Raw genomic sequence first — 71,639 nt, forward strand, 5'->3', positions numbered from 1 at the left:
TGCAAATCCTGCATCAAACCCAAACTTATTTTAGCTGCCACGGTTTCATCCAAACACCACGATTAGGTTCAGACAAATTAGTGTAAAAACGGTGTGAACTGCTGTCATATTTTCCTCATTTTGGTGACTGTTGCTCCTAAAACCTTAAAGGACAGAATCAGAGACGAGCTCCAGCTACCACTTTATTTCTCAGTTGCCTCTAACTGGAAGGATTTTCTGAACTTCGTCCACATTCCCAGAGATTAAAGGACAGTGGGATGTTGTACTGAAAGTTCCAGCTCACCATGTAGCCTCAACAGTATTTAAACTGTTGGCTGTAATGTTTTTAAAATCTGCATTAAATGGTTTTATTTTTGATGTTTTTTGGTGCTAGACGATGACAGTCTGTTGTAGTTCCCTACTTAAGAGTCAAGGATCCACTTGTTCAAAGCGTCAAACTGAAGGAAACTCTAATATTGGTGAATTCATTCTAAATGCTTCATTGAACCTGTTTCTGCTCGCCACCCGGCTATACATTCTTTTATCTGAAGAGTTTGGAAGCAGAGTGGTCTGACCCTCTCTCTGCAGTTTTTGGGTTCAAAGTTTCTTGTTTTCCAGAATGGTCTCACGTTCCTCTGTAACGCTGTATTTGGGTTGTGGTTTCGAGCACTCTGCCACTAAAATCTAGACCATAAAATATTAGAGAAATGATATAAAATTCAGTTCAGATTTCAGACACGTAAAATGCATAAAAAAACCCAATTTTTCATCCACATTTTTTTTGGCTAAAGTCATTCACTTCCACATTTGTTTACTATAAATCCACTGAAATTTGAACTCGTCACACACATTTCAGTTTGACATATAAAAGTACAGGTATTTTATTATTATTTAACTGTAATAAAAACAGAGAAGATAGTTTTCCTCATTACAAAACAGCAGTGGCTCTTCTAAACTTTCACTTATTTGTAGTTTAGAAGCTGATAATAATTCTGAGCTTTACTTTGAGTAAATACACAATTTGTTTCTCATAAATAGACTGCAGATGCTGGCGTCCACACAGCAGGGGGCGCTGCAGAGGGAGGTTTCTGTGGATTAACAGCGGGTGTTTGTGGCTTTGAATAACTCTGCGATCCATTGCTGATCCGTCGGTGGCGTTAGCTGTTAGATTTTGCGCTCCGAGGAGCTGATGGCAGTCGTGTTTCCGGTTGACGCTGTGTTTTTGCTGACGGTAGCTGTGAGTAGTTTAACGGTGAAACACTCAGTGGTCGTTACGTGCATGAAGTCTGTAGTTCTGTTTCCACCTAGAGCTGAGTGTTGTGTTTCCATCATTCTGTCAGGTTTCACGTCTATACGTTCGTCTCTGTTCTTAAGGATCGATCATTTTTCTCCTCAGTCGTTGGTTTCAGTTCATCTCTTGAAGCTTGAAAATCGAATGCTATCGACCTTTAAAATCCTGCAAATAGACAGACGGTTATAATGGAGGAAATGCTTCCAAAAATCTTTATATTCTCAAAATATCTGGTCATAAGACCAAACACGAGAGACAGACGTCAAATCTCAGAGTCCTTCAACACAACCAAAGTGTTTCAGTATGAGTTTGTAGACTGTAGTTTTCTGCACACAGTAGGGTAATTCCATCTTAAATCAACAGTTTCTGCTCGACTGTCACTGATTTGTCTGAATTTTTAAAGCAGGAAATGTGTTTTTTATTACGATATATTTGAAATTTTAGCTTCAATACTTGCTTGAGATAAAACAACTCGTCAAACCTCCGCAACTGGTTATCAAAATGTAGCAAAATTAACTTTTTATTTATCATTTTTCTAAACAAATATGTCATATTAAAAATATTCTACATGTTTAGTTCTGTATTATTGTGACCTGCAGCTACATGTGGTTCAGAAAACATCACTAGTTAACTCCTGCATTATCAGGTTTTTTGTTAATATGAGCTCAAAGATGGAACTTTTCTTGACACCCTCAAATTTTTTCATTTTTCACATCACCAGTTATCAAAGACTATTTGATCTACTTGTCCAGTCTTACAGAATTAATGACTTTAAGAAAAAAAATTTCAGGTTTTTATCTTTAATAGTTGCTCAGATATTGTTGTTCAAAGTGCCTCAAATTTCAATGTGAGAAAAGAAACTTGCTGAAAGTGGCTCAACGGGCAAAACAAGTGTTAAAGCTGTGATATATCAAGCTAAAATTTGACAGATACATTTGAAATATGTAGAGTTTATGATTAAAAAACATTTCAAGCACATCAGGGCTGGTCTAGTAGAAGGAAACTGATGATCTGGTGGAATAACCTGGCTAAGAAAATGACATCTTTAGGACTTTATGTGTTGGTTTTGCATGAAGTCTCACTTTTAACAGAAATGAACTGAAATCAGTCTGAAAAGTGATGCAGGAATATAAAGTTTGCAGTTTTTCAGCCAAAAGATGCTCAAACAGCAAACTTTTTCTTCAAAATTTGTATCACTGAAAGCACAAAAGATCCTGCACACGATCCCCTCCGTCATCTGGATCAGTGACTGAACTCCAGATGAAAACAGAATCAAAACAACCCTAAAAATGACAAATTTCTTTGCTGCTAACCGCATAATCAACACGTTTTATTCTGTTCACAAAAGGCCAAAGAAGGATCAGGACAGGAAGATGTGGAAATCTGCTATTGTGCTCAAATAGTGCACAAATGAAGAATCTGAAGCTACATATTATTATTATTATTATTATTATTATTATTCTTATTATTATTATTATTATTATTATTATTATTATTATTATTATTATTATTATTATTATTATTATTATTATTATTATTATTATTATTATTGAACAAAAACCTCCGATTCAGGCAGATTTTCATATCTAAATATTTTTAATTTTCCTGTTTTTGTGCACATTTGAGCGAACTGTCAGCTGAGCATGGATGGATTCATGAACCGGCACAGGTCCAGACGCACAGAGAATCAGCTGTACGTGAAAAAGCCACAAAGTGACGACAAAGAGAGAAAAACCTGCAACACATAGATGAAAAGTGACAAGAACTAAACATAAAATGATCACAATAAGCAGCAAAGCAACCGCAAAGACACAAAACAACCACAAAGAAATGTAGAATGACCACAGGCACAAAACAACTACAAAGAGAAACAAAACGACAGCAAAAAGACACAAAACAGCCACAAAGACACACAAAACAACCACAAAAGTGAGACAAAACAACCACAAAGAGATACAAAACAACCACAAAGAGACATAAAACAACCACAAAGACAAACAACCACTGAGAGACTTAAAATTAGAGACAAAACTAGCACAAAAAACCACAGAGACACAAAGCAACAACAAAAACACACAAAACAACCACAAAGAGACATAAAACGACCACAAAAAGACACAAACCAACCACAAAGAGACACAAAGCAACCACTAAAAGACACAAAACAACCACACAGAGACACACAAAACATTGACAGAAATGTTTAAAATGGTCAGAAATTCTCTCAGATTAACAACAAACAGACATGAACGGTTTCTGGTTCTTCTAAGCGTCCAGGACCTTCTGGTTGATGATCTGGTTCTTCTAAGGACCTTCTGGTTGATGGTCTGGTTCTTCTAAAGACCTTCTGGTTGATGGTCTGGATCTTCTAAGGACCTTCTGGTTGATGGTCTGGTTCTTCTAAAGACCTTCTGGTTGATGAGCTGGTTCTTCTAAAGTTGTTCTGGTTGATGGTCTGGTTCTTCTAAGGTTCTTCTGGTTGATGGTCTGGTTCTTTTAAAGACCTTCTGGTTGATGGTCTGGATCTTCTCAGGACCTTCTGGTTGATGGTCCATCCCTGCAGTGAAGAACGTGTTGCTGCTTCACTCTGTTGTGTTTTCGTTGGATGTCGCTACTTAGACGTGAACTTTTTCTGCTTCTCTGCGTCCGTCGTGCCTCCGTGGCGGCGGCGTCACCTGTCGGCCTGCAGCCAATCAGAGGCCACGGTGGGCATCGCTGCAACCCCCTCTGGTGTGTGTTACTGTGTGTGTGTGTGCTGGTGCAGTGGTGTGTGTTCACCTCAAACGCTCGTGCCTCTGGACGTCCTCCAGACCTTCTGTTGCTCTTCGGCTCCATAGATGATATCTGTATATTTTTGCAGACAGAAGCTGTATTTTTTTTTTTTTAGTTTAAACGGTAAATTGCACTAATTGTCTTACAGATGCTCTTAGATGTAACGTTCAGGTTATTATGAATGTTGTCATAACTAAAGCTGAGTATATAGTACATATATATATATATATATATATATATATATATATATATATATATAAAATAAAAAATGTTTAAATAACTGATTCTTACATGTGTTTAATCTTAATAAACTAAAGAACTAAACATGTTGTTTGTGGTTTTGTGTGTTAAAAAGTTATAGATGTGTGTTATGTTTTTGTACATCTAAGTGTGGATGCTTTTAGTTAGTGTTGACCTGACATGTTAATACCTTTATTATTAACACACCTGACAAGTATTTTATGAATTAATCTACTGATAGTTCTCTCATACCGGAGAATGACATAGAGACACAGAACGACTACACAGGCAGAGGATGGCAACAGAAGGAAAAAATTATGAAGAAGAGACATGAAATGATCACAGTGAGGCACAAGTTAACCACAAAGAGACACAAAATGACTACAAAGAAACACAAAGCGGCTACAAAAAGACACAAAATGACCACAAAGAGACTGAAAACAACCACAAATATATGCAAAATGACCACTAAAATATAAAAAATGACCACAGAGATACACAAATTGACCACAAAGAGACACAAAATGACCACAAAGATGCAAACTGATGACAAAGAGACACAAATTGACCACAAAGAGATGCAAAATGACCACAAAGAAACACAAAATGACCACAGAGATACACAAATTGACCACAAAGAGACACAAAATGACCACAAAGATGCAAACTGATGACAAAGAGACACAAATTGACCACAAAGAGATGCAAAATGACCACAAAGAAACACAAAATGACCACAAAGATATGCAAAATGACCACAAAAATACAATAAATGACCACAAAGATACACAAAATGAACACAAAGATACACAAAATGATAAAGAGACACAAAATGACCACAAAGACGCAAAATGATGACAAGGAGACACAAATTGACCACAAAGAGATGCAAAATGACCACAAAGAAACACAAAATGACCACAAAGAAACACAAAGCAACCACAAGGAGAAATGACTACAAAGAAATACACTTTTCCTCGAAGAAGATTCAGGTTAAATGCTAAATCATGAATCAAAATTATTGCTAATTAACTTTTTCTCCACCAACGAATTGATAAAACATTTCAGCTGGTTTCTATAGATTATCTATCATTTATTTACAGTCTCCTCTGCTGTCTGTGTATCTGTGAAAACCCTGACATTTACATGTGCAGCCTGCTGGGGGCCACCAGGGGCCCCTCAGGAGGTTAATCTGGGCTGCATCAGGGTCGAGGACGGGCCTTATGTTTCCATCAGCGCTCAGCTGGTGTCAGACTGGGAGCTGTGGTGCAGCTCTGGACCAGCAGGGGGCAGCAGGTGGCGCAACAAAGATGGTCTGTGATTAAAAGAAGACTCACTCTGTACTGCAATCAGTCTAACTGATGAACATGATCCTAAAATGAGCTGAGAACAGCAGAACTTTCTCAGTTCTGGACCTATGAACTGTGTCTATCTATGTCTGCATCATGGATCCACATGGAAAAGAACTGAACAGAAGAAGAGAAAAATAAATCTGTGACATTCACAAAGCTATAAGAGGATCCAGGAAGATCAGTGAGCAACTAAAAACCAGTGAACCACAGTGTCAACAGTAATCAGGTAGTATAGAAGGACATAGTACCAATAATCAGGGCTGCAGGTATAAAAGGAGTCAGCCCTGGTTAGTGCTACTATAACTCCTTCTATACTTCCTGATTAGTGGTACTATGACTCCTTCTATACCTCCTTATTAGTGGTACTATGACTCCTTCTATACTACCTGATCACTGCTGACACTGTGGTTTACTGATTTTTAGTTGATCTTCTTGGATCATTTTATATCTTTGTGAAGTCTCACAGTCAGATTTTTCACTTCCTCTGTTAGTGCTTCATCTAGGACAAATTTTGACTGAATTAAGAAAATTTTTAGTTATTTTGGACAAATTTTCAGTGGTTGTTGACAAGTCTTGAGTAATTTTGGATAATTTTCATGTTGATCCTTGCTGTAGCTCCTGCCCTTCCTCCTTTTCCCTCTTTCCTTCTTTCTCACATCATTGCTCATATATATATATATATATATATATATATATATATATATATATATATATATATATATATATATATATATATATATATATACATATATTTTTTTTTCTTTTTTTTCATTTTGTGTCCTTGTGTTTATATTTCGACTCTGTGGTTTTGCTTCATTGTGCTGCAGGTGTTTTATTTTCTGTTCTGCAGTATAAAAACACAGGATTTGATTTTAATTTGATTTTAGGTCCGTGTTTTCGCCCTCGGAGTGAGACCTCTTCGCTCTATAAGCCGCTCTTGCCGCGCTGAACGTCACAGGGAATTTCCAGTGGGGAAGGAAACCAGCGAACTTTATTAAACTGACACAAAGTTGGTGTCACCTGCTGGATCTGCCGCTAATAAAGTGCACTTTATCCGCTCGAAACGCGTTTATTTTCTCCTGAAAAGCTGCGGTGACGCGCTGCCGTCGCGTCATGACGCACTCCAATTAAAGTGCGGCTGTAAATGGACCCGCTGGTTCCGCCAAGTGATGAGCAGCCGTCAGCCGAAGTGAAGCGGACCGACCCTCACTCCACGTTCATGCCGAGAGTCCCACTGCACACCTGAGCGACTTAACCAGGTAACCACGTGTTTGCTGCCCAGAACCGGTAACCGAACCGACCGGCAGCTGCGCGTGTGCGTTCATCACCGAACCGCATCGTGACCCGTTACAACTCCGAGCTGCTTTGTTATGCAGCTCACTTCCTCATTAGCCAGGTAACGCTGAGGACGTCACGCCGAACTCCATTTGAAACTCGGGAACTTAAAGTTTACTCTCTTGTCGGGAACCACGAGGATATTTTACACCACATTTAAAAGGGTTTGTTGTATTTATGACTCCCACTGGTTAATTTGGCGTATATTTATTAAACATAAAGTCCTTATTTTAGTCCGTGTTTAAACTTTCACTGCAGCTTTACTCTCGTGTGTTCTAATAGCGGAGGGCTGCGTATGTAAACAAACTGAACTAAAAATATTGAAAGTTTTATTAAAATGAATCTGTTTTGTGTGTTTTTAAAGTAGCCGAAATCACGACTGGATTCATCTGATTATTGTATTTACAGTTGGTGTCCTCTAAATGGACGTCCTGAGGTGATTGGTGAAGGACAGCTTAACGGGCGGGTTTCTCTACGGAGTTTCGTGTGACATTCTCCGGAACCCACAGGGCTAGCTCCTGGACGGCTAGGGCAGGTAGCGGTTAGCGCCGACCGGATACAGCGCAGCCTGAAGCCGCCCGCCACACCGAAGCTGCGTCGCTGTCACCGCTCCGGAGGTGTTCACCGGTAACGACGGCTCGTTTGTTTACGGTCGCTTTGACGACGTAAACAACAACAACAACGGCCAGGTAGCGCTAATAGCTGTTAGCCGCGGAGCTAACGCAGTTCACACAGGCGCGTCCACGAGGAACCGGTGCGGGGACGCGCGATGCGGAGCAGCAACAAGTGTCAAGAGATTAATAATCAATAAATATGATCAGTTAATCAATACAAAATGCAGATGTTTTATGATAAATGACACCAATTAGTATTGGCATTATCGATTAATGTCTTTCGATTTAGTAATTTGTTTACAAAATGTCAAATATTGAAAAAAGGCTGTTTATAATTTACTACAAAACATTTTATGTTTAATTGGTCCCAACAAATCAAACACGTTGACAGTTACCGTTTTTTGTTAGACAAATGCAAAAAATCTTTATAGCAATAGATATTAGCCAGCAAATATTTGACATTTTCACTTAAAAAACTACTGAATTGATTGACTGTTAAAATTAGATATCTTTAGGTCTTTAAAAAGCTTAGAGAACAATTATTTCTAGTTTCAAAGCCCTGATAATCCTAAATTTTATGTACAAAGGTGACAATAGTTATGTCTCCTCTGACCTTCAATATTATATTAGTATTTAACACCCTAAATTTCCATTTTAAAGGTTTAAAATGATAATTTGTGTCCTGCTAATGATATTTTGCATCATCAGTCATGTAAATAATGAAAAAATGCAGATTACAGCTTCACAGAATCAACCTAGATGCTTCAAAATTAATTATTTACTCCTATGTGAAGACGATATGCAACATTTTTTTTGCAATTTTTAGCACTAGAACTATTGTTTTTAGGTCTCCTCTGATCAAGTGATCGATCAATAAAACATTTAGAAACACTAAAAAATGTTCATCAGAGCCAAATTAATCCTTGTTTTGTCCAAATATAATCACAGAATTTTCACATTATACAACGGATGTTGTAATAAACTGACAAAATACAGTATAAATGTCGGTAAATTACATTTTTTATAGATCCATAAATGAAGTATTGTGTTTTATTCTGTGTGGTTTTGAAAAACGTCTTACATTTTAATTTTTGTTATTTGCAGACATCATGGCTGGAGACGACCCCTACCTTCACACCTCCAACCAGGTAAACGCACCTGAGCAAGTCTGTTTATGACAAATCACATTTATCCACTGATTTAAAAGGAATATTTTCTGTTGTCGTGGAGTTGGTGCACAAATGTTTTGTGTCTCTTTTTGGCTGTTTTGTGTTTATTTGTGGTTGTTTTGTGTTTATTTGTGGTTTTTTGTGTCTATTTTTGGTTGTTTTGTGTCTCTTTGTGGTTGTTTTGTATCTATTTGTGGTTGTTTTGTCTCCTTGAGGTTGTTTTGTGGTTGTTTTGTGTCTCTTTGTGGTTGTTTTGTGTGTCTTTGTGGTTGTTTTGTGTGTCTTTGTGGTTGTTTTGTGTCTCTTTACACTGGTTTTGTGTCTCTTGTTGTGTGTATTCCTGCTGTAGTTAAACACATCTTGAACTTGTGATGAACTTCCCCTGCAGACGACAGCTTTGTGTTCTTCGTGTCTCTCTTACAGATGTTCGACATCATCGATTCGTCGTGGGATTTTCCACATTTTCCTGTGATGTCCACGTCGTCTCTGCGTACAGGTGAGAGTCGTACAGGTGTGTCGACGGCTTCACACCTGCTCCTCAACACTGTCACGTCTTTATTTATTTGTTTTATGTGGCTTTATAACAACATGAGCTCAGCTTTTTATTTATCTATTTATTTTATTTCATGTACTGAGAATCTGAAAGTTAGATGTGAGTCAGATGTGTTCTGGATGACAACGCAACATTTGTGTCTCTTTCTGGAGACTTTCTGTCTGTTTGTGGTCAGGATTTCATCTTTTGCAGTGTTTTTGTGTCCCTGTGGCTGTTCTGCACTATTTGTGTGGTTTTCTGGTTCTTTTTTTGTCTGCTTGTGGTTGTTTTGCTTTTTTTTTGCAGTAATTTTCAATCTTTTACCATCATTTTGTGTCTCTTTGTGATGGTTCAGTGTGTTTTTTGGCAGTCATTTTACATGTTTTGGAATTGTTTTGTGTCTCTGTGTTCATTTTGTGTGTTTTTGTCTCTGTGATTATTTTATGCATTATGTGGCTACTTTTTGTCTTTTTGCAGTTATTTTTTCTGTCTTTCTGGTCCTTTTGTGTCTCTTTGTGTTCATTTCTTTAGTTGTTTTGTGTCTTATGCGGTCATTTTGTGTGTTTTTGTGTCCGTGCGGCTGTTTTGCGCTATCTGTGTGGTTTTTCTGGTCCTGTTTTTGTCTCTTTGAGGTCGTTTTGGACTTTTTTGTGGTCATTTTATAGCTGTGGCCATCATTTTGTGTGTCTTTGTGGACGTTTTGTGTGTTTTTGCAGTCACGTTATGTTTTTTTTTTGATTGTTTTGATTCTCTTTACAGTCATTTTGTGAGTTTCTTGTCTCATTTTGCAGTTATTTTGTTTGTTTGTGATAATTATGTGTCATTTTGAGTCTCCTTGTGTTCATTTTGTGTGTTTTTGCAGTAATTTTATGTCTTTTGCGATTGTTTTGTGTCTCCTTGTGGTGTTTTGTGGTCATTTTGTCTTTTTTAGCAGGCATTTTTTGTCTCTTTTTTGTCATTTCATGTGTTTATAGGGTTTTTTGTTGTCTTTTTCATTATTCTAATTGTTACATGGTTGTTTTTTGCATTTTTGCAGTTGTTTTTTCTATCTTTCTGGTCATTTTATGTATTTCTGTGTCTGTGGTTGTTTAGTGTCTTTTTGTGGTTGTTTAGTGTCTTTTTGTGGTTGTTTAGTGTCTTTTTGTGGTTTTATGTCTTTTTGTGGTTGTTTAGTGTCTTTTTGTGGTTGTTTTGTGTCTCATTGTGGTTGTTGTGTCTCTTTGTGGTTGTTTTGTGTCTTTTCGTGCTTGTTTTGTGTCTCTTTGTGGTCATTTTGTGTCTCTTTGTGGTCATTTTTTTCCTCTTTGTGGCTGTTTTGTGTCTCTTTGGGGTTGTTTTGTGTGTCGCTGCAGTTGTGCATGTTTTTGAGATCATTTTCTGTCGTTTTGTGATAGTTTTGTGTCTTTGTGTTCATTCATTGTGTGCATTTTTTGTCTCATTGTCATCATTTTGTGCCACTTTGTGATTGTTTTGTGTGTTTTTGTAGACAATTTGTGTCTCTTTGTGGTTGTTTTGTGTGTTTTTGTGGAGAATTGGTGTCTCTTTGTGGTTGTTTTCTTTTTCTGGTAATTCGGTGTCACTTTAAGTCCCACTGTATTCATTTTGTACCTTTTTGTGATCTTTTGCGGGCATTTTGTGTTGCTTTATGATTGTTTTGTGTGTTTTTGTGGACAGTTTGTGTCTCTGTGACTATTTTGCATCTCTGTGGTCATTTTTCTGTCTCTCTGTTTTTGTTTTCTGGCTTGTTGTTGTCATTTTACATCTCTTTGTGTTAATTTTCTGTCTCTTTGTGGTTGTTTTGTGTCTTTTCGCAGTTGTTTTTCATCTTTCAGTAACCTAGTTTTATTGAATTTTCTCCTCCTCTTATTTTGGAGGCCAAAATCAGTTGTTTTTTTTCTTGATAAACATGTTTTAACCATCATTTACTGTGTGCAGCTCTCAGATTTAGGGAGGAAAATTCAGCCGAAACTCCGCTTTCGTTTTGTAAAAATGAGTTTATATCTGGGGGGAGAGTGAAGGCAAAGTGAAAGAGAAGTTTCGTGACGTGTCCTCTGCGGCGGCTCTCATTTCCCTTTGGGTCTCCACTCTGAGGTAAAGATAGAAGGAGGTTGAGTAGGATGGAGGGGAAAGTGTCTCATTTAACAAAAGTGATTCATCAGCAGCTTCACTTCCTCCATCAGAGGTCACATCCCCATGAAATACTGAAATATATTTAAAACCAGCCTCTTTCAGTTCAGAGGCTTTGTGTCAAGTTCAGCTTTCCTTTATATTCTGATTTATTATAACATTAAAGCACCCAAAACCTTTAATTTAAACTTCAATTTAAACTTTTAATATAAACCTTTGAGTCCACTGAAGGTTCATGGTGGAATAAATCATGTTTTGATTCTCTATTTAGCTGTTCTGAGTCATTTTCTGTCATTTTTTGTGACTATTTGTGTGTTTTGTTCACATTTGTTTATCTGTTTTTGTCTCTTTTAAGATGTTTTGTGTCTCAGGATGCTTAAGTTTCTCTTTGTGTCTGTTTTAATGTAGTTTTGTGCCTATTTTTCGAACTTCGTGTCTGTTTTATACCAGTTTTGTGTATTTTTGTACCAGTTTTGGGTATTTTTATACCATTTTGGGGTATTTTCATGCAATTTTGTGTATTTTTAGACCAGTTTTGTGCATTTTTAGGCCAGTTCTGTGTATTTTTAGACCAGTTTTGTGTGTCTTTTTGATAATTTTGCGTCAGTTTGTGTCTTTTTCTGGAGATTATAGTCTTTGAAGTTGTTTTGCATTTGTCTTTGTTGACATTTTTGTCAGTCTTTGCGGTTGTTTTGTGCATCTCTTTGCAGAATTTCTGTCTCTGTGTTTTGTGTTTTTATTTTAGCTGTTTTGTGTCTCTTGAATAATTGTTTTGTATTTCTTTGCAGTTGTTTTGTGTCTGAAACGTTGTAGTTTGATGCAGGACGGTTGTAGTTTGATGCAGGACGGTTGTAGTTTGATGCAGAACGGTTGTAGTTTGATGCAGAACGGTTGTAGTTTGATGCAGAACGCTTGTAGTTTGATGCAGAACGCTTGTAGTTTGATGCAGAACGCTTGTAGTTTGATGCAGAACGCTTGTAGTTTGATGCAGAACGCTTGTAGTTTGATGCAGAACACTTGTAGTTTGATGCAGAACGCTTGTAGTTTGATGCAGAACGCTTGTAGTTTGCTGATTGCAGCTGAACAGAGTAGGCGTGATAATAAATGAGGAAGTGGCGGCAGTAGTCAGGATGCTGCAGAAAACAAACCAGGACGTGTTGAATGATTTTTTTTTTTTCTTTTTTCAACATCAGATCTGTGGGCTAATAGCTTATCCTCCTCTGCACACGTTTAGAGCTATGTGCACGCCAACAACAATCCAGGCCAGCGTCTGTCACAGTTTCAGTCCCTGTGGACTCGTTTTCCACTATAATCTAAAGTCTTGCAGCTCCGTGGAAACAGAGCAACCATGAAGAAGGAGAAAGAACTGAGAAATGTTTCACCATGCTGGATGTATCTTCAACAACGTGCTCATTTTAACTCTGTAACTGTGTTTAATTGCACTGAAACTGCTGCTTCCACTGTGAAAATGTTCATGCCGAGTGTTTTTCTTTGTATTTTCAGTAGATGGACCGTTCCTGCAGATCCTGGAGCAGCCCAAACAGGTAAATCTCACCTGTCCTGGCTGATTGTAGAAACTCACAGAGGTGTGAATGAGTAATTACCGCCTGGAGGTCAATATGTATTTCAGTGATAAATGACTTAGAGCTAGCTAGCTAAACTTGAGGCTGCGTCTTTACAACCTTATGCTGCAGAGTGACTTAAAATTTATCCAAAATGACGTGAAGCTTCATCGAAATAAGTTTTAAATTGTTCGGAATGTCTTAAAACTTGTTCCAGTTTGCTTTACTTACTCATAAATGGCTCCAAATAACTTCAGACTCATCTAAATTAGCACAAAAATTCTCTAAATGTGTCTTAAATGCCTAAAAATGAAAATGACTGAACCATTTTAACAGGTCTTTGAGTGAATTAAAACTTGTCCCAAATTACTCATAAATGGCTCACAAATATCCCAAATGACTGAAAACTTGTCCAAAACAACAAAAACTTGTCCTAAATGAATTAAAATATTCAGAATAACTCAAAATGTGTCTCAAATTACTCAGATGTAAATATATTTACGCAAAATAACTCAAAACTTGTCCAAAATGACAAAAAAGTTCCTTAGAATGAATTCAAATTGTTCAGTGTCTTAAAACTTGTCCTAAATTTCTCAGAAATATTTAAAAATTACTCTTAATTTGTCCAAATAAAAAAAAACATTCTAAATGAGTTAAAATTGCTCAGAATGACTTAAAAGTTGTCCAAAATTAGCCATAAATGGCTCAAAATAACTCAGAATTTGTCCAAAATGACTCAAAGCTTGTCCAGAAACACAAAAACTTCCTCAGAATGAATTAAAATTGTCTCAAAACTTGTCCTAAATTACTGAAATATCCCAAGTGACTCAAAGCTTGTCCCTAAATAACTCAGAATTTGCCTAAAATTACTCAAAACGTGTCGAGAATGCTGTAAAAAAAATCTAAACGGTGTTAAAAAAAGTTCCTGTTGTTCAAAATGACTAATCTGTGACAAAATTGCTCAAAAATGACGTAAAATACTCGTGATTAGCTAGCTACACCGGACTAGCGCCAGCCTTATAGTCAGACGGCAGAGGTTCGCTCGTTTTATGAATCCATTCTGTCAGCAAACACACCTGTAACTCCTCCTCGTTAAACAGGAAGTAGCTCCACCTGGTGGAACAGCCAGGTACTGCAGCAACAGTCCCAGAGGTATATAAACCCTTCCAATGGACTGAACCCACAAATGCTTGAAATTCTTACATTTGACTCTTTGGTTGAACTTTTCTGTGACTGTCGCTGAGCAGCCAGACACCAGAATTATTGATTATCAGCTTGATCGATCGGCCTGGTCATCGTGTTTTAACGCTCCACCGTCTGTTTTCCAGCGTGGCTTCAGGTTCAGGTACGGCTGTGAAGGTCCGTCTCATGGAGGCCTGCCGGGAGCCTCCAGCGAGAAGAACAGGAAGACCTACCCCACCGTCAAGGTAACCAACGACTCACCTGACAGCAGCTGGAAAGTTCATTCCAATCAGTTCATTCTTCATCTCCAGTAAATTTATTAATAATCAGAGTTCTACCTTCATACTGGGAATAATTTTCTTCAAATCAATAGAGGTGGGTCCAAAGTTGGTTACAGAGAAAATGAACAAAAACTGGATGTAGTGTTCAGACTGAGACACCTGGATGGATGTAAAACTGATCTAATGTCAGTTTTTAATCAGACCTCAGATGTGTTTCTCCTCCTGAATGTCATGGTTCTATCTGCTGGACTGATGAAGTTCTTAGGCTCAGAAATGATGGAAAAAGTCCATTAAAAACTGATAAATCTGGACCCACCTCTATGGACTTGAAGGACCTGGAATGTTCTAAATGAGACTAAACTTAAATACTGGAAGCAATGAAGGAGAACGTCCCCTGTAGAAAGTTTTAGAGTAGACCTACAGACAGGTCTACTCTGGATCTTTCGTCAGTAGGTAGGTATACTCTAGAACTTTCGTCAATAGATGGGTATACTCTAGAACTTTCGTCAATAGGTAGGTATACTCTAGAACTTTCTCCAGGGGATGTTCTCATCTATGGACTTCAAGGACCTGGAACTCTAGAAATATTCCCAGTCTGAAGGTAGAACTCTGACCATTAATAAAGTTACTGGAGATGAAGAAGCAGATGATTCTGAGGAGGTTCTGGTGGAACTTTTTTTTTTTTTAAACAGGTTTGGTTGATTTTATATGAAATGAAAGCTCTTCAGAGAGTTTAATCCTCTTTGCTGATGTTCTTCATGTCTGATAGACGTCAGTCAGAGTTCAGTTAAACATCGGATCACACTAATTAAACCAGCTTTAACAACCTACTTGGGTTTAAATTGAACCAGAGTGATTTAGTTTGATCTCCAGGACTGTCGTTGGCTTTCAAAGGTTAGTCTTTGTTGTTCTCACAGGAGCTTGAACTTCCTGTCGTGTTGCTTCTGTTGATGTTTGGTTTGGAGTCTGAAGCTCCCACATGTTCCGACCAAACCAGAAAAGATGGGAAATCCCCAGATTCCTGCTGCCGTCTCGTAGTTTCACAGACGTTACCCTGCTTCAACAAAAAAATACACGTATTAAGCTTCATTAACCCTCTGGACACCGAGCATTTTTCCTCACTGGTGGCTGATTTTACAGGGTTTAGAGCTTTTAATGCTGATTATTAGTTCACAGATAAACTTTCAGAGCCTTAAAACGTGCAGAGTCGATTTTTTTGAGGTTTATTTTCCATTTATTGAGCCACCAAAATGTCGAAAACATGGATGTTGGTGCACCACAGTGCCAAAAAATGGATATTGTTGCCTGCAAAACAACAAAAACGTGGATATTAATGCAACAAAACATCAAAAAACTGAATAATCTTGCAGCAAAACATCAAAATTCTGAATATTGATGCACTAACATGCCAAAAACCTCATTACTGATCCAAGAAAATATCAAAAACCTGGATTTTGACTCATCAGCTTGTCAGAAATCTGGATGTTGATGCACTAAAACAGCCCAAAACCCAGAAAACTGCAATCTAAAGTCCTGGACCTCCATGGAAACAGAACAATTATGAATAGATAGAGGACTCAGAAATGTCTTCTGTCCAGCATGACACGGTTAGAAAGACAGAAAACGTCTTTAAAACGTGTTGAAGTTGTTCAAAACATCGTTTAACTTCTTCAGAATGACTCAAGAATGTCTCAGAATTTGTCCAAAATGACTGAGTGGGTCTAAAATGACTCAAAACTGGATTAAAATGACTCAAAGTGGGTCCAAAAGGACAAAATTCTGTTTTAATTGAGTTTGAAATGTTTATATGGACTCAAGATTTGTCCTAAATGACAGAAACATTAAAAAAAATGAAGTTGAAGTCGTTGAAGATGACTCTAAAGCTGTCCAGAATTACTCCACATTGGTCTAAAATGACATTTTCAACCATTTGAAACAGGTTCATGTCATTTTGGGCATTCTTGAAATCATTTTAAACCATTCTTTTGTCACGTTGCAAAATGTTTTGTGAGTTAGTCATTTTCAATAAGAATATCTCCATGTTTCCTCTCCAGACTTTTCCTCTCTCCTCTGCTCATCATCTGTAGAAAGATGTTTCACCATGCTCAGTGGATCTCCAACAGTTTTCTCCTCCGTTTCCTGTTTCTGAGCCATGCTGTATTTATTTTAGTGATTCAGCAGGATCTTGTCATTTTTTTGTCTTGCTTGAGTTGTTTTGTGATGTTCTGTGTCTCATTTGGTCCTTTTTGGGTCGGTTTTTGGTCGTTTTGTTGTCTTGTTTGTTGTTTTTTTGTCATTTCTGGACCAATTTTGCCATTTTGTATCTCATTTTGATGTATTTCTTTTTTGTGTCTACGGCACATTTTGTCTCGTTTTTGTCGTTTTATGTGTAGTTTTTGTCATTTTGTATCTTGTTTGTTGTCATTTCTTGACTGATTTTGCCATTTTGTGTCATTTTGATGAATTTTTTTGCGTCTTTGGCACATTTTGTCTCACTGAGGTCACTTCGCATCTTGCTTTTGTTGTTTTATGTCTAGTTTTTGTCATTTTGTATCTCGTTTGTTGTCATTTCTTGACCGATTTTGTCATTTTGTGTCTCATTTTGATGATTTTTTTTGCGTCTTTGGCACATTTTGTCTCATTGAGGTCACTTCGCATCTTGTTTTTGTTGTTTTATGTCTAATTTTTGTCATTTGTGTCTTGTTTGTTGTAGTTTTTTGTCATTTCTTGGCCAACTTTGTCATTCTGTGTCTCATTTTGATCATTTCTTTTGCATCTTTGGCACATTTTGCCTCGTTCTTGTTGTTGTCTAGTTTTGGTCATTTTGTGTCTTGTTTGTGCCGTTTTATGTTCATTTTAGTTCATATTCCTGATGTAGTGTCGCACATGATGCATTCAAGGACCATTGGAAATTTGAAATCCATTTCAATTTGAACAGATTCTGGTTGCTAAATGGTGATTTATTTGTTTTTCATCCTTTGAAATTCTGCCGGCATGTTTTTTTTTTTTTTTTAAAGGTTCTGATTTTAAGACAAACATTCCGATAAATGTTCGTCCCAACGATCTACAAAGCATCTAACGCTCACATGGTAGACTGTGTTTGGTGGAGCTTCTGGAGAGTCAAAAGTTTTATGTGACTAGAGGAATGTGAAGCATTTAATGTTGCGTTGAAGCGGATGTTTTCTGTCATGTATGTGATCAGAACAAACCAGGAAGCCGTGCTGCTGTTGATGTTTGCATGTTGAGGCTGTACGGTGGGAAAACCCCTCCAGTTGTGTTGGGACCAGTGGGATGATGACAACCAATCTGACTCACCACACGTCTCTCTTTTGTCTTTTAATTGATGTCATCCCTCAGATGCATAATTCACGCCCTTAAATACCAGTACTGTCATGTTCTCTGCACATGTTCTGCTGCAAACGGAACTCTAGTTTCTCAGAAGCTCTGTTTTTTTTCACTCCTGTAATTTCCTAATAATTTCTAAGGAAGCTTCCTAGAAATAATTCTAATTTGGCGCTTTATGTGTAACAAAGCAGGAATTTCCCTGTTTATTGTCTTCACTGTGGACACATTTAATGTTTTTGTGGTCAGCTTTTCATTGGTAAAGACACCACAGATAAAATCAACCAATTATGTAAAAAGTTCCACCTGAATCTCCTTCGAACCATCTGGTTTTTCATCCCCAGTAACTTCATTAATGATCAGAGTTCTACCTTCATACTGGGAATGTTTTCCTTCAAGTCCATAGAGGTGGGCCCAGATTATCACTTTTTAATGGACTTTTTCTGTCAAAACTACAAAAATAAAACAGAAAATGACAAAAATGAGATGCAAAACTACAAATAACCCAATGAGAATCGAAACACCAAGTCTGTTTATTGTTCAAAATGAGACGTAACAACAACGACAACACTGAAAACAACAGAAAGGAGACAAAATCTTCCGAAAGAGACCTGAAACGACACGGATAAGACACAAAACGAAAGAAGAACGCAAAATGATGAAAAAAGCAAGAAACAAAATGACAAAAATATGACAAAAATGAGTCACGAAACAACAATAAAATCCTTGAGAGTCTAAACGCTGCGTTTGATTTTTGTTCAAAATGAGACAAAAATTACAAAAACAAGACTGATAACAGAAAGGAGACAAAACTTTTGGAAAGATGTGAAACGACGTGAACACAACCACAAAATGATGAAAAAAACCTAAAACAAAATGACAAAAAAAACCCAAAAAACCAAAAATGAAATGCAAAGCAACACTCGTCTCTTTTTTGTGACTCCTTCAGAGGAGTCATAGGTGTCTTGGTGGCCTCCCTCACTAGTCTCTTTCTAGTATCTCCTTCAGAGGAGTCATAGGTGTCTTGGTGGCTTCCTTCTGTAAAATAGTCCCAGTAGAAAATACCGTCTTGTTGCGGTTTAGTCAACTCCAGTTCCAACCACATAAAAAGCAAAGAAAAGAGGAAATAAATGCAAAAAAAAGGAAATCAAATTGAAGAAATAACCTGCTTAAGGATCAAACCTTCCTGAATCAATTAAACCACGACAACAGTCTGAGGTTAATCAATTATCAGCACAGATAATCAATAAGAAGCTATATAAAACTACTGTACTCTCTTCATGTTTATTCAATAAGTTTTCATTCTTTATCACTAGTTATTGAAGTTAACCTCCATCTGTTTTTAGGGACGTTTGTGTAACTTTTCTGAAGATTTCACGGGAACCTTTGCAGGTTTTCTTAAAACACATGTTGGACGACAACCTGCTTTTTCTTGTTGGTTTTTCCTCCTCTTGAATCCAGATGTGCGTTTAAACTTCCTGCACGTGCTCAGATGCGACTGTTCACTAGGTGACATCGGAGGAAGTTTCTTCAGAAGCAAGCGGAGTGTTGGGCTCTAAGAATCTCGTGCTGGTCTGGACCTGTCTGAGGAGTTTATACCAACACACACACCTACACACACACACACACACACACACACACACACACACACACACACACACACACACACACACACACACACACACACGTCTGCAGCGTTTCATGTCTGTTGGGAATTTCCTCCTTCACCCACAGCTAATTACAAGGAAGTGGCACTGCGTCACACTCAGAGAAGGTGTTTGGTTTCGGCTGGCGGATGAAAGCTGACGTCCAGAGGTGTAATATCTGTGTTAGTGCCCACTCTGGCCCAGAAACACTGACACGCTTAACCCTTTAAGACTCGCGTCCTGGAAAAAGAAAAGCTTGTTTTGTCGCCTGATTACAGACGCTCTGACTTACATCTGCGTCAGAGAAACCAACGTGAGGACGGAAAATTAATAAAATGTTGGATTAATGTTAATTCTGCTCTAGTTTTTCTTTTGACTTCTGGGCTTTTACAAAATCAGATGACGTTGATGTAAGCGTTGCCATCCCTGACTATTTTTTGAGTTATTAATCTACCAATTATTGATGATTATTTCCCTTTAAATAAAGAAAAATGACGATTTATTTAAATGTATTTTATTTTGACAGACTGTAAATCACTGGAGAAAGCTTTAGAAACTGTTTGTCACATTTAAAACACTGAAAAAATAGCAAACATCTTCAACAATGACCTTTTTCACAGGAGTCATAGGTGTCTTGGTGGCCTTCCTCACTAGTTTCATTCTTGTATCTCCTTCAGAGGAGTCATAGGTGTCTTGGTGGCCTCCTTCACTAGTCTCTTTCTTGTATCTCCTTCAGAGGAGTCATAGGTGTCTTGGTGGCCTCCCTCTCTAGTCTCTCAGGTCTTGAGGACGTCCTGCTCTAGTCAGATTTATTCATGTTCCATCTTCCTTCCATTTCTTAATGATGGATTTAACTGGACTCCAGGAGATCTTCAGGAACTTGGAAATGTTCTTGTATCGTCCTGACTGATGTTTTCCAACGACCTTTTCTCAAAGTTTCTTGGAGTGTTCTTTAGTCTTTATGGTGTAGTTCTATCCAGGAGAACTGATCCACCAGAGACTGGACCTTCCAGATCCGGAAGTCTTGATGCTACAATCACTGAGACACATTCACTAACCTCAGATCTAGTCACTAACTTTACATTTTTAATTAACTGACATTACTAAATCTCTCTATTAAATCTGTTTACACTTGGACATGAAAGAGGTTTTGTTTTTTTTGTGTAAGTTCTTCCCATAAAGCCAAATTAAAATTACCCAGGATTGAGAGGGGTTAATAGTTTTTATAGGTGCTGTAAGTCGCCCACCTTTACTGAACACACCTGACAGAGTTTGTGTTACAGTCAGTCAGATTGTTTCGCTTCTGGGCGTGACAAACTCAACATGTTTGAACCAGGAAACCATCAAACTGCAGAGCTCGCTGTGTTTCTAGGAACTGAGCTCTTCTGCCGGAGCGCCATGAGTGGCCGACAGAACCGGGAAGAGGAAGTGGTGCTGGTGTTTATTTACTGCAGCGGTTGCAGCGTTCCTGCAGCGACGCGACTCGTGCACACGCAGAAGAAACAGGAACAATGTTTTATGAGCTGGTTTCCTTTATGTGCAGCGAGTTAAACGGTGGGACAACGAGAAAATCAGCAGGAGGAACCACAGATCAATGAAAGAAAGTTATAACAACATTACAGGAGACAGATTAGCAAGCACTGGATTATTTAAATCTGATTTTAAAAACTCCCAATCAACATTTATTTACAGTTTGGAAACTTACATAAACTGGATTATCTATTTGTAGAACCTGTTTGCCGTTTGCCATGAAAAGTATTAGCCCCCTTCTCAAATTCTTATTTTTTTTGCATATTTTCCCCACTTTAATGTTTAAGATCATCGAACAAATATAAATAAAGATAATGATAAAAAAATAATTGCCCCCTAAACCTAATAACTGGTTGGGCCACCCTCAGCAGCAACAACTGAAATCAAGCCTTTTCTATAACTGGCAATGAGTCTTTCACGTCACTCTGGAGATACTTTGTTCCACTCTTCTTTGCAGAATTGTTTGAATTCATCAACACTGGAGGGTTCTCCAGCTTGAACGGCCTTTTTAAGGTTATTCCACAGCATTTCAACCAGATTCAAGTCTAGACTTTGACTAGGTCACTCCAAAACCTTCATCTAGTTTTTATTAAGCTGTTCAGAAGTCGATTTTCTGGTGTGTTTTGGATTGTTTTCCTGCTGTAGAACCCAAGTGAGCTTCAGCTTGAGGTCACAAACTGATGGCCGAACATTCTCCTTCAGGATTTTCTGGTAGAGAGCAGAATTCATGGTTCCATCAATCACAGCAAGTCGTCCAGGTCCTGAAGCAGCAAAGCAGCCCCGGACCATCACACTATCACCACCATGTTTGACTGTTGGGATGATATTCTTTTTCTGAAATGCTGCTAAGGTTAGTAACTGGTCTAATGGGGCTTCTGGCGTAGCACCTTGGACTAGCTGCCTGGCTTCTTGAATGGATAGTGTACCATCTGAGGTCGCTGGAGCCAGTGTTTGGGCACTTGGCGTTGCTGGAGGACCTTGTGCTGGTGGGGGACCTTGGGCACCTTGAGTTGCTGGGGAATCTTGAGTTGCTGCGGTACGTTGGGCACCTTAGGTTTCTGGGGAGTCTTGGGTTGCTACGGTACCTTTGGGATCTTGGGTGGCTGTGGTACCTCGGACACCTTTGGTTGCTGTGGAATCTTGGGTTGTTGGGGGCTAAATGTAACAAGACACACCTTCCAAAAAGTTCAACTTTCGTCTCATCAGTCCATAGAATGTTTTCCCAAAAGTCTTGGGGATCATTCAGATGTTTGTTTGCCAAATTAAGACAAGTCTTTATGTTATTTTTAGTCAGCAGTGGTTTTCTCTTGGAACTCTGCGATGGATCCATTTCTGCCCAGTCTCTTCCTTATTGTTGAGCCATGAATACTGACCTTAACTGAGCCAAGGTAGGCCTGCAGGTCTTTAGATGTTGTCCTGGGTTCCCTTGTGACCTCCTGGATGAGTCGTTGCTGTGTTCTTGGGGTAATTTTGGTCGTTGATCCATTCCTGGGAAGGTTCACCACTGTTCCATGTTTTCTCCATTTGTGGATAATGGCTCTCATAGTGGTTCGCTGGAATCGTCAGGCTTTAGAAATGGCTTTGTAACCCTTTCTAGACTTATAGATGCCAATTGTTCTTGAATTTCTTTGGATCGCTGCATTTTGTTGCAGCTTTTTCAGATCTTTTGGCCGACTTCATTTAGTCAGACAGGTTCTATTTAAGTGATTTCTTGATTGAACAGGTCTGGAGGTTGTCAGGCTTGGGTGTGATCAGTGAAATTGAACTCACGTTCCAGAAAATGTGATTAACCACAGTTAATTCATGATTTAACAAGGGGGCCAGTTACTTTTTCACACAGGGCCAGGTGGGTTTGGATAGCTTTTTTCTCCTCAAAACATAAAGTCAAAATCACTTAAAAACTGTATTTTATATTTACTTTAGTTATCTTTGTCTAGTATTTACATTTGTTTGATGGTCTTAAACATTTAAATTGGGCAAATATTCAAAAAAAATAAAAATTCGAGAAGGGGGCAAATACTTTTTCACAGCACTGTATATGGACATTTATAGTGAATTACTTTGATACTTTAATAGAAATAGTGATTCTCTGGGAAGAGCTGCTCTTTAAATGATTTCTGAGCAGGTTTGTGGATGTTTATTTGTCATCTTCTGCGACTGTAATTCGCTCTAAATCTAAAAATCTGACCTTGATTTTTTTTTTGGCACTAAAATGAATGACGTCTTCCGTTTTTACGCGATGTATCTTCATTTCACATCTCTCATGGCACTTCCTTTGCCAGTTAGATCGAGTTTTTGTCGATGTGAGTTACAGCATAACACCCTCATCAATTCTTTCATCATTTCAAAGGAAAACCTGCTCATTTAGTCTCTGTTTAATAGCAGCAACTGTAGTAATGTGAGGAAAACTTGACATTTACGTTCTGTGAGTTTAAAATCACCAGTTTTTGGGGCCAGAACACTGGTGCGTCTCATCTACAGAATCTCTGAACTCCATAAAATATAAAATATTGTTTTGTTTTTTGCAAACAAGATTAATTCTTGATAATCAGTTATTGACGACTCACTGCAACACCAGACTTACTGATAAGATGATACAGGGGGAATTTAAAGGCTTCTCCAGTGTAGACAAACGCAGTTATGCTGAAGTTATTTGTTTTATTTACTCTGCAATTAAGATAATTTAGATTTAAGATCAATGTGTCTCTTTCTGTTCTTCAAAGCTGCACTTTAACCCTTTTTTCCAGCAAATCTCTTGGACAGGAGATGAAAATATTTACTGTTTCTAATCATTTCTTCCGTCTGTGAATGGTAAACATGGCAGCGTCTAGAGCTGATGTCTGATATGTCGTACCAGGTGAAAGTTTCTCTGAACCACAGCAGAGAAACACAAACAGTGCATCAGATCAGCTCTCGTCTTCTGTTTGACTCATCTGAGGTTCAGAAACCACAATAAGATCTGACGAGGCTGATACCCAGTAATTCAGCTGAATGCCTCCTCGCTCAGAAGTTTAACCACCTGATCTTCTCTGTAAACTGTCAGATCTGGATTTGAAGTAATAAAGTTCATTCCCGTGTTTCAGATCTGTAACTACCAGGGTCAGGCCCGGGTGGTGGTCCAGCTGGTCACGGCGCTGACCCCCCTCCCTCAGCTTCACGCTCACAGCCTGGTGGGAAAACAGTGCGACAAAGGAATCTGCATCGCCGACCTGCAGTCCAAAGACTCCAGCATCAGGTCTGCACACACAGCAACACCAGTACAACTCCAGTAAGACCAGTAGAAGTCCAGTAAGACCAGTAGCACATTAGTAAAATCAGTAGAAGTCCTGTAAAACCAATAGAACTCCAGTAAAACCAGTAGAACTCCAGTTAAACCAGTACTACGTTCCACAGCTTCCCCAACCTGGGGATCCTCCACGTGACCAAGAAGAACGTGGCGAAGACCCTGGAGGAGCGGATGGTGGAGGCCTTCAGGATGGGACACAACTGTGGAGTCTCCATCCACCCCGAGATCGACGCCCTGCGGGGGGAAGTCCGAGTTCCCAGAGAGCTGAGCGGTGAGTTAGGGAACATTTACTGGTGGCATGAGTGGACGTTAGGGAACATTTACTGGTAGTAAGAGTGGACGTTAGGGAACATTTACTGGTGGCATGAGTGGACGTTAGGGAACATTTACTGGTAGTAAGAGTGGACGTTAGGGAACCATTTACTGGTGGTAAGAGTGGACGTTAGGGAACCATTTACTGGCAGTAAGAGTGGACGTTAGGGAACATTTACTGGTGGCATGAGTGGACGTTAGGGAACATTTACTGGTAGTAAGAGTGGACGTTAGGGAACCATTTACTGGTGGTAAGAGTGGACGTTAGGGAACCATTTACTGGCAGTAAGAGTGGACGTTAGGGAACATTTACTGGTGGCATGAGTGGACGTTAGGGAACATTTACTGGTAGTAAGAGTGGACGTTAGGGAACCATTTACTGGTGGTAAGAGTGGACGTTAGGGAACCATTTACTGGTGGTAAGAGTGGATGTTAGGGAACCATTTACTGGTAGCAACAGTGGATGTTAGGGAAGCATTTACTGGTAGGAAGAGCTGAGCGGTGAGTTAGGGAACTATTTACTGGTAGTAAAATAACTTACTTAGAGTTACTTTCCGGGCTGTACAGTGGCGTAGTGGTTAGCACTTTCGCCTTGCAGCAAGAAGGTCCCTGGTTCGCGTCCCGGCTTTCCCGGGATCTTTCTGCATGGAGTTTGCATGTTCTCCCTGTGCATGCGTGGGTTTTCTCCGGGTACTCCGGCTTCCTCCCACAGTCCAAAAATATGCTGAGGTTAATTGATTACTCTAAATTGTCCGTAGGTGTGAATGTGAGAGTGATTGTTTGTCTATATATGTAGCCCTGCGACAGACTGGCGACCTGTCCAGGGTGTCCCCTGCCTTCGCCCGAGTCAGCTGGGATAGACTCCAGCCCCCCGCGACCCTAGTGAGGATTAAGCGGTGTATAGATAATGGATGGATGGATGGAGTTACTTTCCAACTATAAACTGACTTTACTGGGACATTAGTCAGATTACGGACATTTTAATAAAGTGAGGTTGCTTTTGGAAAGAGAACACTGAGAACATTGAAGGAAAGTGAAGACTTTTTTGGAATATTAAGACTTTTGGGAATATTAGGACTTTTTAGAAAAATATTAGAACTTTTTTGGAACATTATGACTTTTTAGTTTTTTGGATTTTTTTGAATATTAGGACTTTTTTGGACTGTTAGGACTTTTTTCTAATATTAGGACTTTTTTTGAATATTAGGACTTTTCTTCTAACAGATGGGTATTTTTTAAAATAATTTTCTGACTGTGGATTTTTTGTCTCGTGTTCCTCCCTTCTTGTTTCTGCATCTGAACAGTGTTTCTCACCAGATTCTGTCTTCTCTTGTGTGTTTTCATTGTCCTCAGACCAGCAGCGAGGCGTGATCGGCAGCGCGGCGTCTCTTCAGGCCAAAGAAATGGACCTCAGCGTGGTCCGGCTCATGTTCACGGCGTTCCTGCCCGACAGCGACGGAGGTTTCTCCAGGAGGCTCGAGCCAGTCGTCTCGGAGCCGATCTACGACAGCAGTGAGTCCAGATGTTCTGAATAATCCACCCGTTAGCAGGTCTGCCTGGTTCCACATCCTGGGTGGACCAGAGGGAAGTTAAACATCGAAGCTGCTGGAAACCTCAATGAAAAGAGGCTCCAAGTGAAGTTTCGGTTTGGTTTCACTTTGTCATTTTTTCCGCCTGGTTGCAGGTTTGAAACTAAGAGATGAGAACTAAAACGTCACTGATGCATGCATGAATTACTGCCAGCTGTTGAAATAGGCTTTTAAACCGTTAACTGAACGTTACCGTTGACCTGATCTGTTCCACTCCCTATTCACAGGACAGAGCTCTTCAGATATCTGCTAGTTAAACGTCAGCTTTCATGTAGACAAACAAACGGACGACATATTTTACCTCATTTGTCTTCACTGAGGCTCATTTTTCAAAGTCCTACACCTCTGGAAACAGAGCAACTCGGAAATATTCTCTTTTATTTATCACTAACTCACAACATGTGTCGTCTCAAGGCGCCTCTCATAGTAAGGTCAAGACTTTATAATATGAAGAGAAAACCAACGAAACCAAACGATTCCCTTTGAGCAGCTTTTTGGCTTCAGTGGGAAGAAAACAAACTCTATGAGGAAGAACCGTGCTCAGGGAGTGCAGACATCTGCCTCGACTGGTCAGGGGAGGGAAAAGTAAGAAATACAGGCTCTTGAATTATATAGAGGTGGCTCTAAATTTTACAATTTTTTAAAATTTGTCATTTTGTTTCTCTTTCCTTTTGTGTTTCATTTATGTCGTTTCACGTTTCTTTCAGAAAGTTTTGTCTCCTTTCTGTTGTTTTCCGTCTCGTTTTTGTCATTTTTTTCTCCCATTCTAAACAAAAAACAGATCTAGTGTTTAGATTCTTAGGGTATTTATTTTTTGTTTTATGGCTCATTTTTGTGATTTTTTTTGTCATTTTGTCTATTTTGTCTCACCTTTGTCGTTGTTTTTGTCGTTTTGTTTCTTACTTTTTTAACTGTTTTTCTTTTGTGTCTCGTTTGTGTCGTTTCACATCTCTTTCAGAAAGTTTTGTCTCCTTTCTGATGTCTTGAGTCTTGTTTGGGTCATTTTGTGTCATTCTGGAGCAAAAACCAGATTCCATGTTCCGACTGTGACACCTGGATGGACGTAAAACTGATTTGGTGTCAGTTTTTACCAGAACTCAAATGCGTTTTTAATAAAATTGGTGAAATTACATTAAAATTGTCTAAAATGGTGCAAAAATCATCCCAATTTTTTCAATATTTGTCCAAAATGCCTCAAAAACTGTTCAGAATGACAAAAGATGTCCAAAATTACACAAAATTGTCTCAAAATTTTTTTTGTCCAAAAAATGACAAAAACCTTCCAAAATGACTCACTGTCTCCCCAAAATATTCCAAAAATGTTCAAAAGGACCTGAAATCTTGTCCAAAACAACACAAATATCATCCAGGATTACTTTAACTTTGATTATCTTCAGACTGTGACACTTGGATGGATATAAACTGATCTGGTGTCAGTTTTTAGCAGAACTCAGATGTGTTTCTCCTCCTAAAATGTGTGTTTTTCTGTGTGTCTTTTCACTTATTTTTGTGATGATTGGGGTCATTTTGTAGTAGTCTGGACTTTGTGGTGCTTTTGTCTCTTTTTTGTGCTGATTTTGTGTCTGTTTGTTGTAGTTTCTACCCTTTTTTTGGTCATTTTGCATCTTTTTGTGGACATTTTGTGTCTCTTTGTGATATATTTACTTCTTTTCGTGGTAATTTTCCTGCTTTTTTTTAGTTATTTTACTTGCAGTTTTCACCAGAACTCTGTGTTTTTCCTCCTACATGTCATGGTTCTATCTGCTGGACTCATGAAGGTCTGAGGCCCAGAAATGATGGAAAAAGTCCATTAAAAAGTGATAAATCTGGACCCACCTCTATGGACTTGAAGGAAAATATTCCCAGTCTGAAGGTAGAACTCTGATCATTAATAAAGTTACTGGGGATGAAGAACCAGATGTTCTGAGAAGGTCAGGAAGGAACTAGTGATTGTTTTTCTTGTATTGAACCTCATTTCCTTGCGTTAGTAGCTGAGGTGGAGAATCTAAAGTTATTCAGCTGCTGTTTGTGTTGCCTGGTTTCATTTCCCCCTTACTGCTGCTGCTGCTTTGGTTTCTGTTCGTTTCCTCTCAGTGGAACCAAACATCCCTTCTGGATCCACTTTCACTTTACCAACAGAAAACATGTTCGACACAAACTGCACTCTTTGGTTTGGTGAAATCTTCAGTTGTTAGATTTTTTTTATAAAGTCAGAGTGTTCCTTCTCATCTTACATTTTCGCATCTTATTGTTTCTTATCTTTATCTTGGAGCCTGAAGAAGACCTTTTCCTGGCCTGTAGTTGAGGTTTTGGGACCTTTTTTGGTCTATAAAACATCAAGAAAGACTTTGGAGAGCTTCATTTCCCAAAAGACCAAAATGCACAATGTTTACTTTTGGCATTTTCTTTTAAAGGACAGATAACAACCAAACAAGGGGTGAATTCTTCTTCTATTAATCATTAATCAGCTGTGATTGTGGATTTCAGGATGAACAGCTCTGTCTGATGCACGCTTACATATAATTTATTCTCCTGTCCTCCAAGTGTAAAAGTGTTTAATCTTTGCTTTTTACTGTTTTGTTTGTTCCAGTGTTTGTTTTTATGGTTAGTTTTGCCTCTCAGGGACTAAAAGGTGGATTCACTGAAGATACCTGACTGCAGATGTTTAGTGTCTGAAGCTCTTTTTTTTCCACCTTCGTCTTCCTGTTTCCTCCCTCAGAGGCTCCAAACGCCTCTAACCTGAAGATCGTGAGGATGGATCGGACCGCCGGCTGTGTGACGGGAGGAGAGGAGGTTTACCTGCTCTGTGACAAAGTCCAGAAAGGTCAGCAGGAAATTCTCTCTTTTAAAGGACAGTTTATGAAGCGGCAATTATAAATATTAGAGGACTTTTTGAAATCCAAGTTACAAAGTGTTTCATGTGCCTACAAAACATGTTGAATTCAAACCAGCACAGTGCTCAAAAAGGTCAGATGAAAAAAGAAAAATAGTGCTGGTGGAGTTGAGGAACTGCAGAGTCGATTTTGACATAGATCTGTATATGTAGTTTTAAATAGATGTCACCAGACTTTGCAGAAATTAAAATGAAACACCGAGGTTTGGTTTAAATTTGCCTTGATCATTTCAGTTGCTAAATGTAAAAAAAAAAAAAAAAAAAAAAAAGTTTTTAAAGTTCTTTTTGGGGCATTTAACTGTAGCTTGTATTTTTTTTTTTAATTTTTGTTTTTTTCGGTTGCAGTTTTTAGCCACACACCACCTTTAAATATCTGCTAGCGCTGGCTAACAGCTAACATGCAATGCTAATGCTAACACAGCCCACACTTGCACAGGTAAAGAGAAGGACTGATGACTCAAAAGCACAGAATTCACATCATTTAGCATCAGCCAAAAGATGCTAACTTTAGCATGCTGTTAGCCACTCAGTCACTCATTAAAGATTGGCATTTTAAGAAAATCTTGTTTTTCTACGATAGAAATAAATGCAAGAGATAAATTCTACAAACAGAATAATATGAATTCGGTGAAATGCAACAGGAACAAAGGATTTAATGCATTTCCTTTCTGCTCTACACTGAAAAGATATTATTTTTAGATCTCCTGGTTTTGTGACTTCACACACTGCCATGTGGTTTTCAGTGTTGTTGTGTTTGTGTGGCTAAGTTTGTTGAAAACACTTGATCTGTGGGTTAAATACAAGTTTGATAAAATAAAATCTGCGTACAAGATGAGGTAAAACTTGATTAATCACAAAGGAAATTCTTTGGCCAGATGCTGCTCAGAAAACCAAATGACACCATGAGAAATGCCCAAGTAGGAAAACACTAAGACATAAGAATGATGCATTCCTGAAAGTTAAAATAAGTGAACTAAAATAAGTAATACTACTGATTCTGGAGTAGTGAAGTAATAATACATGTGACAGTGAAATATTACACATGAAATTGAAGAAATCAGACCAGTTCTGCTCCTGTTCATCGATATATTTCCGTTTTCCTGCGGTGTTATTTGCATGTTGCAGCTTTATTATTGTTGTTCCTGGTTGGAGCGGCTTCAGGGAATTCCCCTCCGATGTGGAAATGAGCTGCTCTTCCTGCTTCAGAATTTCTTCTTCCTCTTTGTTTAGAACCGGACTATCGGTTTAATGATACATGTACACGGATTAATACTGCAGTACTGGAGCAGCAGTGAATGAACTGAAAGTAAAACATTTTACTGCTTGTTTCCAGACGACATCCAGGTTCGGTTCTACGAGGAGGATGACTCGGGTTTGACCTGGGAGGCTCTGGGAGACTTTTCCCCCACAGACGTCCACAGACAGGTCAGAATACTGCAGTACAGTTACTACCAGTAGTATATGTAGTACCAGACGTAGTAGCTGTACTAGCCGGATCAGCAGCAGCAGTACCATCAGTAGTATCAGCAGAGGCAGTAGTATTTGGCATATAGTACAAGACACCATCCAATAATACTACAGTAGTGATGTCATTATCTGCCATTTACATGTTACCATGGTGATGTTAGCTGTTGTTAATGTTACCGTGGTGATGTTTTATTTCACTGGTAAGTTACCACGGCGATGTGTTTCCTTTCATTAACATGTTACCACGGCGACGTGTTTCCTTTCATTAGCGTGTTACCATGGTGATAATTTCTTTCATTAACGTGTTACCATGGCGACATGCTTTCTTCTGCCGACAGTTCGCCATCGTCTTTAAGACGCCGAAGTATCGAGATCAGAACCTGCAGAAACCGACGTCTGTGTTCGTCCAGCTGAAGAGGAAGTCTGACAACGAGACCAGTGAACCCAAACCCTTCACCTACCACCCTCAGATTATAGGTAGGTCACCTGACTCCACCCTCAGATCATAGGTAGGTCACCTGACCCTCAGATCATAGGTAGGTCACCTGAAGGTCAGTTCCTGGTTCTTCATTTAGTTCCATTAAACCCATCCTGACTGTTTGTGTTCAGATAAGGAGGAGGTCCAGAGGAAGAGGCAGAAGACGTTGCCGAACTTTCAGGACTTCAGCGGTCATGGAGGGGGAGGAGGTTTATACCGAGGAGGAGGAGGAGGGCCGGCTGCAGGAGGAGGACCAGGATCTACTGGAGGAGGAGGTGGTCGTCTGTTTTAACGCTGAGGTCAGCTGGTCGGTCCTCATAGTTTTAGTGTCGGCCTCTGATCTGTTTGGTTTTTCCTCCAGGATACTACCAGGGCTTCACTCCCTACAGCTATGGAGTAGGAGGAGCAGGAGGAGGAGGCTTCTCCACAGGATACTCAGCTGGTCTGGGAGGAGGAGGAGGAGGCATCAAACACAGTGAGGAACCAACCAAAAATGTCCTTTTTATGATCTGTCAAACATGACTATAGATTATCTTGAACACCTGCAGGCCTCGAACATGATGGAACATTAGAACCAGAATAAAGGCTCAGATTTCAACTGGATTTCAATGTAAAACTAACCCTCCCTAACGCTACATTTACCCTCCATAACGCTACATTTACCCTCCATAACGCTACATTTACCCTCTATAGCACTACATTTACCCTGTAACACTGCATGTATCCTCTATAACACTACATTTACCCTCAGTAAAATGTTCAGTGTATTAAAATAAATGTTGTCTGCTTGTGTTGAAGCCTCTCAGGGCGACGCAGCAGACGACAGCGGTGATGACAGTGATCCAGACGACGACTCTGCGTCGGGCGTCGTCCTGCGGGGTTCAGACCAGACAGGAGACGTGGAGGTGGGGCAGAGGATGGAGGACGGAGGGGACGGTATGGAGCCGGAACCAGAACCAGAACCAGAACCAGGTACAAACGCAGAATATTCAGTCTGAATTCAACTCAGGCACATGTTTTTGATGTAAACGGTTAGCATAGCTTAGCAGAAACACTGTAAATGGATATAAACAGTTAGCCTAGCTTAGCATAAAGATTGTAAACAGATATATAAAGTTAGCCTAGCTTAGCATAAAGACTGTAAACGGATGTAAACCGTTAGTCTAGCTTAGCAGAAACACTGTAAATGGATATAAACAGTTAGCCTAGCTTAGCATAAAGATTGTAAACAGATATATAAAGTTAGCCTAGCTTAGCATAAAGACTGTAAACGGATGTAAACCGTTAGTCTAGCTTAGCAGAAACACTGTAAATGGATATAAACAGTTAGCCTAGCTTAGCAGAATCACTGTAAACAGATATAAACAGTTAGCCTAGCTTAGCATAAAGACTGCAAACAGATGAAAACAGTTACTTTAGCTTAGCATAATGACTGCAAACAGATGTTAGCTTAGCATAAAGACTGTAAATGGACATAAACAGTTAGCCTAGCTGAACATAAAGACTGTAGACAGATGTAAACAGTTAGCCCAGCTTAGCATAAAGACTGTAAACCGATACGAACAGTTAGCCTATCTTAGCATACAGACTATAGATGAATGTAAACAGTTAGCCTAGCTTAGCATAATGACTGCAAATGGATGTTAACCTAGTTTAGCATAAAGACTGCAAACAGATGAAAACAGTTACTTTAGCTTAGCATAATGACTGCAAGCAGATGTTAGCTTAGCATAAAGACTGTAAATGGACATAAACAGTTAGCCTAGCTGAACATAAAGACTGTAAACAGATGTAAACAGTTAGCCCAGCTTAGCATAAAGACTAAACATAAGTAAACTGTTAGCTTAGCATAATGACTGCAAACAGATGTTAGCCTAGTATAGCATAAAGACTGTAAACCGATACGAACAGTTAGCCTATCTTAGCATACAGACTATAGATGAATGTAAACAGTTAGCCTAGCTTAGCATAATGACTGCAAATGGATGTTAACCTAGTTTAGCATAAAGACTGTAAATGGATATAAAAATTTAGCCTAGCTTAGCATAAAGACTAAATGGAGGCAAACAGTTAGCTTAGCTTAGCATAAAGACTTTAAATGGAGGTAAACAGTTAGCTTAGTTTAGCATAAAGACTGTAAATGGATATAAAAATTTAGCCAAGCTTAGCATAAAGACTGTAAATGGAGGCAAACAGTTAGCTTTGCTTAGCATAAAGACTTTAAATGGAGGTAAACAGCCTGTGGCTCCACTCAGCTGTTTTAATCACATGCATTGTTCATGAACATCTTTACACACTGATAATTGTGTTTTTGGTTCTTTCTGAATATATTAATATAAAATAATAACATTATTTCTGTAGACTGAGTGTGTTTTTGTTGTTCCAGTGTGTGATGCTGAGGAGTGTCTGCAGCAGGTGAGCAGCCGACAGCTTCAGGCTCTGTTCCAGTACTCTGTTACAGGTGACTCGGCCTACCTGCTGGCTCCACAGCGCCCCCTGATGGTGGCGCAGGACGAGGACGGAGACACGTCAGTACAAACACAACACACCATGAAACACAGTGAATCTTCTGGAAGCTCATCTCTGACCCATAAATCCTCCTTTTCTTCCTCAGAGGGCTTCACCTGGCCGTCCTCCACAACCAGCAGGAGGCGCTGAAGAGTCTCACCCAGGTAGTTTCTGCTCTGCCTGGAGAGGAAGTGCTCAACATGAGGAACCACCTGTACCAGGTACTGAGGACCACTTCCTGTTCTCTTCCTGTTATTGATGCCTGTTTAGTCTCATTGTGGTCATTTTATGTCTCTTTTGTGTCACTGTCTCTTGTTTCTGTTGTTTTGTGTCTTGTTTTGGACATTTTTTTACGTCTTTGGCACATTTTGTCTCTTTGTGATCAATTTGTGTCTTGTTTTTGTCATTTCTGTTGTCACTTTGTAACTCCGTCCTCCCTCCATGTTTCCCAGACTCCTTTGCACCTGGCGGTCATCACTCAGCAGAGGGAGGCGGTCGAAGCGCTCCTATTGGCCGGAGCCGACCCGACTCTGGCCGACCGTCATGGCAACACGGCGCTTCACCTGGCGGCGCAGCGGGACGGAGGAAGAGACACGATCCAGGTTCTACTGAGACACCGAGACAAGAGAGAACTGCTGCAGCTCAGCAACACGGCAGGTAACACAACACGGCAGGTAACACAACCGACACACAACACAGACACACAACAAAGCAGGTAACACAACTGACACACAACACAGACACAACATGGCAAGTAACACAACAGACACACAACACAGACACACAACATGGCAGGTAACACCAGACACACAACACAGACACACAACACGGCAGGTAACACAACAGACACACAACACGGCAGGTAACAACAGACACACAACATGGCAGGTGAAAGGATCTTGTCGGTCCAATGAGAATCTCAGAATACTTCCAGGTTTACCTGTCAGTGTGTTTAATGGTTTCCACGGTTACAGGTCTGTGTGCGATCCACCTGGCTGTCCTGGCCAATCAGCTGTCAGGTCTCAGGGAGCTGCTGGAGGGCGGAGCCGACGTGGAGGTTCAGGAACGCAGCAGCGGTCGGACGGCGCTTCACCTAGCAACAGAGGCAGACAATGTGTCATTGGCCGGATGTCTGCTGCTGGAGGTAGGACTGGTTAGACTGGTTAGACTGGTTATAATAGTTACACTGGTTAAACTGGTTGGTTGGTAATACTGGTTATACTAGTTATACTGGTTAGATGGGTTGGACTGGTTATACGGTTGGACTCCAACCAGTATAACTAGTATAACCAGTTTAACCAGTCTACTCCGTCCAACCAGTACACCCAGTCTAAATCTTCACATGTGAAAACAGAAACTGCTCTACACCAGTAAAATTCACTCACCTGTTTGTTTGTTTGTCTGTCGTCAGGGAAACGCCCAGGTGGACTGCTGCACCTTCAATGGCTCCACCCCCCTCCACATCGCTGCAGGTAGAGGCTCCATGAAGCTGACGGCGCTGCTGATGGCTGCAGGTAACAGGATTAAAACTACGTCTGCTGCATGCTTCATCCACAGCTTTCTGTCTAATCGGTCTGATGTTGGTGTTTCAGGTGCAGATCCTCAGAAGGAAAACTTTGAGCCGCTGTTCTTCAGGGAGGAAGAGGAGGATGAAGAAGATGAAGGCTACATCCCAGGACTGACCCCAGTCAACATGGCCACCACCAGTCAGGTACAGCAGGTTTACTCACCTCATTAGAAATATCTGGAAGAATCTCTTTGTCTGAAATCTGGATCACATCGTCGTCACCAGATGTTTCCTCCAGTTCTTCACATTCAAACACTTCATGACTTCTCTGGTTTCCAGTTTAGCCACACATTAAACCCATCATGATCTGTTCTTAAACCAATCCACGAGAACTTCATTTATACCTGGAAGAACCTCCTGATTGCACGTAGAAAAACTAGAATCTTCGCGATTGATTACGAAGAGTTGGACAAATGTATTAGCTATCAGGACGTTAAGTTGTTGGACTACGTTGACGGTCAGATTATCTACAAACACATCAACTGATGAGGCAGAAAGAAGAAGGTCATGATGTCAGTAAATGTAGATCAGCTGTAGTTCCTGGTTGTTCCACCTGGTGGAGCCTCTTCCTGTTTGATCCTGTAGAGACCAGAAGAGGCGTTGCTCAGACTACAGTTCATATCAAAGCAGAGAGCATTGTGGGAGTTCAGCAGCAACGGGCACCATGACAAAGGCTTCTGAGGAGGTCAATGACCTGAAATGTGGTCAAATTTGGAGTCATTTTGGACCAGTTTTGAGTCAACTTGAAGAAATTTCGAGTCACTTTGGTCAAGTTTCGAGTCAATTTGAACAAGTTTCAAGTCACTTTTGTGTGTCACAATTCTGAGAAATTATGAAAAAGTTTTGAGGATTTTAGACCAATTTTGAGTCATGATGACTTTTTGGGCACATTTTTGAGTTTAGTAGAACCTGGTCCTCCTCTTCCTGTTTAATACTGTAGAGACCAGAGGAGGCGTCACTCAGACTACAGTAAAAGCAGAGAGCATTGTGGGAGTTTAGCTAGCAACGGGCACCACCTGGTGGAACAACCAGGAACTACAGCTGATCTACATTTACTGACATCACAACCTTCTTCTTCTTTATCAGCTGATGTGTTTTCAAATCAGTTGACTTATTAATGATGAGCTGATTAAAGATTATTTAAACGTTATCTGATCAAGTTCTTCCTGGCAAATACAGTCAGATATATTTAACTAACTTTTAGGTAAATACTGGACGGTGTATCAGAGGAAGATGTTGACAGTAAAAGTTGACTGTGATGAATTTTTTTTACAAACTTTCAAATAAACATAAATTGAAACCACTCAGTGTTTACATGATGGAGTGTCTGTCTGCAGGTTCTGGATCTTCTGAACGGTAAAGAGTACGAACCTAAAGGTCCTCACAGAGCCTTCATCCCTCCTCAAGGTGAGCAACAGCACAACACAAAACACAACACAACATGACAGCTACACAGTTGAGCAACACCTGTTTCCTGTCTGCAACACCTCAGTTAAAGAGTCTTAAATTCCATCCTGATGTCTGATTTGTTCACAGTTCATCTGGATCCATCAGGTTTATATATCAGTGTATAATTGTGTGTGTGTGTGTGTAGGCGACCTGGCGAGTCTGGCCGTGGAGGTGAAGCAGGAAGTGTGTGGCGCTCTGGAAAGTGAAGGATTGTGGGAGAATCTGGCTCACAGTCTGGGTCTGGGGATCCTCAACACGGCTTTTAGACTCAGTCCTTCACCTGCCAAGACCCTGCTGGACAGCTACGAGGTAACACACACACACACACACACACACATATATATATAAAATATATCAATGTGTGTGTAAAAAAAAAAAAAAAAATAAAATATATATATATATATATATATATATATATATATATATATATATATATATGTATGTATGTATGTGTGTGTACATATATACACACACACACATATATATATATATGTGTGTGTGTATATATGTACACACACACAAAAGTTTGGGGTCACTTAGAAATGTCCTTGCTTTTGAGAGAAAAACATTTTTTTTCAATGAAGATAATATTAACTGAATGATAAATCCAGTGTAGACATTGTTAATGAGGTAAATGACTATTCTAGCTGGAAACGGCTGATTTTTAATGGAATATCTCCATAGGGGTACAGAGGAACATTTCCAGCAACCATCACTCCTGTGTTCTAATGCTACATTGTGTTAGCTAATGGTGTTGAAAGGCTCATTGATGATTAGAAAACCCTTGTGCAGTTATGTTAGCACATGGATAAAAGTGGGAGTTTTCATGGAAAGTATGGAATTGCCTGGGTGACCCCCAAATTTTGAATGGTAGTGTATAGCTTCGAGCTACCTGGACACTCTAGCTGCTGCTGCAGGTAGGTAAAGTTGGAGACAGTTAGGATCCTGACGTCCGTCCTCAGGCAGTTTGACCTCCTGGATGAAGCTAATCGATGTTGTTAATCTGTGCAGGTGTCAGGGGGGACCATCAGGGACCTGCTGGCTGGTCTTAGGTCAGTGGGAGAGTGCAGAGCGCTGGGTGTCCTGGAGGGGGCGCTGCGTGGCAACCAGGAAACACCGCCGCCGACCGACGAGACAACAGGTGAGCGATCCGTCGCCACGGTTACCGCAGGCCACGTGACTTGGTTCCGGTCTGACGGCTGTGGTTTTTGTGTCTCTGCAGGCGAGGCTCCGGTCGCGCAGGTCCAGGACCTGAAGGGGGACGTTCAGATCGACAGCGGCGTCTGCGACAGCGGGGTGGAGCTTAGCACGGCGTAGACGTCTGATTGGTTTGTCTGGTTCATCCATCTGAGTCTGCAGAGGATGCTGACAGTTTCTCATCAAACCTTTTAACCAGTTTTAACTGAAATCTGTTTCATCTGAGCTGAAGACTCTGACACAGACCAGGTTCCCTCTCACTTCCTGTTGGTGCCTTCGATGAACCGGAACTTTGAACTCCCAGTGGTGGATCTGAGGATCTTGTGTCCTGATGAGGCAGACGTCTGCAGGGAAAAGGTGCTACCAAATTGAAATGATTGTAAAGAGTCGGTCCAGATACAGACTCACATGTTCACGTCCACGGAGAGAGTTTAGCTCCTCAGTCTGAGAAGTTTGACATCTTCAAAAGGTCAAAAACGTAAAGTTTAGTCGCTTAAAACCATCAGGAAGCAGGTGGACATGAATTAGTTTTTCAGATTAAATGACTCAAAAGCAGCAGCTTGAGAAACCAAAAGGATCGAATCAATCAGAGCCTCTTCATCTCCAGTAACTTCATTAACGATAACATTTCTACCTTCAGACTGAATATTTCCAGATTTCTCTCCGTTTTCTAATATTCATATCAGTATCTTCTTATGGATTCATTGTTGGTTCAGATTTTCCTCAGTTCTGTCATTTAAATGATGCAGCAGTAACGAACACGTTTTAATTCCTTTAGGAAGTAGAAGCTCAGATATGACGGATTAGAAAGTTATTTTACTACAGAGTGGATCCTGTCTGCAGATGATTCTGGTTTCTCCTTTCATCATCTATAATAGTTCTGATCAACCACCTACCAACAAGATGATATGAGCCTTAAAAGTTTACCCAGAATGCACTTTTTAAAGTTATCTCTGGTGAATTATCAGAAAACAGAAACACATCCAGGGTACTAATGATTGTTTTTAGGACTGTCATTAAACTGCAGCAGTTCACACTAGGATACATCCCATAATACTGATGATCACAGTTGATTACAGAGAAAATGAACAGAAACCAGATTCAGTGTTCAGACTGTGACACCCAGATGGATGTAAAACTGATCCGGTGTCAGTTTTTATCAGAACTCAGATGTGTTTCCCCTCCTAAATGTCATGGTTCTATCTGCTGGACTGATGAAATTCTGAGGCTCAGAAATGATGGAAAAAGTCCATTAAAAAGTGATAAATCTGGATCCACCTCTATGGACTTGAAGGACAATATTCCCAGTATGAAGGTAGAACTCTGATCAATGATGAAGTTACTGCAGATGAAGAACCAGATGTTCTGAGGAGGTTTGGAGGAACTTTTTCTCAGATTTGATTTTATCTGGAATGATCCAAAAATAAAACAAATCAATACTCAAACTAACCTCAGGAAAAGAAAAACAATAAGAAAGCAGGTCAGGAGACGATCCAGGTCGGATCAGAATCGATTCATCGGTTTAATCAATCATCTCTGGAGGCTGATTGGTTTAAATGTCGGACTAATTATGGGACTTTAACTGTCTGCATGTTCCAGTCTACTTTATGAATTAGTTTTTACAAAAAAAAACAACTACAAAGGTCCAGATGTTCTAATAAACATCTTTTTGTGGACAAACATGTTTCAGTTTGTATCAACGACCTGAAGACGTCCCAACGTCTCCTACGATTTTTAAAGATTTAATATTTAGTTTTTTTTAATTTTACCTTCTGCTCGTCTGTCACCGGCTACACCAAGCCGTTCTTCAATTGTCTCTAGTCTGTCCTGACACGTTTCAGCACAAAGTCTGGAAGGGGAAACTGTCAGCTGGCAACGCAAAGCATCGTGGGAAACGTAGTCCAGAGCTGCTGCCCCTTCTCAGCGTGAAACCAAAGCTCGTTTCTGTTTCAGATCATATTTATGTCTCCGCTCTGCACTGTACAGTTCAACAGGAGCTTCTGATTGGTTCTATTGTTTTTTAAAAATAAAATGTTTGGTTTTTTTATATTAAACTGTGTTCAGTTTTCTGTGTTCTCACCTCAGCTGTTGGAGCGTCGCCTCCTGGTTGGTCCTGGTCAAGGTTGATTCATCAGAAGAAACCAGAAGGCGGTTCAGAACAAAACATGATTCATGCAGAGGAGCTTCAATAGAAGAGAACATTTACCTGTTTTCACTTCCTGTCGGAACGTCGTCGTCCACATTTAAAGGTGCGGAAAAACTCAACATCACTCAAAGCTGCTTTAAAAAGTTACAGAAGTTTAGATTCACAGCTTCCAAATGTTGGCAAAGATCTCTAAATCTAATCAGATCTAATCTAATCTAAATCTCTACTTTAAATAATTCACAAAATGTCACTGTTCATGGAAAATGAGTTCATCATTAAGTCCAGTTTGTTCCTCATATTTAACTGTTAAAAATGCTGCTGTTCTGAAGAAGTTTCCAGAATTCGTGCTCAATGAAAGGGTTTCAGTTTGACACAGAGAAAATGATTCTTCATCACCGTCTGATGAGTCCAAACATCCAGACAGAACCTCAGAGAACCAGAAACAGCCTCAACATCAGGGAGTCCAAAACTGGTGTACAAAAAGTTCAAAAACTGTCCAAAACCAAATCCCATTAAAGTCCAAAAGCTAGTTCAATCCAACTAAAGTAAGAAAGTCCTAAAACCCTCTACAAGTACAAACCAAATCTAAAACTGGTCCAATTCCAAGTCCAAAATCAGTTCACACCCAGTTAAAAACATAAAGCACAAAACCAATTCCAAATGCCAGTCTAAAACCAGCCTATGTCCAGTCCAGAAACTGTCCAACACTAGGTCCAAAAATCAGTGGAAAACCAGGTCCAAATCAAGCTTAAAATAAGATCAACACTAGGTCCAAAAAGTTCTAAACCAAGTTCAAAAACACTCGAACACTAAATCCAAATTAACTACAGAACTAGTCCCAAACCTGGTCCTGAATCAGTCCAAAACCCCATTTAATCCAAATGTAAAAGACGTCCAACACAAGTATAAAACTAAACCAAGTCCAAAAACGGACCAAAGTCAAGTCAAAAACAAGTCCAACACCAGGTCTAAAATCAATCCAAAACCAAGATCAAAAGCAGGTCATAAGCTAGTCTAAAACCTGGTTCTAGATCAGTCCAAAACTAAGTTGAACAGAAGTCCAACACCAGATCCAAACCCAGGTCTAATGCAAGTATGAAACAATTCAAAACCAGTAACAAATTCAAATCTATAGCCGATGAAAACCACCAAGTCCAAGACCAGTCAAAGACCAGTTTAATGCAAGTCAAAAAACTGTTCAAAACCAGTCTTTAATACAGGCACAAAACTAATTGAAATGAGTCCAAATCAATCCGAAACAAGTCCAAAATCAGGTCCACAAACATTCCAATACCACGTCCAACACCAGCAGAAAACCAGGTCCAAGGCAGGTGTGAAATAAAACTAAAACCAGACCAACACCAGATCCTAAACCAGTAACAAACTGGATCCAAAACCAGTAGTCTGCTCTCAGCATCCCAGTAGAACTGAGGCGAGTTTCCTGGAGTTCACTGATCAATAACAACGATAGATGACAGATTTTTTGGGCCAAAATGAAATCAGCAGCAACAAAACGTGTAAATTAACTGTTAGAAGGAAGTAATTTCTGGTCATTTAAATTCAGAAATGAGAGGATAAGGTAGAATTCTGTCCACAGATCCTGCAAAGTAAAACATGAATCATCAGCAGCTTCAAACAGAAACGCTGAAATAAAAACAGGACGAGAGGAAAAGTGCAATTTGTTCAACTTTATTGAGAAAAACATCACAGAGCTATTAGTTGATCGATCAGCCGCTGAGCTTTTTTCTTTTTCAGTGCAAAAACCGGAGACAGTGTTGGATGATGGATGAACTAACGGCTCTCGTCTAGAAACAAAAAAACAAGAAGGAACCCAGAAAAAGCCTCTTTTTTTCTCATTTTTAAAAGTGGACACATCTGTTCTCAGCAGCACGTGAACCGATCGCTGACATGCATTATTGATTATTGATTGACGCCCTCCCGCCGCTGGAACGCCTCCTCCGCTCCAGTCCACTCTTCTTCGTGGGTTTTTTCTTTTTTACTTTTGCAGTTGGCACATTCACAGCGAAGAGTCCTCGAATTTAAAAGCGTCAGGACGAAAAAAAACAAAACAAAACCGTGAACAAATTGCGGTTACGGCGGTGAAAAGGGGGCGTGGCCACATGAGAAAATCAAACCGTTAATCCAGCAGTGAGCGGCGGCGATAGATCACATGGCGTATTTCTGCGTCCAGTCCTGAGCTGTCTTGTTGTACCTGCAGGTATAAAACAGGTGATCAGCGGCGGCGGCGTGACGGGTTGCCGGGACGATGCCATGCCAGAAACACAACACACACCTGGACTGTGATCGTTTATCACCCAGCGGCTATTTTAGTTCAGCTTTTAGGGTTTTTGCTGCCAGAAAACTCAACCAAAGCTGCAGCAGCTCAGTGAGAATAAAAACCCAACATCTGCAGAATTACTTTACTTTAACTCCACTGTTTGACAATCAAGTTAGATCTCCATGGCAACTGATGCTGCGGAGTTAGATCTCCATGGTAACTGATGCAGAAAATGATTCTAATGTTTATTTTGGCTGCCTGAGTTTCTCTGACATTAAATAAAAAGCTAAAACTGGGAAACAGATTAAAGAAAAACACTTCACAGCTACATTTCTCAGTATCGATCATTTTAAAGGGAATAATCGTGTTTGGTTTCCTGATACGGCCTCGTCTACATCCAACATCCCCCTAACTTTAGGAGTTCCACTTAAATCCATCTGCTTCAGCCTCAAACCCGAATAAATACTTTGTTTTTTGTAGCATCCAAACTGTTTCTTTGCTGCTCTAATCACACATTTAATTTTAATAAAACCAGCTAAAATCGTGTTTTAGTGAAGCTTAAAACCAGGTTGGGATTTAAAAACAGAATTAAATTGGGAACTCTCCCTCCGCTACGTTTATTTTACAAACCACACAGTTTGCAGGTATTTTCTCCGCCGTATTATTTCAAACTGCTGCATGCAGGAGAAACCACAGATATCTGGAGCCATGCTTTGCTTCAACGTGCTTCAAGGTTCAGACATTTGGGTCATTTTATAGAAAATCAAACAAAACTGGAAAAAAACAATCCTCCAGAACCTCCTCAGAACATCTGGTTCTTCATCTGCAGTAACTTCAGGAATGATCAGAGTTCTACCTTCAGACTGGGAATATTTTTCTTTAGAGTTTGGCCCCCATTTGTGGTACTTTTGTCTCTTTTTGTACTGATTTTGTGTCTGGTTGTGGAAGTTTTGACCTTTTTGTGGTCATTTTGCATCTTTATGTGGAAATCTTGTGTCTCTTTGTGATAAATTTACCTCTTTTTGTGGTAATTTTGATTCTTATAGTAGAGATTTTCAGTGTCTTCTGGTAAATTCACCTATTTTTGTGGTGATTTTACATCATTCTGTGGTGACTTTGCATCTTTGTGGTAATTGTATGTGTTTTAGTGGAAATTTTGTGTCTTTCCGTGGTATATTCACCTATTTTTGTGGTGATTTGGGGTCATTTTTTAGTAGTTTGGACCTTGTTTGTGGTGCTTTGTCTCTTTTTATGCTGATTTTGTGTTCAATTGCGGTAGTTTGACCTTTTTTTTGGTCATTTTGCATCTTTTAGTGGATATTTTGTGTCTCTGGGATATATTTACCTCTTTTTTGTGGTGATTTTGTGTCTGTTTGTGGTAGTTTTAACATTTTTTGGGGTTGTTGTGCATCTTTTTGTGCCGATTTTGTAACTTTGGCCCTTTGGTCTCTTTTTGTCATTAATGTGATGGAAAAAGTCCTTCAAAAAGTGATACATTTAGACATTTACATCTTTTTATGGTCATTTTGTGTCACATTTAGGCTTTTTTGCATCTAATTCAAGGTATTTTGCATAAAATTTTGGTTGATTTATTGAGTGTTCATTTCCACTTGAAGTCAGTGTTTTGCATCACATTTTGCTTGTTTCGTGGCTTTTTATGTTATTTTTGCGTCTTTTTCTTTCAAACCAGATTCAGTGTTCAGACTGTGACACCTGGATGGATGTAAAACTGATCTGATTTCAGTTTTTAATCAGAACTCAGATGTATTGTATGAATTTTCTTAAAAAATGGTCAAATTGTATGATAGTTGTCTAAAATGACACACACAAAAAAAATCACCCCAAATTTTTCAATATTTGCCAAAAATGGCTTAAAAACTGTTCAAAATGACAAAAGATGTCCAAAATTACACAAAATTTGTCCAGAAAATGACAAAAACCTTCCAAAATGACTCAGTATTCCCCCAAAATATATATATTAAAAAAAAAAATCAAAACCACCTGAAATTTTATCCAAAATGATAGAAATATTGTCCAGAATTACTTAAATTTTGATTGTCTTCAGACTGTGACACCTGGATGGATTTAAACTGGTCTGGTGTCAGTTTTTGCCAGAACTCAGATGTGTTTCTCCTCCTGAATATCATGGTTCTATCTGCTGGACTGATGAAGTTCTGAGGCTCAGAAATGATGGAAAAAGTCCATTAAAAAGTGATAAATCTGGACCCACCTCTATGGACTTGAAGGAAAATATTCAGTCTGAAGGTAAAACTCTGATTATTGATAAAGTTACTGCAGATGAAGAACCAGATGTTCTGAGAAGGTTCTGGGGGGAAGAACTGATTGATTTTTGGTATTAAATGACCCATTTTTCTGACAGCAAAGTGTTGAGCAGAGGAACAGACTCGGCAGGCAGCTCAGGTGAGTCTCAGGTGAGCTCAGTCTTACCCTCACAGCATGGCATACTTCTCTGTCCACTCCCTGGCTAGTCTGTTATACCTGAGACCAAGCAGCAGGACAGTCGGGTTAAAACCTCCTTAAACCTCCACTGCTGCTGCTGCTCAGCTACACTTCACCTGTTTTAATCAGATCCAGGTGAAGCTTCAAGCTGCTGACCTGACTTCATCTCTGACCGTTGAAGCGGTTCGTGTCTGAAGGTGTGAACTCACCTTACAGGGTCTGTTTTGTAGATGCGAGCGATCTCTGGCACTAACGGGTCGTCAGGGTTCGGGTCACATAACAGAGAACAAATGGACAAAAGGACTGTAGAGAGAGAAAACAGCAGTTACACAAAGTCCACAAACCACAACAGGAAAGATTTACTGGACTTACTTCATCAAAACAGCAACATCTAATGAACACTGAGAGTTTGAATTAGAAATGATCCAAAATGTGTCTAAAATGACCTGAAAATGATCCAGAATTATGGAAACTTTCCCAAAAATTATCTAAAACAGAACATTTATGTCTTAAAATCAGATTAAAATAAAACTTTTTCCAGATTTAGAAGAGTTTAAAAATCACTCTGGAGCTGCAACAACCAGCCAGCAGCACCACCTGCTGGTCATGACAGAAATCATTTAGGAGACTCGAAGAAACGGCACCAAATTTGTAATGAAATTGATTAAATTGATAAGCAAATAAATTAATCATTTTTTCCAATCACTGATTCATTTAGATGCCTCTAAATATCAAGACGGGATTAAATTTTACTTTTTTAATCGTGTTTTGTAGTAAAAGAAGTCTTTTAGTCTTTATTCTCTCACTAATTACCAGTTATCTATATATAAAACACTGCATTTTCTTGCCGTTTCTCAGAATAAGTTGAATGTTTCTCACCTTTAGAGATCGTTAATGCTGGAGACCACTGTGATCTCAATATATCCAAGCAGATGCTGCCGTTACTGTTAATATTTGGGTGATAAATTCTCGTTGTGAAGGCGACCTGAAGACGGAAATGAGCAGAAAAGCAGTTGAACAGATCAGTAAATAACAAAAACTGTTACTCTAAAACTTTTCAGGAAATATCTCCAAGTTTATCTATGAGCAACACATCAGGACAAGATGTTAAACAGAACATTTCTATTTAACAGTAAGTTCTGAAGTAAGTGCAGTGAGAAGACGTGAGGCGTTCACTGACCTTGGGTGGTTTGAAGGGATAATCTGTAGGGAAATGAATAGTCAGGAAAAATACGCCACCCTGGTAGGGACTGTCAGGCTGGAAAACAAACAATAAATAAACAAATCAATGAAACAAATTAATCTTTAACTCTGACAAACTGGTGTTTTATTCTAGATGACAATTTATAAAAGCAGATCTGGAACATGTGAACACCGACATCCAACATAAATGTAAAATAAAACACCTACAACTTAGTGAAATTGTCTTGGAAGGTTCCCAAAATGAGAACAAATTTGTCCAAAATACTCAAAGCTTATCCAAAATGTCTCCAAAATGAAAAAACTTTGGTCCAAAATGACTTAAAATTTGTGACTTTTTTGTGATTGCATTTATTAATTAATACAGAAGCTGTTTGATACTTACAGGCCCCATAATAGTAGCTTGCCAATGAAACACTGGAAGAGAAGGTGAAAACAGAGAATTAGTGATTAGTGTGTTTCTGTTTTCATGTCTGGATGAGTAAAGAAACCAGGAGACTTACTATCTTCACCAACGGGTCCAGCAGAGCACTGAGCTGGAGGATCTCTGGACAGGTCGGTTAACTCCTGCAGACAAAACACATACAGCATAGAGACTTTCAGGATCACCCAAAGAACTAGATTTTGTTTGTTAAAGAAGATTGTTTTGCTGTAAACTTATCAGCAGTGACCGACGAACCCATTTCTGTTAAAGAAATACGTTGATTTAATGTCTGAAAATCAATGTACAGAAGCCTTTACGGCAACAGTTCTGGTTGGAGGACAAGAGGAGGACGTCTCAACGGTGCTGAAAGAATCTCAGACTTAGAGATAAATTTAACAAACTTAACTCAAACAAAGCAGCTAGATCTCCATGGTAACTGATGCTGTGCAGTTGGATCACCATAGGAACTGATGCTAACCTGGTCTGGAGGTTTTGTTCAGAGTTTGGGATTTAAATGTCTCTAAGTAGCATCAACCTTTAACCATTTCTAGTCTTGATTATTCTCTCAGTGATACTGATTGTCCTGTTGAGCTGTTTAGTGCAAATCTAACTAAATGAAGCTGTGCGGTCACAGTATCGCACACTGTATGCATCGCGTTGATACAGAAACCTACATGTGATAAGTTTGTGATGCAGAAAATGCATAAATATGTTTTGATGCTTGGTTCCGATTAGTTGCCGAGGCTGATTTACGCTGCTCAGATCAGAAAACTAACACAGAGAATATTCAACCAATAACACCAGTTTCACTTTGATTTCCACGTCTCCTTCATTCTGGTTCAGTGCCGGACTTAAATGTTGAGCATCATGTTTAAATATATGAAGACTTTAACCATCTGAACTCAACGTGTTTGAAAGGCATTGCTGTCCATCAAGTTTATCATGTGTGGTTATCTGTGCAACATCTCAGCTTAAAGTCATGATATTTAATCAAATTCACATTATTTACACATTTGAAATCTCTCGACTTCTTCATGTTGTTTCTATAACGCTGCAGATCTTTTCTTGCTAATATGACAGGAGTAAAAAACACAAACAGCTCGGAGTAAAAAGGTTAAAACAACCCGTTTCATCGACTGAAGAAGGCGATACATGATTGGTCCGTTTGGTGAAGAGGAAGAGTGAAGTTATTTCACCTCTGCATGAATCAACAGGTACCTTTCTTGTGCAATCTCAGAAATTTTGCACCCTTTCTGACCTTTTGTAGATGAACAAAATGATCCAAAACACTAACAGCTGGAGCCTGATGAGCTAAATATGCTAACTTAAGGCCTCTTCTGACACAAGAAGCTGAAGGTTTCAATGACTGATTAGGACCTGCAGACAGGCTGCTTAGCAGGAGATTCCAGAAAAGCCAGTTGGGCTACAGAAGGGAAGAGGTTTGACAGAAGAATCGAGTCGAGGCTTGACAAGTTCAAAAACACATTTTAAATCCATTATCATGCTGAGGTAGTCAAACATGTGAGCAGCAAATCAGCTGATCTGATCATTCATGAAGTTACTGGAGATGAAGAACCAGATGGTTCTTTGTGGTAGTTGTGATTCTTTTAGTGGAGATTTTGTGTCTTTCCGTGGTATATTCACCTATTTTTGTGGTAATTTTACATCTTTGTGGTAACTGTACATCTTATACTGGAGATTGAGTCATTCCTGGTATATTCATGTATTTTTGTGGTGATCTAGGGTCATTTTCTAGTAGTTTTGACCCTATTTGTGACGCTTTTGTCTTTTTGTGCTGATTTTGTGTCTTTTTGTGGTAATTTTCCAGCTTTTTTTTTTTAGGTATTTTAGTTGCAGTTTTTGTCAGAGCTCTGATGTGTTTTTCCTCCGAAATGTCATGTGTCTATCTGTTGGACTGATGAAGTTGTGAGACTCAGAAATGATGGAAAAAGTCCATTAAAAAGTGATAAATCTGGATCCACCTCTATGGACTTGAAGGAAAATATTCCCAGTATGAAGGTAGAACTCTGATCAATGATAAAGTTACTGGAGATTGAGAACCAGATAGTTCTTTGTGGTAATTTTAATTGTTTTAGTGGAGATTTTGAGTGCTTTTGTGGTATATTCACCTGTTTTTTGTGGTGATTTGGGGTCAGTCTGTAGTAGTTTGGACCCTGTTTGTGGTGCTTTTGTCTCTTTTTGTGCTGATTTTGTGTCCGTTTGTGGTAGTTTTTACCCAGGACATGAATCCAGACAACATAAAGGACGACCACCGACGACGATTTTTATCCCTGCAGTCACTCAGAAGTCTGAATCTGCTCAGCTTCAGGCTAAAAAACAAGCGGTTTATGTCAGAAAGTATAATTACTGTGATTTATTGGATGTTTTACTGTGGGTAAAAGGCTGCTGTGCGTCGCTGGAGGTCTGACGGACGTTAAAATAGCCAACCCACTAACTGTGCTGTGATGTTGTCGGGTTACCGGCTAAACTTGGCAGGCGGTGAATCAAATTCTAAATATTACTGAGAGAGCCTCAGATCTCCAGCTACAGCCTCACTGGTCTCTATTGGATGGCGCATTTTAACCTCTTGTTACGTTCGTTTCTCAGGAACAGCAATGATGTTTAATTGTCCAAAAAAAATCCCTCCATTTCTATCAATATTTAGTGCAGTGGTGTTCTTCACCTCTCACAGATTATAGTATAATGAGGATAATTCACTCATTTTTCTTAAAAAATGCAAATTTTAAAAACGTACATTGGAAATACCTACATATAAAATACAACAATTTTACATGACAGATTAAAAAAAATTTATTTCACATTTTTCTTTTTATGGAGTGATGTGAAGATATGAAATTAACTGTTTTCATTTTATTAAGCCAAGCAGAAGACTTTTCATGCTGAAAAAAAATACTTTTAACTATTCTTTTTTAGATTTTTTCACTTTAAAATGGGACAATTTGACCCACAACGTCACAGGAGGGTAAAATTTATTTCTGGGGAAAAAACAATGACAGTTTAATGAAGTCTCGTAATCTCGAGCAGATTTTTTCTTTAAATACTGAACGTTGGAAAGTTTTTTTTTAGAAAACAAAATTATCAGTAACTGTCTATAAAAAGGACAATATGTTTTTGTTTTAGGTTTGCACTCAAGCCAAGGACCAATGTCCAATGTCATTCATTCTTCAAGTAAAAAAATCTGAAAAATGCTGAATTTGATAACCAGCTGACCCGTTACAGATAAAATAATAACAACAATAATAATATTTAAGACATCAGACAGTGAGACAATAACCGGAGCTCCATGTTTCTACAAAGACCAGATTCTAGCAGCTCAGCCTGAAGTTTTGTGTCTCGTGTGAAAACAAACCGAGACACGTTGGTCTTTATTGAAGCGTAAGCAGCAGCAGCTTCTATTTTTGCTCGGACACAAGAGTCGAGAGGCCAGATCAGGATCTAGAGACGAGGGCGAGGCGGGGGGGAGGAGGAAACACTCGGCTGCTTATAGGACGGCGGGTTTTTATTTCCAGCCTGCAGGCTTCCCTGAAGCCAAACTGGCCGAGAGCGTCGGTATGTGACATACAGGCTTCGGCTCATCTTTCAGGTTTGACCGAGTTTAGGAGGCAAGAAAAGAGTCGAGGAGCAGCAGCAGCGGAGCTTTGAAAGAACTCAAACAGAAGCAGCCGCTATTAGTCATATTCTTATAAACTGGGGTTTAATTCTTTCATAAAGGTTTAAGGTCACTAAATATGTCATCTGGAAAATCCTCACATCCTCCTAAACTTTACTTCATGCTCCTCTTTGGAAAAGCCTCCTATTCAATGTTTACCAACTACTAGAAATTAGGAGGAAAGTCACAGTAAAAAACATTGAATTCAGCAAGAAGATTAACTGCTTATTCACTGAACTTTACTGTCAAAAAAAATAAATCATCTAAACCTTGCAAGCAAATATCTTTTCTTAACCCTCTGAAACCCAAAATCTGTCAGCAGGTTTTAACGGTAAATATTATTTACCGTTAAAATTTAACATCCGCCAGATAATTTATGTTGATAATTACGTTACAAAATGTATTAGAAATAGAAAATAAAGCTTGTTAATGTTAAAAATGCTGCCAAAAATAAAATAATTTCTCTTTCTTTGGAAAAAAAACAACCATGAAACAAATAGTGTATATTATGTTTTTGAAAAAATATACAATAAATCAAAAATGGAGCCATTTCAAATGTAAGAAATGTGAATTTATACAGGTTTTGAGTCATTTAGGACATGGCTCAAGTTATTTGAGACAGTTTTTTAGTCATTTTGGACAGGTTTGAAATAACTTTGGACAAATTTTGAGCCATTTTTACAATTTATGAGTAATTTAGGATAAGTCTGAAATAATTTTGGGCAAATTTGGGCAAAAAAAGTAATTATTTGCAAGATTTTTCTTTCAAATGTCAGAAAATAGTGGAAAAAAAAGTGCTCAATATTCCTGAAAATCCAGTGAATATATTCAAATTAATTGTTTTTCTGAGTATCAGTCATTAAATAAAGTTGAGAGAATAACAAATAGACATTTGACAAGCTGCCATCAGTGAAATTTCAGTGTTTTTTCTTAAAAAGTAAACATATTACCAGTTAGCCAGGAGTTTTTGTCAGTTAAATGCCTGAAAACAATGAAAAATGAGCTTATTATTCTCTAAATCCCAAGTGTATATATAAAAATTGCCATTTTCTCTGAGTATCCATTTTAAAAAACTAAAAATCTTCAATTAGCTTTTTGCATATCTGTTTAAAAATGATGACCAGTTGATAAATTATCAGTATTTCTGCCAATTAATTTTCTCAGAAAATATCAGAAAATAGTGAAAAAGTCCCTGATGTCCAAGTGAATGGATTGTTTTATTTGAGTATCAGTCAAAACAAAACATTTTGTTTACAATAAATGCAGAAAAAAATAATAAATATTAATTTCTCAGAATGTGGCATCAGTAAAATTTTTGCATTTTTCCTTTAAAAATTAAATCATTGCCAGTAAACAGTTGGTCAGTTTTCGCCAAATGCCTCTTAAATGTTAGAAAATAGTGAAATATTTGCAATTTTTTCCCCCTCAGCTGAAAAACCAACAAATATTCCCACTTGAGAAGCTGGTATCTGAGAAGTTTTAGCATTTTTCACTAATTAACAGTTTTTGACTTAATTAGTGAATCAATTATCAGTATTTGTGCCAGTAAACATTTGCTAAAGTGTTAGAAAATAGTGAAATTTTGTTTTTTAATTAATTTCTGAGTGTCTGAAAGCTGTGTTGTCTATTAAAGAAAACTGGAAAATTACCAGGTTTTTATATTTGAGAAGCAGTGATTTTTTTTGTGCATTTTTGCTTAAAAATTACATTTTTGTCTATTGGAAGGTAAATTTCAGAAAACAGAGGGGTAAAAATGCACAAATTGTCTTTTTCCTGAGTCTAGAGTCTGAAAAAGCAACAAACATTCCCATTTGAGAAGCTGGTATCTGACAAGTTTTAGCATTTGTTAAAAAATCTAATTAATATTTTTGACCTAATGGTTCAATTGTCAGTATTTTTGCCAGCAAATTTCTGCTTAAGTGTCAGAAAATTGTGATATTTTTTATAATTATTCCCAGAAAACCAAGTGAGCATAATCTAGAAGCTTTTATTTTGTAGGTGTCAGTCTTAAAAATATGAATGCTTTGTTTACTATTATAAAAAACTAGAAAACTAACAGATATTAATATTTGAGAGGCTGTTAATACATAATAATTGCCAGATAAATGTCTGATTATTCCCTAAAATTCAAGTGAAAATAATCTAGAAGCTTTTATGTTGTAAGGGTCAGTCTTAAAAATATGAATACTTTGTTTATAGAAAACTGGAAAGCTAACAAATATTCACACTTAGAAAGCTGGTTTGAGTAAAGTTTCAGCATTTTTGCTAATTAATTGTCAAATTGTCAGAAAACTGAGAATTTAAAACAAAAAAAAACTCAAGTGAGCGTGATCTAGAAGCTTTTATTTTGTAGATGTCAGTCTTAAAAATATACTTTGTTTACTATTATAGAAAACTAACAGATATTCATATTTGAGAAGCCGTTAATACATCATACTTGCCAGTTAAATGCCTGATTATTCCCTAAAGCTCAAGTGAACATGACCTAGAAGCTTTTATTTTGTCATTTTGTCATTCTTAAAATATGAATGCTTTGTTTACTATTATAGAAAACTAAGATATTCATATTTGAGAAGCTGTTAATACATAATAATTGCCAGTTAAATGTCTGATTATTCCCAAATAAACTAAAATTGTTGCTTGTTATTATAGAAATATGCAGATTAATATAAATATTCACATTTAAGTTGATATCTGTGACTTTATTTGCATTTTTGCTCCAGAAATTGAATAAATTAAGGATATTTTTGCATGTAAACTGTATATTTAAAGTCCTGCTGATTCTGACTGGGTATTTGTGAGGATAAATCAGGTGTCTGTGCCTCCAGTTTCTCCAGTTTGTGTTTTCTAGATGAACATCTCACCGGGAGGCCCGATGGACATCCAGTCCAACCATTGTTTGACATGAAGCTCTGCGGTGCCGGTGCGGTGCGGTGCTGGACGGGCTACTGCTGCAGAACCTGCCGGTGCTACACGTTAATAATACTCGCAGAAAAAAAAAAAAAAACGTCCCGACACGTCCAGTTCGCACTGACACTGCAAAACAAACCGACAGTTTATCGGGTTTAAGGTGAAATGAAATGTGAAGAACGGGCTAACGCTGCTAGCCGAGGAGCTAACAGCCCAGTGGAGGCTAACCGGGGTTCGAGTTAAATGTGAAAAAATGTCGTGTTTTACCTTAGAAATTCGTTTTAAAGCCATTGTGTTCTGAAGAAGGGACCGGCTGTCGAGGAGGAAGGAGGAGGAGGCGGAGGAGGAGGTGGTAGAGGTGGAGGAGGAGGGCAGGCCAGCTAGCTGCCGCTAACTAACTAGCATCTAGGACCTTGCTAGCTTTGGTGGCTTTAGCTTGAGGCGCTAAGCTAGCTAGCCGAGCTGCACATACGCCGGTCTTAAAACGCTTTTCCCCGTTAAATGTCGTCGTTTTCCCAGCTCGGACTGGAGACTGACTCCCGGTACGTCAGCCCCGAACACAGGCTGACACCCCAATAACGGACCGGAGCGACCGCAGAGGCTCAAAATGTCTTCCGTTACACAGAGAACCGGGAGCAGGAGGTCTCACTCCGACTCGGTTTCCAGACACCGAAAAAATAAAAACACAAACAACATGGTGCGGATGGACCTGCAGCAGCACCCCGGGGCCAGGACCGATCCGGGCCCCACAACACACTCTTTACACCCAGCCAGTAATTCATTATTGTAGAAATAAAACTGTCGGCATGAGAAGTCACTGAGACAAAGTTGATTGGAAAAAAACCCAAATCAAAAACAAAAATGCATAAAACTTCACTTAATACTAGCACCTTGTTAGTTTCACAGTTTTTCCTTTAACAGTAAATGCAGCATTTTTTTTTCTCCTTTTAAACCAACTAATGTTCACTTGGGCTAATAATAAACAAATTGTCACTATTTTCTGAGTATTGAGTGAATGCTAACTGGCAAAAATTCAGATAATTGATTAATTGAAGTCATTTGAAGCCTCCAGTCACCTGACCTAAACCCAGTCCAGATGTTTTGGGATGCGATGGAGCGCAGAGTGAAGGAAAAAGGACCAACAAGTGTTCAGCATCTCTGGAACTCCTTCAAGACTGTTGGAGAACCATTTCAGGTTCTACCTCATGGAGCTCATCCAGAGAATAACAAGAGTGTTCAAAGCAGGAATCAAAGCAAAAGGTGGCTGTCAGATAAGCAGAGGCGACCAATGAAGGAACCAGAGAGATTCAAATTTGTATTTCCTTTTATTTTCATTTGTACACTATATTTCCAGCCAATCTGCTAGCATGTTCAGCCCACCATTAAAACAAATGCCACAAAACCTGGCATTTCTCCCCACTGGCTTATATACCATGTGCCTATCAGGTACATACTACCTGAGACGTAAACCCCCAAACACACCCACATGAATAGATATTCCATATTTACATAAAAACCCATTACAAACTATAAAAACACACTCAATAGGATAAACAACTCAAGCCCCTTTAAGAAATACCCTCCCTAAATACTTTAAACAATTATTTACACAGCTGAAAAACACTAACTCCCCCTCTACCTACTTCCCACATGGCACCTCCCTCCCGGAACCAATAAAAGGCATCCGAACCCCGGGGAATGCTTTTGCCTGGACACCCTGGGAGGAAGAGAACAAGCAGAGGTAAGTTTTGCTACCAGTAGACCATTAAACTCACATTACATTTGCACAGTTTGCTTAACTTGTTCACCCTGCTACTTTCCACTACACAATCTCCTGCCGTGACTCACCTGCTCTCTTTGTTCACAGGTGAAGGTCCTGATGAAACCATGTGCTCCACTCAAACAAACAAACAAACAAATCACTTCCCATATCGAAATAAATCATTCCACAAATAAAAGAGTCTGTTGGTATTTATTTCCCTGTACTAATTAACATGCCTCAGGTAACGGCAGTCCGTCGTTACAGTGGCTATATTGAAGAATCTAAAATATAAAACATGTTTGGACTTTTTTGTTTCCTACATAATTCCAGATGTGTTCATTCATAGTTTTGATACCTTCAGTGAGAATCTAAAATGTAAATAGTCCTGAAAATAAAGAAAAAACAGAAAATGAGAAGGTGTGTCCAAACTTTGACTGGTAGTGTATATATTTTTACATTTTCTATAGTAGTAAACAGAACTGTTTGTCCATTTCAGATTTACTTATTTTGCCTTATTACATTTCCCCACAATGCATCTGATAATGTCACTAATAAAGCAAAACTAAGGAACTGTGGTGATGGCGGTGAAAGGGACAGGTACGTACAGGTGTATCCAGGTGTTCTGACACACCTGGTGCATAATCAGTGTGATTTGGATGATCACCTTTGGCACTGGTTAACTGTGATGCAAGCAGGTAAGCCAAGTTACCTTTAAAACTTGCTAAAAACGAAAAGAAACCTCACGAAAATCTGAAAACACACACGAAACGCATTTTTGCATAAAGAGTAACTCACATTTAACGTGGATTCCCTCATGTCCAATAAACTTTGGTGAATCTGGTTAGAATCCATAGGACAAAAAACGATGTCTCTCCACATTTTAAGGTTTTCTTCAAGATCAAAGGAATTCCGTAGAAATTGGCAGGATGTACAATAGTACACCGCAAACATGCACTGCTGATAGATAATTCGGCATAGCTAAACTGTCAGAATGTAAACAAATATTGCCAAAAAAATCCCGAAGCTAAATGTGAAATTAAGTCCAGAGACCTCACATATGGCATTTATGTCACAAGCCCCGCCCCAGCCGCTCAAACAGCCAATCGGCTTCTTTATACCAACCGTATTGGGAAACAATCAGCCAATTGAAGTACAGGCTTTCTCTGCGTTCATTGATATCGAAGCCGGTTCTTAAGACGCGATTCCACAAGCATCTACTCGGCGCGGTACGGTTCGCCACTATTGTATCTGACTCGGCTCGTCTCGGCTCGTTTAGTTGTTTTTCCATATAGCCTCATCGTGGGTGGAGTCGTCATAGCGCAGCGAGCCGAAAGCCCCTTGACGTCATTTGCGTGCGACACAAACGCAACATAACGGAGACGATGGTTCACCTGCTGCTCGGTCTGTGGCTTTCTGTCAGATTCAAAGTAATAGAAGAGTCGGAGAAAACTGAGAGCAGCGAGTGGAAACACTCAGGAGACACACAGGAGAGTCTGGGAGGCGATATAGCAGTATCAAGCTGAAGACAAGAGGATATGAACGAGACGACATATGAGGGTAAGCTAATGCTAGTTCGCTAGCTATCGTGTATCAGTCCTGTGAACGACCCTGTAATGGCTGCAGTTTACCGCTATTAGGTATTAAAATATGTATGCTGTGTATGTGTTTCAGATGCTCTCTGATGAAACTTCATGGGATTTACCTGAAGCAGCAGCACATGAGCCTGCAGTGGCACAAGGTGTAGAGGAGGAGGACAGAGATGTACAGGATGCACTGATGCACTACGTGTCATGCAAAAGTTAAGTTATTCTTCTCGCTGTACTTCTGTTTTTCTGTCCCCGGACCGCTATTGTTTTGTTTAATGCAATTCTGACAATAAACTTTTGTACCTTTTGCAGATGTGTCTTTGCTCTTGTTTTATTTGTGAAGGTTAGCAAGATTACATGACAAATTAAACACCAAAACATTAAAACAGCTGTTTTAAGAATGTTCCAGTTTGATAAATCAGTATTGCTTTGGTGTAACTCAGTCAACGGAATTATGAACCATAAAGGAGTTTGTGTTAAAACATGTTAAATCCCATTAAACATAAATGCATTATTAGGGAACACAGAATTGTTTGGTTCAGACTGTTGACTCTATTCCTACCAGTGTCTTAACAGACAAAATGAAAAGTTATGATGCAATCACATAAGTCACAAAATAGTTTATTAGTCAGCAGCAAAATCAAAACCATTTACAATGTGCAAAGTACAAACTGTGGTGGGCCTGTCCTACAGTGGAGGGCTAAAAGTAAAACTATATACAACTAAGCCCTTGTCCACACGTAGCCGGGTATCTCACAAAACAAAGATATTTTTCTACGATTCGGCCTATCATCCACACGAAAACGCAGATTTACGTCATCAAAAACGATTCTTTTTAAAAACTCCGACCAAAGTGAAGATTTACGAATTCTCCGTTTTATGCATCTGCATGTGGACATCAGTAACCGGGGTTTTGCATTTCAAAACGTCACCACCTGCGACAAAATATGTTCTTACATCACATATGCGACCTGTGTTTACATTCAGTAACAGTATGGATGCTCTCACAAGGTTTTGGACGCTGTTTCTTGTACAGGTGCTTTTTACTTGCTTGTTTTTACAAGCCCAGATACTGCTCCACATTCAACAACACAGGCGAAGGACGACGTTAAGGACGGTTATTCTCCACCACCTTGCTAGGATTTGGGGAACTACTGCCACCTAAAGGTCCGGCATGCTTATGAATGTGCTGAAAAACGCACTTATGCGGTTCGGTGTGGATGAAGTTTTTTTTCTAAAAACGAGGCGGTGTGTACGTAAGTTTTTTTCTAGACGGAGGGGGCAGGATATTCGATTTTACAAAAACCCTGCTACGTGTGGACAAGGCCTCCATCTCAAGTCTCTGGGAGGTGGACTTGCTGGCTGCCCACTGCCTGCACCAGCTGCCCCAGTACACCCAGGAATGACTGGTTGAAGGCAGCATTCTGGGCCATCTCCTCCCGCTGCAAGGCCGCTTCATTCTCTCTTGCCTCGCTGAGGAGCAACCAGATGTTCTCATCATGCTGGATGCCGGTTCCGCTCCTTCTCAGCCTGCATCTCCACAAGTACGCTTGGAAGGTCCAATTTTCTGTTCCACCTTTTCCTCTTGCCTAGACCAAAGACAGAAAAGTGATCAGAATCAGCTTTAGTAAGTACACAACATACAAGGAATTTGGTTTCAGCTGTTGGTGTCACACTAGGAATATGGAAGAGAATAATAAAAAATAAAGAAACTAGAAAGAGGAACAGGAAGAAAAATGAAATAGCAAAATTAAATAAAACAATATATACAGAAATTTACAGCTAGACTGGAATAAACACATTAGCAAAATGATAATTGCTATAAACAGTAGTGCAAAAGCAGAGAATGCTGTTCATGGTGAAAAAAAATGCTGTACATGTCCATTGGAATAGTGACTATTGTACAGGTGTGTAGGAATGACTCAGCTGTTTATTACAGTGATGGCAGTGGGGAAGAAACTGTTTTTGTGTCTGGTGATTTCTGTGTACAGGGATCTGTAGTGCCTGCCAGAGGGGGGAGACAGTTTAATGTCCAGGGTGAGTGGAGTCTCTGATGATGTTTTCTGCAGTCCGTACTATAGGCTGTAGTCTGTTTCTGTCTTGCTGTGTGGCTGATCCAGAGGTGCACAGGACAGATCGGATGACTGCAGTGTAGAACTGGATCAGCAGCTCCTGCAGCAGGCCGTGTCTCCTCAGCTGTCATAGGAAATACATCCTCTGCTGAGCCTTTTTCAGGATGGAGTGGATGTTTGTCTCCCACTGCAGGTCCTGAGAGATTGTAGTCCCCAGGAGCTTGAAGGACTCCACAGCTATGATGTGATGTGTTTAGCCAGCTGTCCATCCATTTTCAATCATGATCATGTCTTTGATTGTTGTACTTTAATAAATTTTTGGCACTCTTTAACTGAAGCACAAGCAGTACCTCCTCCACCACAACTAAAAACAACGTGGTGTGAACTTCATTTCATCTTGTGCACATTTTGGAGTTCCTAAGAACAGCTGTGTTTTCTTATTTCTATGTATATTTTCATTCAGTTTCACAGTTACCTAGTGACTGTAAGAAGAATGGTTGCAATACTACATTGCACGAGAAAGTAAATTAATTAGACTGACTTGCTTGTTAAGTCAATGGAAAAAAAATGCAGCTGCATGTGTTCTGTTTATGTGTCACTGTAGCTACATGTAGCTTTCATCAGGCGTTCCTGAGCTGCCTGCTGCACAGTTTGCATTTACATCTGCCTCAATTCTTGGTCGTTGGTCTCACTGTTCTGATCATGCTTGCAGGCATTTACACCTGTAGTAATAATAATAATGCGAAAATCAACCATGCTCTCTGTTTACCGTGTCTTACAGGTGATAAGACGTTGCTGTTACGTTGATGTTGACAGGGTCTGTGTCCGAGCTGGTACTGGTGTCGAAGCTGGTGCTGGAGAGGAGCCGCTGCTGGTGGTGGAGAGGAGGCAGGGGGAGCTGGGGGCTCCGCGACGGAGGTGGAGTAGGCTTCACATGTGGAAAGGGATTCTTGAACAGAAATAAACATTCACCCTAAGTACACGAAAAATACGACATTGTAACTTGTGAAAAAAATAAACCTGTATGACCACTAGCTTAGTTCTTCATGCAGACTGATGTATTAGCTTCTGAGAGCTAAACGTTAGAAACAGCAGCACGAAATACAAGCAGAGCACAGAGTTAGCGCTGATGGCTAACTAGCTAGTGCCGATGGCTAACTAGCTAGCGCTGATGGCTAACTAGCTAGCTTATTGTCTGCTACAGGAGACAACAACGTTACTTTCTAAATATACTTGTTTGCTTAAAAGAAGCTTGTCACCAATGGGATAAATGATGTAAAAGTTTCTTGAAGTCACAAAACACTCACCATTCTTGAACGTCTCCAATAATGCAGCAGCTGAGTCTCCCTCCTGTTGCTCGTCGGTGTGGTGCCAATAAATAGCTTCCATTAAACCTCTTCCAACACCTCCTGGTTGACCCACGCCGGCCGCTGTGGTCCTTGGTGGACCAATAGTCATTTTTGAGCTTTTTCAGCTTCTCCCTACACTGCTTCTGTCCTCTTTATATACAGTCTACTGTATATGTGAGCGGCCATCCGCTCAGAGACCTCCTGATAAACTTTCTCCGTCCAGCTCCCTCTGTATTCTTTGGTCCGCCACCAAAGACAGAAAAGTCTCGACCTCTTCATTCACCCACAGTACAGGTCTGGCTGTCATATTAAAATTATGAAGAACAGAGAGGTCTGTGAAGAACAATGCACACCGTCGCTGTTTAGTTTTTTTTTAAATGCCGGTTTTGTTTTCGTGCTGGAGTCGCTCTCGTGTGTCGTCACTCCCTGTCCAATCAGTGGGCTGCACTTCTGTCCAATCAGTGGCCTGCACTATGTAGACGTCACATCTCGGCTCACTTCATCTCGGTTGGAACCTCAGCCGAGAAGGTACGGAAAATCGTGCGTGATACCATGCACTAATCCACATGGAAACGCTCGCAAACAAAGACGAGCCGAGCAGCACCGCGCCGAGTAGGTGCTTGTGGAATCGCGGCTTTATTCGCCTGAAATACCTGCCGGTGCCTGTTAGCAAGATGCCTGCCGAGTTCTGGTGTCGTAAAACGGTAAAGAAATACCGTTTTTGGAAGACTTTTAAAATTTACCTTTTCTCCTTAATGACATATTTTTTTCAAAGGAGGCCTTTACAGCGAGCGGGTAGGTTTTAGCCTTTGAGAGAGCTACTTTTATATCAGCTCAACATAGCTGGGTAACCAAATAGTTCGCAAAATCTGCGTTAAGTTACTGCACCATAGAGCGCGATGATCATGGTAAGTATTATTAATGAAGATTAAAAATTTTATACTTTCACAGAACTTAAAAGTATTACGTTCATAAACACATATTTACTTAGTAATTTTATAGCTAATTTATTACCGAAATGCTCAGTCAAACCGTTCACAAATTAAACAAACAATAATTTTGATAAAAGTGATGAACGTTAGCTTCAAAGATTGGCATGTACATCGAAATTTTATTGGCAATCTAACGCCAAAATGCACAGAAAATACTGCTAGCATATGGTGGCTAAGCTACCGCAAGCAAACGTTAGCTTAGCGTTAGCATAGCGTTAGCTTGAACGTTAGCATGACATGACATGACAGACAGGACAGCTGCCAGCTATCGTTAGTGGCCTTACAAAATATGTTTATAATTGGAAATAACTTGATGTTAGAGAACCATATTAACAAATTTAGTTGGTGGAGAATGAATACAGTAAATGTGAAGTGTGTTTTGACTAAATTTCTTGTACTTCGTGCTGGTTTTCATTTATTTTATCGGCCCCTAAGCTGATTAATGTAAGAATTCAGGTTCTGTTTAATGTTAAATTATTGATTAACTGGTTGCCAGGAAGTTAATTTGCAGCAAGTTTGATATTCAATAATCCTTTAAATGGACATAAACTGACTTACACTGAGTTGTAAGCTGCCTTGAGACCAATAGTCCATCTATTTTACCTCTTAAATTCAAGTGCATTGAAAGTAATGTGTGTATATTGTTGTTTAATACCTTCTGAGCTGTGCTGTTTTTTATTATTATTATGTTTTTTTTTTTACCTGCCCTGGTGCTATAGATGGAAACTAGTGGCTTTTAAGGTCTCTGTCTCGGGGAAGTTTTGAGCCTTTTTTGTGATGGTTTTCTGTCTTTTTGTGGTGATTTTGTGGTCATTCAAGTTTTTGTTGAGCTTTATTTAGTTGGATTGCATATGTTTGTGTCTTTGTGACTCCCTGTGTGTATTTTTTAGCCTTTTTGTAGTTGATGTGAGTCTCTTTGGTAATTTTTTTTTTGTGTGTTTTTGTGGCAATTTTAAGACTCTGTATAGTGGTTTTGGATCTTTTGTTGCTATTATGAGGCTCATTATGGTCTTTTAAGTTTTTTGTGTTGGCTTTGCATATACTTGATGCTCTTAGTTGTTATTTTGAGTCTGTGATATTCTGTAGTGGTTTCAGGTCTCTTTGTGGTTGTTTTGTGTTTCTTTGACTCTGCTTATTGTATTTTTAAGTCTGTTTGTGGGGGGTTTGGATATGTTTGAGTGTCTTTGTGACAGTTTGTGGTTGTTTTGATTGCGTTTGTGGTGATTTTGTGAATCTCTGTGGTCATTTTGAGTGTCTTTGTGTTGATTTTGACTATCTTTGTGGGGATTTGCATGTATTTGTGGCAGACATTGAATCTCAATATATTTGCAACGATTCAAATAATTAGTGTCCCATCTGCTCATCTGGTTAATTTTGTGTCTTTTTGTTGAGTGTTTGTGTCTTCGTGGTGTTTTCAGTCTGTTTTGGTGTTTATATCAGTGTGTCTGTTGATGTTTTTGTGTCTCTTTGTGGTCATTTAGGTATTTTTGTGTTGGCTTTGCATGTATTTGGTTGTCTTCATTGGCATTTTGAGTCTCTTTGATATTCTGCAGTGGTTTCATGTTATTTTGTGTTTTATTTGACTCTGAAATTCAACCGTCTCCAGTGGTCTGGGCACGTACACAGAATGTCTAAATCCTGCCTGCCTCGACAGATTCTTCACAGTGTTCTGAAAGACAGTACGAGGCCCACTGGCAGACCTCGTCTCAGGTACAGGGACGTTCTGAAGAGGGACCTTCAACATGGAGCCTTCATCATGGACGTCCTGCACTGGCCGAGCAGTTTTTCGCTCCAAACTACACGAGGGAGTCGAAAATGACAAAGCAGCAAACCTAGAGAAACTGAAGAGACGGTGGAGACGCCTGTCTACAAAACTTAGCTGCTCTTCTTCCACATAGTCGGCAACGACTGAAGCTGGCCTGAACTGTTGTTTTGTAAGTCTGTTTGTGGTGGGTTTTGAATGTATTTCACCGCTTGTGCAGTCATTTTGACCATTTTGTGTTTCTTTGAGTCTCTTTGCAGGGATTTCATCTCTTCTGTGGCATCCTCAGGTCTTACTGTGGCGTTTTTGTGTTAATTCAAGTGTTTTTGCATTCCTTTGAGTCTCCTTATGGTGGTTTTGCTTCTCGTTCTGTGTCTTTGAACACTTTCTGTGGCTGTTTTGTGTCTGTTTGTAGTGTTTTGATTATCTTTTTGTTGGTTTTGCATCTTTTTATAGTCCGAATCAGCCGAGAATACAGACAAAAATGTCACAAATGTCAGTTACTCAGTTGTTTACTAAATATTTGTTTGTTGTTTCTGTCAGTTGTTGACCTGTGTGACTGTATAAAACATGTTAGATTGCATTGAATATGATATTTTATGGCCTTTAATTGAATTTGGTGAACTTTCTTTTACTTCTTTTTAGGCTGGACAGCGATGTGGAGGCTGAAACCAGATGAAAAACGTGACAACAAACTTAAGTGCGAAGGTAAAATGTGCATCTCCTTTTAACAGTTGTAACTTTACTGTGCTAAAGCCATTTTCCATTTAGGTTTTAGTGCGTATAGAAACAAAAAAAAAAACATGGATGAAAGACAACAAGGTAGAGAAAAGGCAAATGAAAAGGAAGGATGTGAACCAAGATGCTTTTTATACAGAGTACAAACAAGCTCATTAATTGATTTTTCTGATAGGAATTATTATTATTTGCGGCTGGGAAGGAGAGCCAAACGTGGCAATAATCTAAGTAAATGTTTTCATTGTGTGACCTGTGCGAAGGTGAAAGTTGTTTTAATTGCTGAAACTGTGAGCAGGTGCAACACACATAAATCTGTCTATCTTATAGCGCCACCTTCAGGCCAACATCACGCACCTGCTGCTCTTCTGTTCAGGGTTTATCTGTGATCCCGTCCATGTTTCTGTTTCTTTTTTGATTTGGTACGACTCATTTACACCTAATAACAGGTGAAGCTGAAGCTATATATTTTCATCCTGGATATTTCATCTTGTCATAGTCGCTATTCTGCGTGCAGGAGTGCTAGTTTTTCCTCTGTTTTTATAAAAATAGCAGAACAAAGTTCCCCCATGTTCTGATAATTCACCAGTGAAAACTTTAAAAAGTGCATTCTGGGTAAACTTTAAGGCTCATATCAGCATGTTGGTTGGTCAGAACAAGTTACAGACGATGAAAGAATCATTTTTACATACATACTGATCATTTTTGACAATTTTGGGTCATTTTGGAGAACGTTTTTTCATTTTGGGCAAAATTTGAGTAATTTAGAAGACGTTTCTGATAATTTTGGGTGACTTTTGGGGTTATTCTGGACTTCTTTTGAGTCATTCTGGACAAGTTTAGGAGAAAAAAATGCATTCTGGGTAAACTTCAGAGGCTCATATCAGCATGTGTGGTAGGTGGTAGGTCAGACATACAATTGAAATACCAAAAGAGATGCGTGAAATGTAAATATAAATATCCCCTTGGGGGGAATTAATACGGCAATAAAAGTAAACATTCAGAGATCATGTGTAAAATTACTTCCTCTGAATCCTTGCTTATATTATGTCTTACTTTTTTATACTAATCTAATTTTATCTCACATGTTTTTATTTTCATTAACGTGTATCGTGCTTATTCTGTCACATGCTGCATTTATTCTCATTTATATTTGAGTAATTTCTGGCAAAATCATTTACTTTGGACTTAAAAAAATCTGTCTCTTCCTCTTAAAAAAAATAAGTTAAAACGTAATATTAGAAAACACTACAGAAAAGGGAAGACTACTACAAAACAGGATTGATTTTGTAATAAAATATGATCTTTATTAAGCAATAGAGTAAACAAAATCCATAGAACTGTAACAAACTTCATAAAAGCCAGACTAAACAGGTGATTTTTAGCTTCTCAGATGAACAAAAACTCATTTAGTGACCTCAAAATCCATTTATAAATGCAGCAGAATGAAGCAGATTTACGTGTGTGGCAGCTGTTTAATAATTTAATGTGTTTGCATTATTTCCTTTATTAGAAGTGAGTCAGCTGCTCTCTGACCTGAGATTATTTTCAGCAGCAACAGTGTAACTTGCTATTCTGTCCACTAGATGGCGCCGTCTACCTACAGTTAATAAACACCAACATGATTTTACTGAAAAACACGGTTTGATATTGCAGAAAGAAAAACGAAAAAGCTGCACAAATTCTATTAATTTTTATAAACAAACTCTTCTCTAATCTTTGCTTTTATTTGACATATTGATCATTTGGGCCTCACAATCACCTGAAACGCTGTAAAGAACCCAGAAAAGGTTAAAACACACTGAAAGACTGCTTTAATCTTTAATAATATGTTGAATTTTACACAACTTCATATAGAAAATCTCTCATTTGGAAACTCATGCTGTGACTGGAAAAAAAATACCATATTTTCCTGAAAGATGTGGAAATAAAAAGAGGCATGAATTGTAAATACCTAAATAGAGGCAGTGGTTATTGTTTTTTTTTTTTTTTAAATGTAAAAGCCAATAAAATTCAGATTTTATTATTCATCACATGATAGAGTATTCCTCAAAATACAAGAATTTAAAAAAAAAGAATTACAGTAATTGCGAATTAAATCAAACAACTTAAATTACTGACTTTAGCTAAACATGGTTGTTAAAAATAATAGCAATGCAGTAAAACTTGTGTGTTTATTAAAACAAGATGTTGTATTCTGATCTAAAAAAAACTCATTTGAATATAAAAATGCTAAAAATTTTATCTTTTGAGAGAAATCTGGATTTTAGTTTGGTGTCTTGTCACATTTTAGTAGAAAGCAGTAAAGAGTAGTAAAAATACTCCGGTAAAGTACAAGTAATATTCATGTCTTTTGTTCAGGTTAAAGTACCAGCACTACAAAGTAACTGTACTCCATTACAAGTCGAAGTACTTTATCAGCTACTTGTGCCGGTTAACAATCTGTTTCTGCTACATGAAGCTGTTGAAGCTGCTGCAGACGAACAAAACATTTAGTCACAGAAATCTGGAACTGAATAATATAGTATTTTATTGTATGATCAAAACTACTGAAGGCTGAAAACATTAAAAACAACAAATGGGACAAATGACACCAAACAAGACAAAAAGAGACAAAAAATGTGACAAAGTTACACAAATGACACAAACGAGAACAAAAATGACAAAAACGATGCACAAAATGAGGAAGAAAGCAAAACACAGAATGACAAAACACACAAGCGAGACAAAAAGGAAATGCAAAACGAGTGGATGAATAAAATAAATGTAGCACAACTCAAACAGTGAACAGAGGAGCAACACAAAAAGACACCTAAAATTACCAAAATGAGGTACAATTTAAGATGCAAGAGGACGGAAAGGACATGAAAAATGACCTAGAACAATTGAAAAGTGTCTGAAAATCGTCTTGCCAAGTTTCAAAAAGTTGCAGAAATATAAGCATCCATGTTTTTAGATCAATAAACTAAATGCAGCATGGCTCAGAAACAGTGAACAGAGGAGCTAGTTGTTGGAGATACATGCAGCATGGAGAAACATCTTTCTACTGATGATGAGCAGAGGAGAGAGGAAAAGTCTGGAGATAGTTAAATATCTGTAGTATGTGGAGACAAAACTATGAGACAAAGTGAGACACGAAACCACAAAAAGAACAGCATGAAACAACACAATAGGCACAAAGTGACTTCAGTAAGACTAAATGTGCCAAAGATGTGAAAAAATTCCAAAATGAGACACAAAACAACAAATTTGGGCATGAAATGACAAAAAACAACACAAGTAGTACACAAAATGATGAAAACAAAATGCAAAATGACCATAACCCCACCCAAAAAGGAACAAATGTGACACAAAACGAGATAAAATGACACAAGCAAGACATAAAAAAATTACACAAGATCCTACTGGATGAATAAAATAAACCGACAGTGAAGGAAAAATAAGACGGAAGCAAAACAACCCAAAAACATCCAGAAACTGCAGGGAACTAAACCTGCTAAAAAAATACGGTTGAATAAAAAACACAACATTTACTTTGGTATTTTACAGGAAACAATCAATTAAAGCACATCAGAAATGCATTAAACTACAGTAACTGTACTTAGTTTCCCCCGCTGCTTTAAAATCATGACTTCAGTGAACACATGATTGTAAATGATTGTAGTCTCCAGCTCTGACGTGTTCGGGGGCAGTTATTGGGGTATTTCGGGGGGCGTCTTGCGGGTTAAATGCCCCTCAGATGGTTGAAGTGGTGTCGTGACCTCCTCCCAGCAGGAGATCCGCCGGCTCCATGATCCTCTGATCCACTGAGCCGCCACTTGCACATCCGAAGATGAAAAGGAGGATTTGTTTGGATTTTCACATTTCAGTCGGGGAGGAGGAGGAGTGTGTTTCTGCGTTTATGTTTGTGCTGCTTGTTTTCATGTTTTCACAATCCCGAACTCTAACATTTTCAGCCTGCACTCGATTAGAAACCACTAAAGCTCCGTTTTGACCCTGTGTTGGTGTTAATTATTTCCACCCTGAGCTCAAATCCGTTCTCTCTGCATGACGTGATCCCGCTTTACGCTGAAATGTCACTGTTTATTACCGATTGTTAATAATATGTGAGTCCTTCCCCGCTTTGAATGTCAGACGCACAATTAGCATTAAATTAGCGACAGCTTTAAGGTCACACTCGAGCTTGTTGTGTTAAAGAACCGCGCCGGAGTAAATCGTTCTGTTTAACTATCCAGATAATCCGACCCAAACTGTGTCCGTTCTGGATTCTCTCTAATGCCGCTCCAACAATAACGTGACTAACGGAGGCTCAGGAAAACAGTCGGTGATTTAAAAGCTTCTCCCAGCTGTGGGTGTTCAGTTTGACGTCACTCCTCGCCGCTAACCGGTTTAAATTAACCCCGAAATCAGAAAAACTGAGCTAAAAATCCAAAAACCGGCCGCATGTTTGGTGATGCATCTGTGACTCATGAGGGTTTCAGTAATTTGAGGATAATTCTGTTGTTTTTTTATCCCAGAAAGTTAAAGTTTTAGCTCACCGCTGGGTTAAAATACAAGAGTCTCCTCCGTTTTCTCACGTTCCACCTTATACTGCAGCAAATAGTGAAATAAATGACAAAGATAAGGTGACTGGAAGCACATTTGTGATGAAAAGCATCTCAAAACACAATTTAGATCCAGCTTAGTTGCTTTAAAACTCTATTTTTAAGAGAATAGAGGTGATATTTAAACTCATCTGCAGTAGAACTGACAAACACCTTCTCTCCTGTGTGCTCTGTTTAAAAAGTACAACTAAAAACGCAAAATACTTTATAAAACCTGTCATTTAGTTCAGACGGGCATCATGTTTAGGAATCTGTTGCTGCTGCAGGACCAAAAACTAGACAAAACCCTCCTCAAAATCAGCAGGTTTGGCTGCATATTTGGATAAAAAGTCTTGGGAAACTGATATCACAACTGGTGGTCATGGTTTAGGATTTAATAAATAATGATTTCCTCTATTTCTTTTTAGAATAATATTGTGTGTAATATTGGAAAGATGCTTTTTTTTGTGCAAATGAAGGAGATGCAAAGAGCTAGAGATCCCACTTTTAGTTGGAATTTAGTTCTGCTCTGCATGAATCTGTTCACAAAACTGAACAAAAAAAGCCCCAAACCCACATTTTTGGCTCCGTATTTGGTTAAGTCTTTAAAAAACTGGTGACATTCTTGGTTTAAGAAGACTATAGGATGCAATAAATGGTGATTTCCTTTATATCTATTAGCGACACACACCCTAAAAATACTTGACTTGCTTTTATTTGCACAAGAAATAAGGAAGAATATTATCTGTATTATTGGAAATAGGGTTGTTTTAATGCAATTGATGGATCCCACTTTTAGCTGTTATTTAGAGGAAAAATTGTTAAATTCTTGTCATGTTTCTACTCTGCAGGAATCTGTTCAAAAACTGAACAAAAACCCCCCAAAACCCACATTTTCAGTTCTGTATTTGGTTACATTTTTAAAAAACTAGGTGACATTTGTGGTTTAAGAAGACTAAAGGATTCAATAAATGGTGATTTAATCCTAAATAGTTCCTTCTGTGAATTGAATTCACTAAAAACTGCAGCTCTATATTGTTCCGATGATGTTTTCCAGGAATCACATTAATTTTAAATGGATTAGAAAAAGCAAATTTTAGCCATAATTCTCACTAAAGATAAAAAACAAAATTTCACGTCTGTTCACTAATGTTGTATTTAGCTACCAGCCTAAATTTGTTTTCTCTTGTTTTGCCTTTTAGGGGCTGAAAAGTTTGATTTAGTCAAACAAAAGCTGTAAATAAATACACATAACTGAAGAGAACGGCGCAAAACATGACACTGGATTGATTTATGTTCGGTTTTTACAGGAATAAAGAGAGAAAATGAGTCAACAAGCTCAGGTATCTGTAAGAAATAAATACAAAAACTGAGAAGAAAAGAAGTAGAAGAAAGGTATAAAATTACTACTCACTCAGAGGAGGGAAGGATTTAAGGAATAATTATAAATATGACCCAACAGTGACACTTTAACATGTAATTTCATGGCACTTATAGCCTTTTCCTAAAATCTAATTGTCTTTCTGAATAATTAAGTTGAATTCAGTGTTGCAAAAATCCCAAAATTTCCCAATTTCAGGCTCTTCATTCCACAAAAATGTCATCCAGAGGCTGTTTTTTATTCGACAATTTGATTATTATTTTCTAAGGATAAATAAATCCATGTGTGAAGCTCCTTTTATTTCACTCTTAAATCTCACGATTTCCTCTAAAAACGTCTCTTTAAAGTGTGTATAGTTTGGATTTGTGTGTGAGCTGCAGTACCGCCTCCCGTCCACTGGGGGGCGCCCTCTGTTTGCACACCGGACTCACCCGGCTTCATCTGCCGCTCAAACCGAATTTATTTCCATCGGAGGGATCGCAGAACAAAGTGCCATCTGTGTTTCGCACGTTCTCCTGTTTATTACGAGAGCCGGAATTAATAAAGTCATTAATTAAAAGACATAAAACAGCAGGTAAAGGTGCGTCTGCTGCAGGTTCCGCTCAGATTAGAGAACCCACTTTTAAAAAAAAAAAAAAAAAAACAGAACAAAAAGAAACGAGGCCTGTTGTCTTCTGCAGGAGGAAATCCTGCTCTTTTATTTTTCCTTAAGGTTCCGCTACGACCCGACCTGGCAACGCTTCCTAAACCCGGGTTCCCCAGAGGGTTCCCCAGAGGGTTCCCCAGAGGGTTCCCCGGCAGTTTTGAAGAGGGATGGAGGGAATCTGAGGGGGTTCTGGGGCTCCAGGAGCAATTGAAGCAGCTCTAGGTCGGCCTTGTAAGTGCCTTCAGCGGGTTCTAGTGTGCTTGGAGGAGATCTGCGGGTTCTCCAAGGCATATGTTTGGTTCCTCAGCGGGTTATGGTTCTCCGACGGACATCTGGAGGAGGTTTGAGGTGCTCTAAATAAGGTTTGAGGGCCTCTGGGGGGATCCGGGACGGGTGTTGAGGTTCTGAGAGGGTCCCTAATGACTGAGGTTCTTGAGGGGAGTTCCTGGAGGTATTTCTGTGGGGCTCCTGGTGGATTCTGGGTAATTATTAAGACCCTCTAGAGGAGATTTTAGGGTTCTTGAGGAGATGTTCACCAGTGTGTCTAAAGCGGTTCCAGATGTTCCAAGGCGTCTCTGAGAACCTCCAGGTGATCCGAGGACCTTTTCAGAGGCGGGGAATTAGAGGAGGATTTCCATGTTCACTTGAGGCCGTTTTAAGGAACATTTTAAAGGTTCCAGAGGAGGTTCTAGGATTATCTGAGTAGATTTCAAGGTTCCAGAGGAGGTCCCAGGATTATCCGAGTAGATCTGAAAGTTCCAGTGGAGGTTCAAGAATTATCTGAGTAGATTTCAATGTTCTAGAGGAGGTTCTAGAATTATCCAAGTAGATTTCAATGTTCTAGAGGAGGTTCAAGAATTATCCAAGTAGATTTCAATGTTCTAGAGGAGGTTCTAGAATTATCCAAGTAGATTTCAATGTTCTAGAGAAGGTTCAAGAATTATCCCAGTAGATTTCAATGTTCTAGAGGAGGTTCAAGAATTATCCAAGTAGATTTCAATGTTCTAGAGGAGGTTCAAGAATTATCCGAGTAGATCTGAAGGTTCCGGAGGAGGGTTTAGGATTAGAGTAGATTTTAAGGTTCCAGGGGAGGTTCCAGATTCATCAAAACCTAAAATAGCGTTTAACAGAAGAGAATCAATTTAAAACACCAAATAAAATAACATTAAATAGAATTAATGTCGGAGAGGAAACGCACCGATTCTGTTTCCCACAAGCTTTAAAAAATATTCCAGCAAGACTGAAAATTAATAAAATTAATGTTAATATAATAATTTGTAGCGTCAGTTTTATTGTAACGATAATTGTATTTATTATAAGCGCAGCCTGTAATTAAGGGCTAATTATGAAAATGATAAACCCGTATTTGGAGTGATGATTATTTCAGTTGCAGTCCTGGTTCTGGCCCGGCCCGTCCTCCTCCTCTTCATCATCTTCCTCCTCCTCAACATGTTCGCGGCGTCTCATTGACTTTTTCTCTCTCTGTGCGCGCAGAAAGTATTTTTCCAGGCTTTCCAGACGTTTCTGTTTCCCCGGAGGAAGGCAGCGGGCTAAAGGAGGATAAATATTTAATCAGCGCTGCTCTGGAGTTTTTGCTTAATTAGAGGAATTCTGCTCCTGCCACGGAGATGAACAGAAATGACTGCTGGAGATGTCAAATATCCCCGCAAACATCAAGAGCGATGATCAGAGACGGCCTCCAAATTATTATTACCGTTATTATTATTATTACCATCACCGCTGCTGCTCGCTTTAAATTAAACATATTTTACAGCGGTGTGAAATAAAACACTTGCATTAAAACACGGCTTATTAGCGGCTTTCCCACCCGGTGTGTGTGTGTGTGTGTGTGTGTGAGCAGAGCGCCATATGTCCGTGCGTAAAAAAAAAAAGCGCAAATTGGTGCCAAATTTGCGCGCCGCCCGTGTCAGTCAGCCTGAACGCCGGATGACAGAGGAGATTATTCCACATGAAACCAGTTAA

General features: G+C 39.1%; 3 protein-coding genes across 10 annotated transcripts in view; 2 read left to right on the forward strand and 1 right to left on the reverse strand.

The window, feature by feature from the left end:
• Window positions 1–802, forward strand: part of LOC111583750 (diacylglycerol kinase theta) — a 30,111-nt gene extending 29,309 nt beyond the window's left edge. Inside the window, exon 23 of the mRNA XM_055016685.1 lies at window positions 1–802. This exon is cut by the window's left edge and continues 4,248 nt beyond it. The gene's annotated coding sequence lies outside the window, so the exon portion shown is untranslated.
• A 5,784-nt stretch (window positions 803–6,586) lies between these two features.
• On the forward strand, window positions 6,587–39,754 carry nfkb1 (nuclear factor of kappa light polypeptide gene enhancer in B-cells 1). 7 transcript variants are annotated; one of them, XM_023292966.3, is made up of 25 exons: window positions 6,587–6,893; window positions 7,378–7,658; window positions 8,688–8,731; window positions 9,176–9,248; window positions 12,915–12,955; window positions 14,302–14,400; window positions 24,038–24,189; window positions 24,348–24,511; window positions 25,906–26,064; window positions 28,861–28,965; window positions 30,368–30,459; window positions 30,840–30,978; window positions 31,111–31,254; window positions 31,341–31,454; window positions 31,778–31,951; window positions 33,366–33,507; window positions 33,594–33,708; window positions 33,940–34,144; window positions 34,462–34,631; window positions 34,899–35,001; window positions 35,080–35,198; window positions 36,392–36,461; window positions 36,649–36,812; window positions 37,515–37,644; window positions 37,726–39,754. In XM_023292966.3, exons 3-25 carry the CDS (start codon window positions 8,693–8,695, stop codon window positions 37,818–37,820), a joined length of 2,808 nt encoding a protein of 935 aa, XP_023148734.2. In that variant the 5' UTR covers window positions 6,587–6,893; window positions 7,378–7,658; window positions 8,688–8,692; the 3' UTR covers window positions 37,821–39,754. The 7 variants fall into 7 exon arrangements, with proteins under 7 accessions (XP_023148734.2, XP_023148737.2, XP_054872554.1 ...); XM_023292969.3 differs by having other exon boundaries at window positions 12,918–12,955; XM_055016579.1 differs by having other exon boundaries at window positions 7,378–7,596.
• Window positions 39,755–41,519: 1,765 nt separating this feature from the next.
• Window positions 41,520–53,426, reverse strand: LOC111583747 (ubiquitin-conjugating enzyme E2 2-like). Of its 2 annotated transcripts, XM_023292963.3 has the most exons (8): window positions 53,056–53,426; window positions 46,288–46,351; window positions 46,170–46,201; window positions 45,765–45,842; window positions 45,464–45,569; window positions 44,794–44,887; window positions 44,573–44,623; window positions 41,520–42,058 (listed from the first exon to the last, which is right to left on the reverse strand). In XM_023292963.3, exons 1-7 carry the CDS (start codon window positions 53,077–53,079, stop codon window positions 44,575–44,577), a joined length of 447 nt encoding a protein of 148 aa, XP_023148731.1. In that variant the 5' UTR covers window positions 53,080–53,426; the 3' UTR covers window positions 41,520–42,058; window positions 44,573–44,574. The 2 variants fall into 2 exon arrangements, with proteins under 2 accessions (XP_023148731.1, XP_023148732.1); XM_023292964.3 differs by lacking the exon at window positions 44,573–44,623 and having other exon boundaries at window positions 53,056–53,425.
• Window positions 53,427–71,639: the final 18,213 nt, after the last annotated feature.

Source organism: Amphiprion ocellaris, chromosome 13 (genome assembly GCF_022539595.1).
Source record: "Amphiprion ocellaris isolate individual 3 ecotype Okinawa chromosome 13, ASM2253959v1, whole genome shotgun sequence".
Taxonomy (NCBI): domain Eukaryota; kingdom Metazoa; phylum Chordata; class Actinopteri; family Pomacentridae; genus Amphiprion; species Amphiprion ocellaris.

Excerpts from the sequence above, each read along its gene's own strand:
- nfkb1 (XM_023292966.3), top strand. The coding sequence starts at position 8,693 with ATGGCTGGAGACGACCCCTACCTTCACACCTCCAACCAG. Across the intron at positions 14,401-24,037 it reads AGACCTACCCCACCGTCAAG|ATCTGTAACTACCAGGGTCA; the intron begins GTAACCAACGAC and ends CCCGTGTTTCAG. Across the intron at positions 24,190-24,347 it reads TCCAAAGACTCCAGCATCAG|CTTCCCCAACCTGGGGATCC; the intron begins GTCTGCACACAC and ends TACGTTCCACAG.
- LOC111583747 (XM_023292963.3), bottom strand. The coding sequence starts at position 53,079 with ATGGCTTTAAAACGAATTTCTAAG. Across the intron at positions 45,570-45,764 it reads ATCCCTTCAAACCACCCAAG|GTCGCCTTCACAACGAGAAT; the intron begins GTCAGTGAACGC and ends TTCCGTCTTCAG. Across the intron at positions 44,888-45,463 it reads AGCATTAACGATCTCTAAAG|TCCTTTTGTCCATTTGTTCT; the intron begins GTGAGAAACATT and ends CTCTCTCTACAG.